This window comes from Otolemur garnettii, unplaced genomic scaffold (genome assembly GCF_000181295.1).
Source record: "Otolemur garnettii isolate 467f Iridium unplaced genomic scaffold, OtoGar3 scaffold00047, whole genome shotgun sequence".
In the NCBI taxonomy this organism is placed as follows: domain Eukaryota; kingdom Metazoa; phylum Chordata; class Mammalia; order Primates; family Galagidae; genus Otolemur; species Otolemur garnettii.
This window is the reverse complement of record NW_003852442.1, coordinates 8,556,130-8,624,863: the sequence shown is the minus strand read 5'-3', so window position 1 is coordinate 8,624,863 and position 68,734 is coordinate 8,556,130. Positions and strand designations below refer to the sequence as shown.

Here is a 68,734-nt window from a genome sequence, read left to right as displayed (position 1 = left end):
TAGGAGACTCACTTGAGCCCAGGAGTTAGAGGTTGCTGTGAGCTGTGATGCCATAGCACTCTACCCAGAGCAACAGCTTGAGGCTCTGTCTCAAAAAATTAAAAAAAAAAATAAAATAAAAAATAAAAATAGCTGGGTGTTGTGGTGGGTGCCTATAGTCCCAGCCACTTGGGAAGCTGAGGCAAGAAGATTGCTTGAGGCTAAGAGTTGGAGGTTGCTGTGAGCTGTGACACCACGACGGCACTCTACCCAGGGTGACAGAGTGTATGACACGGTCTCAAAAAAAAAAAAAAAAAAAAAGTGGCCTTTTCTTCTCCGGTCTTCTCTCCTCCCGCCCCTGTAGAGAGCTTGCCCTTCTACTTGAGACCCCCACAGACCATTTGTGAGATGTGCACTTGAAGGAGAACTTCTCTAGATCTTGTAAGGATTATCAGATCAGAGTGCTCACCAAAATACAACCAAACACCTGTAAAAATTAGCAGGACTCACATGACAGTACCCAGAGATGGGCACCCAAGAATTTACATTACTCTGAAGTAATAGGAGCATAGAACTCCATGAGAGGTCATGACCATGGCTGTTGACGTGTAATCCATGTGGGACGTTCATTCATTAAGACGCCCTGAACACCAGTAGGTATCCCAGGCTGCCAGGGACATGGTGAACAAGATCACGACAAGGGGCCTGTCCACCCGGTCACTCACATCTTAGCAGTGCATCCCAGGAGGAGACACAAAATTCAGTAGAGGACAGGCTGTGTACAAAGGTATAAACAGTAAGGCTCAGGCCTGTCCCTTTGAGAAGTGAGAAGCCAGGGTAGAGTTTTGTTTTGAGAAGAGTCTCACTTTGTCGCCTTTGGGAAAATGCCATGGCATCACAGCTCACAGCAACCTCCAACTCTTGGGCTCAAGCAATTCTCTTGCCTCAGCCTCCCAAGTAGCTGGGACTATAGGCACTTTGCACAACACCCAGCTGTTTTTAGAGACTGGGTCTTGCTCTTGCTCAGGCTGGTCTCAAACCCATGAGCTCAGGCAATCTACCCACCTTGGCCTCCTACAGTGCTAGGATTACAGGCGTGAGCCACCTTGCTCAGCCCAAAGGGTAGAGTTTTTTTCTTGTTGCTGTTGTTGGTGAGACAGAGTCTCACTATGTCACCCTTGGTAGAGTGCTGTGGCCATCACAGCTCACAGCAACCTCAAACACTTGGGCTTATGCAATTCTCTTGCTTCAGCCTCCCAAATAGCTGAATAACTACAGGTGTCCATCACAATGGCCAGCTATTTTTTGTTGCGGTTGTCATCGTTGTTTAGCTAGCCTGGGCAGGGTTCAAACCCGCCACCCTCAGTATATGTAGCTGGCACCGTAACCACTGTGCTATAGGTGCCAAGCCAAACAGGGTAGAGTTTTAAGTAAAGAGTAGCATCATCTGATTTTTTTTGGCTGGGGCTGGGTTTGAACCCACCACCTCTGGCATATGGGGCCGGCGCCCTACCCTTTTGAGCCACAGGCACCACCCAGCATCATCTGATTTTTATAAAGTAGATGAGCTGGGTGCTAACTAAGAGCAGAATTTGGGTAGGGTTGCCTAGCAACAGAACCCCCCAATTAGGGAGAATAGTCCAATGGCCCAAGAAATGAAGTTCTGCTGATTCTTGGCCCCTGTTTCTACCACTATGGGCAAAACTCCTTCAGATGGAAACAATACTTCTACCTACCTATCACTGACTTGTTGACAATTAGAAGTCACCCTCTGGGGTGGCACTGGCCACATACACCAAGGCTGGAGGGTTTGAACCCAGCCTGGGCCAGCTAAACAATGATATCTGCCACAACAACAAAAGAATAGCCGGGCATTGTGGCAGGCACCTATAGGCCCAGCTACTTGGGAGGCTGAAGCAAGAGAATCACTTAAGCCCAAGAGTTTGAGGTTGCTGTGAGCTGTGATACCACGGTGTTCTACCCAGGGCAACAGCTTGAGACTCTGTCTTTTAAAAAAAAAAAAAAAAACCAAGTCATCCCCTAAAGGCCAGGTGTAGTGGCTCACTGTGATTCCAGCGCTTTAGCAGGCCCAGGAGGGAGGATCACTTGAAGCCAGGAGTTATAGGCTGCAGAGAGCTAGGATGATACCACTGCACTCCAGCCTGGGCCGACACGAAGACCCTGTCTCTAAAACAAACAAAAAAACAACAAAAAAAAACCCAAAAGTCATCCCATGAGGATCCTGATTCACTCAGCTTCTTTCTGTGTTCCTTCAGCAGCTGCCAGTGCCTTCTGGGGTGCGCCCCCATTGCTCCTGCCTCCCTCCATCCAGACCTCTGGGTATTGCCCATCCCCACTTCAACTGCCTGGAATCCCATTTCCCGAAAACCATTTAGAATAACTGCAGGTTGTCTGGGGGCTGGGCTGACACTGACTTTCACTCTGGTTGATGCTGGATGTGAGATGAAGTTATTGGAGGCCTGTGTGTGCACACAGGCTGCTGAGGCCATCAGCTCATGAAAAGAGGGGGCGACGCGGCAGGGAGCATCTTCAGGAAGCAGGGAGGTCTGTAGGCTACGGCCTCAGATCACTTTGCTGAGGACAACAGACCCTGTAACGTTGAACGTAAAGCCAGGCTTTGTCTGTGGTGGGGAGCAGGCGGGGCTGGGACTGACTGGTCAGCCGGCTTGGCCGGGCTGGGCACAGGAGCAGCCTGAAGAGCAGGTACAGCACAGCCAGGCCTCGGCCAGGAAGGGGCAGCAGAGGGGGCCCTGGTGAGACCACAGCTGTCGCTGAGAGGACGGCCATTTAGAGGAACAGGTGATTGATAAGAGGTAGAAACACATGACATGGGGGAAGGGGTTCCCCTGTGGGCTCAGGAGGTCCCACACTACTGGTTATCCTAACTACCTGGGTAGAAACGGTTAACAGTACTAGTTAGCGATGAGGACAAGTAGGTATTGCTTTGGTTCTGCTCTGGGCAGAGTACTGTGCTTTGTATGAATTATCTCATTCTGTTGTCAATCCATGAAATAAGTTCACTGTTGTTTTATAAGTGTTTTATAAACGAAGTAACAGGTTCAGAGAAGTTAAATTTTCTCAAGTGCACTGACTGGTATGATACTAACTCTAAGAAAAGCATGAAAAGTTAAGGCTGTGGCCGGGTGCAGGGGCTCACACCTGTAATCCTAGCACTCCAGGAGGCCAAGGCAGGTGGATTACTTCCACTCAGGCGTTCAAGACCAGCCTGAGCAATACTGAGATCCTGTCTTAACTAAAAATAGAAAAACTGAGGGAAGAAGATCACTTGAGCCCAAGAATTTGAGGTTGCTGTGAGCTATAATGCATGGCCATGGGAAAGAAAGAAAGGAAAGAAAGAAAGAAAAGGCTTAGTGCCAGTAGCACAGTGGTTATGGTGCCAGCCACATACACCAAGGCTGGCAGGTTTGAACCCAGCCGGGGCCAGCTGTGACAAAAAAATAGCCCGGTGTTGTGGTGGCCACCTGAAGTCCCAGCTACTGGGAGGCTGAGGAAAGAGAATCACTTAAGCCCAGGAGTTTGAGGTTGCTGTGAGCTGCGAAGCCATGGCACTCTACCCAGGGCAACATAGTGAGACTCTGTCTCCAAAAAAAAAAAAAAAAAAAGGAAGAAAGAAAGAAAAGTTAAGACTGTATTAGAGCAACCACTAAAACACTAAAAGAAATGGAAAAAGATATCTCTACAGGGAGGCGCCTGTGGCTCAGTGAGTAAGGTGCCGGCCCCATACACCGAGGGTGGCGGGTTCAAACCCAGCCCCAGCCAAACTGCAACAAAAAATAGCCGGGCGTTGTGGCGGGCGCCTGTAGTCCCAGCTACTTGGGAGGCTGAGGCAGAAGAATCGCCTAAGCCCAGGAGTTGAAGGTTGCTGGAGCGACTCCGCTGCACCCTACCAAGGGCGAAAAAGTGAGACTCTGTGTCTACAAAAAAAAAAAAAAAAAAAAAACCACAAGATATCTCTACAAAGCCAGAAGGTCAGTTAAAACTGAACTGTAAGGGTGTTTGTAGCCACTCCCCCCACCCACCTAAAAAAGAAGAGGCAGAAAAGGACAAAAAGAGGGAGGAGAGACAGAGTGAATAGTAAAACGGTGGTCCCGAAATCCAACCGTATCAATAAGAGACAAAAATTGTCAAATGGATAGGAAAAGCGAGATCAAACGCCATGTATTACACAAGTTGTATTTTAATCAGAGACACAGGTGCAGGCAAAGTGACCGGGGGAAACCTTCCATGCGACCAGCTAACACAAGCAGCCTGCAGTGGCATGGTGAGCACCGAGTAGACCAGTGACCAGTAGACAGGAGATAAAGGGTAATCACGATAGAGGGGTCCATCTAGAAGCCATAAATGAGTATGTGCCTGGTAACAGAGCTTCAGTGTAGACAAAGCAAAAGTTGACAGTTTTAAAGGAAACAAACCCACAAGCATAGGAGATTCTGACCCCCTCCCCCTCAACTGACAAATTCAATAAAGACACAGAAAATACGAACACTACTAGCCACACTGGTCTGACACTTAGGGAGCACTGCACACAGCCACAGGAGACACGTTCTCTTCAAATGCGCCAGCACCAGGAAACAAGTCTTGGGCACAAGTCTTAATGCAATAAAAGGATGAGGCCAAGCTGGCTGTACTCTCCAAGTACAATGGGATTAAGTTAGGAATCAGTAATAAGATATGAGAAGAGGCCAAGCACGGTGGCTCAGGCCTGCAATACTAGCACTCTGGGAGGCCCAGGCGAGTGGATTGCCTGAGCTCACGGGTTCGAGACCAGCCTGAGCAAGAGTGAGCCCTTGTCTCTAAAAAATAAATAAGGGGCAGCACCTGTGGCTCAGGTTGGTGGGTTGGAACCCAGCCCCCGCCAAACTGCAAACAAACAGAAGAAAAATAGCCCTGGCGTTAAATGAGCTGTGTGAGGCCTTGGCATTCTACCAAGGGTGATAAAGTGCGACTCTGTCTCTAAATAAATAAAATAGCCAGGCGTTGTGGTGGGCGCCTGTAGTTCCAGCTACTTGGGAGGCTGAGGCAAAAGGGTCATTTAAGCTCGAGTTTGAAGTTGCTGTGAGCAATGACATCAGGGCACTCTACCCAGGGCTACGGAGACTCTGTCGCAAAACAAAACCACCACACCTATAAATTAAACACTCTGAATTGTGGTTTAAAGACGACATCAGAAAGGAAATTAGAAAATAATTTGAACTGCATGATAATGAAAATGTCACATCAGGGTACAGTGGCTCACTCCCGCAATCCCAGCACTCCGGGAGGCCAAGGCAGGTAGATTGCCTGAACTCACAGGTTAGACACTAGCCTGAGCCAGAGCTAGACACCATCTCTAAAAATAGCCAGGCGTTGTGGCAGGCGCCTGTAGTCCCAGCTTCTTGGGAGGCTGACGCAAGAGGATCACTTGAGCCCAAGAGTTTGACGTTGCTGTGAGCTATGACGCCCCAGCGCTCTACCCAGGGTGACAGAGTGAGACTTTGTCTCAAGAAAAAAAAAAAAAATCACATCGAAATCATAGGATGTTGCTAAGTCAAGGATTACAGAGAATTTACAGCCCTAAATGCCTTTATTAGAAGAGAATCAAATCAGCAGCCTTAAGAAGCTAAAGAAAGAAGAGCTAAGGGCAAAGTAGGCAAAAAGACGTAAGAGCAGAAATAGACTTAAGAGCAGAAATCAACGGAAAAGAAATTTGCTCAGGGAAAGGACAGCCCAGACCTCGTCTAGGACAAGGGAGCGGAGTGCATAGGCTTGACTAATACACAACCGAACAAGGATTTGAACCCAGGTCTGCCAGACCCTAATCTAGTAACCAAGGCTGCCCCATTTGTTCCAGCATGTTCCATCACGGTGCTCACGCCCCACCTGATAGCTGCAGCCCCAGGCGCTTGGAGCCTGCGAGCAGCCGTCTTGGGCCAGCACCGCCCCCTCCTGGCAGGAAGTGACACGACACGTCTCTCACCCTCCGCTCGGTTTCTCTGGTTCCTCCACCTGAGGGGCTCGCTGGTCAAGGCGTCACCCAGTTCCTAGCCTGTGTGATTCGCAAGCTCGAGCGTGCATCAGAATACCTAGAAAATGTGTTGACACTCGGAATTCTGAACCCCTTCCCCACCATTTCTGACTCCGGGGCGCTGGAGTGGGCCCCGAGAACCCTGGATTACTGACAAGGTCCCCGGGGTGGGGGCTGCTAGGCTGAGGATCCCACTTTGAGAACCCCGGCTCATGAACGCGTCCACAGCTGTCCCGGGATGCTGAGACACAGCTCCTGCCTCATGATTCACAATCCAGCCTGGAGCTATGGACAAGGACACCCAGGGCCCGGTGGGAGCAGGCACGTCCCGGAGAGGAGCCAGACTGCCACACTCTTGCTGAGGCATCCCAGCCTTTGGGCCGCCACACTCAGTTTCCCCTACTGTGCAGTTCGGGCAGTGGTCTGGGTTGTCCCTGTTTTGCCCCAGCGTCACCAGGCTCTGTCAAGCACCGCCATAACGCCCGCAGGCAGAGCTCGTGGCTGGCACGCCTGCCTTGCCACTCATGATGGTGATGACATCCACCTGGCCCTGCTATCTCAAGCTGCCAGCACCCTCCCGCCACTGGAGCCGGTTCTGCAGCAGCAACTGTGTGTGGCCCTGGCCTGCTGAGACTCAGGCAGGCTGCTGAGGGGCTTCTGAGCCCTGCCGCTGCCCAGACACTCCTTACCGCTTTGGTGAACGGTGCACCTTCCTGGACACAGCCATCCACTGGGCGTTCTGCCTTACCCGGCATGGCCGCTTTACCAAGCCCACCCCGGCTCTTTAACCCCTCCTTGCACCACCACCTGACAGTAATTCTGGCAGCACGTTGGCACCTGGCTTCCTAAGCAGGTGTTAGATCTTGTGTCCTCAAACTCTCGGTTTTCCAGTTTTATGTTCTGCCCCCTCCATCCAGCCCTCTCAGCACCGAGTCCCAATGACACACGCCTGGCCCCTCCAGCACTTGTTGGCTCAGGCTGTTGGCAACCTTGGGATAGGGTCCATTTCCTCTCCCACCAGGCCTGGGGCACCACCATGGCCAGGGCTGGACCTGGCCAGTTGTCCTAAAAGACAACTCCTACCCTGCAAAAATCTGTTTGCAAACTGGGATTGAATCAGGTGAGATTCCTGTTTAAACACAGAGTTTTTTTGTTTTTTGAGACAGTCTCACTATATTGCTCTCGGTACAGTGCTGTGACGTCACAGCTCACAGCAACCTCAAACTCCTGGGCTTAAGTGATTCTCTTGCCTCAGCCTGCCAAGTAGCTGAGACTACAGGTGACCGCCATAATGCCTGGCTATTTTTTGGTTGCACTTGTCATTGTTATTTGGCAGGCCTGGGCTTGGTTCGAACCTGCCAGCTCCGGTGTACAGGCACTGGGCCTAAACACCGAGCTTTTTGCATAACTGTGTTTTTTGGGTTGTTTTCTTTTTGTGTTTAGCTATACATTTAAGTATATTTTCCAAATATACTTTTTTTTTTTTTCGAGACAGAGCCTCAAGCTGTCACCCTGGGTAGAGTGCCGTGGCATCACAGCTCACAGCAACCTCCAACTCCTGGGCTCAAGGGAGTCTCCTGCCTCCGCCTCCCAAGTAGCTGGGACCACAGGCTCCCGCCACAATGCCTGGCTATTTTTTTGGTTGCAGCCGTCATTGTTGTTTGGCGGGTCCGGGCTGGGGATTTGAACCCGCCACCTTAGGTGTACGTGGCTGGCGCCTTAGCCGGTTGAGCTATAGGCGCCGAGCCCAAATATACTTAAAAATTGGAAAATTTGGGCAGGGAGCAGCGGCTCACACCTGTAATCCTAGCACTCTGGGAAGCCAAAGTGGGAGGATCACTTGAGCTCAGGAGTTCAAGACCAGCCTGAGCAAGAGCAAGACCACATATCTACTAAAAGTAGAAAAACTAGCCAGGCGTTGTGGTGCGTGCCTGTAGTTCCACTACTCAGGAGGCTGAAGCAGGAGGGTCACTTGAGCCTAGGATTTTGAGGTTTTTGTGAGCTATGACACCATGGCACTCTACTCAGGGCAACAGAGTAAGACTGTGTCTCAAAAGTACATGAGTAAATAAATAGGAAAATTTGTAAGTATATTTACAATGACCTTTTTCAACAGAACTGGCTTTTTTTTTTTTTAATTGAGACAGTCTCACTTTGCGGCTCTTGGTAGAGTACCGTGGCGTCACAGCTCACAGCCGCCTCAAACTCTTGGGCTTACGTGATTCTCTTGCATCAGCCTCCCTAGTAGCTGGAATTACAGGCGCCCACCACAATGCCTGGCTATTTTTTAATTTTGTTTTAGCAGGCCCGGGCTGGGTTCAAACCCACTAGCCAGCCGCAGTGCATGTGGCCGGTGTCCTAACCACTGAGCGATGGGCACCCAGCCAACCTTTCCAACTGTTAAGTTTTGTGAGACTTACATACAGATCAAGTATTTCTCATGAAGAGTTGGCATCCAAACGAGAATGGGCTGGAAATGCAAATTACATACTGGCTATCACAAACTTAGTGCATGAAAAAGAATATAGTGTATCATTAATAATTTTAAAATGTTAATCCACGTTGAAATGATAATATCTGGATATATTGGGTGAAATGAAATCTATTATTTAAGGCAATTCACCTACTTCTTTTTACTTTACTTTTTTTAGTAAGGCTACCGGATAATTTAAAATCGCCCATTACTCTGAAAGGCTGGAGTAGAGATTGGACATGGCTTCCAATGGTTTTCAAATGCATAGAGATTACAAAAGAATCTCTTATGGTTTTTCAAATTTCTTCCATCAAAGCGCTTGAAGCTGGAGGTTGTGGCGTCTGCAGGTGTGAGGCGTTTAGAGCTCCAGCCAGGATAATCCAGGTTGTTTGCAATGACCACCTGGGAAAGAAGATCTGAGTTAAATGGAACATCGATGACACCACTGGGGACCTTAAAAAGCTGTTTGCAGCCCAAACTGGCACCCACTGGAACAAGATTGTCCTTAAGAAGTGGTACATGATTTTTAAGGACCACGTGTCTTTTTTTTTTTTTTGAGACGGGGCCCCAAACTATCCCCCTGGGTAGAGTGCCATGGCATCATGCTCACAGCAACCTCCAACTCCTGGGCTCAAGCGAGTCTCCTGCCTCAGCCTCCCAAGTAGCTGGGACTACAGGCGCCCGCCACAACGCCTGGCCATTTTTTGGTTGCAGCCATCATTGTTGTTTGGCGGGACCGGGCTGGGGATTCGAACCCGGCACCTTAGGTGTATGTGGCTGGCACCTTAGCCGCTTGAGCCACAGGCGCCGAGCCAGGACCACGTGTCTTTAGGGGACTATGAAATCCATGATGGGATAAACCTGGAGCTTTTTGGCACTAGAGCAGAATTCTTTGCCCCACCCTACCCTTCTTCCCCCGCCCCCCACTACACACATTGGTATGGATGCTTTTTTTTTTTTTTAATCATCCATTTGAGCCAGGAGAAGTGGCTCAGACCTGTAGTACCACCTGCTCAAAGGCTGAGCTATTATTGTGCTACTGCATGCCAGCCTAGGGTGCCGGGTAAGAACTGCCACTAAAAAATATATATATATATATATGTATCACTCATTTGGCTAGCGCAGTTAAAAGGAAAAAAAAGTCACAGCATGCAGTTTTCATGTTGGCCACGAGGTGGCAACCTTATCCCAGGCTGTGGTTTCAGCCTCCCAAGAGACCAGTGGGTGAAGCAGGCGGCAGAGGCAGGTTTTACCCCTCTGTATAAAGGTAACTTACCCAAGTTTGTGCTTGCTGCTCCGTTTTACATTTATTGATAAGAGAACTGTTGACCTGGACTCCCTTGCCACAAGGATTCAAAAATTCCCCTCACCGCTCAGCGCCTGTAGTTCAATGGCTAGGGCGCCAGCCACATATACTGGAGCTGGTGGGTTCAAATGCAGCCCGGGCCTGCCAAACAACAATGACAACTAAAAACCAAAACCTAGCTTGCTGTTGTGGTGGGCACCTGTAATCCCGGCTACTTGGGAGGCTGAGGCAAGAGAATCACTTAAACCCAAGAGTTTGTGGTTGCTGTGAGCTGTGACGCCACTGCACTCTACCCAGGACAACATAGTGAGACTCAGTCTCAAAAAAACTTCCCTATAATCTTTGGGGACAAACTGGTCAGAGATCTGTCAACCTTTCTTGCACAACAGTTACAGTTTACAATTTGAGCTTCCATTGTTGCTGGAAAACCACGAATTAAAACAGACATTTATAGTAACAATATACAGGAAGGAACATTTAATTGCCAGCAATAACTCCAGTGCCTCAAGTTGTAAAATGCTTTCCTTTCATTTTTAACTCCAAACTTAGGAAAAAAGATTTATACAAAGTCTCAGTCAAGCTTCTCTGAAATTCTGTGATGTTAAAAGAATTAGGTGTTTAACTTAACCTTAAGATTCTGTCCAAACAGTGGGGTAGGGCAATTAAACTTGATCTCCCAATGGCAGAGAGATTATGGAATATTCTGGGAGTTGTATTTTACCTTCTACTTCAGAGATGGAGCCACAAAAGCAGGTCCATTGTCAGAGCCTATGTAAAGACGTAGGCCAGGTGGTGGCACCTGTGGCTCAAGGAGTAGGGCACCAGCCCCATATACTGGAGGTGACAGGTTCAAACCTGGCCCCGGCCAAAAAAAAAAAGAGGTAGGGCATATTCAGAGACAATTTCTCTAAGTAGAAATTGGGCTTTTTCATTTTGAGTAGGAAAATCTTCAACTCACCCTGAATTATACCAGCAGATACTTCCTCTGCTTGGAGGCATTTCAGTAAAGTTCACCTGAATGTTTTCAAAGGGTGTAGTTCTTAATACTTTGAATAACTGGTAGCAGAAGGCGGGGCAGGGGGGCTTGTTTGGCATTAAATTGGCTACAGGTGACACATTTTTGACTTATTGTTTTTGCCAAGTTTGCTAGATGTTTCACATAAAAATACTTTCCTAATAGTTGTTCCAGAGCGGAATGCCCTCGATGGGTGGACTCGTGCACAGCCTGCCCTACAGTAGTTCCCAATAATTCTGGCACAACTATTCTTCCATCTGGTAAACGCATCCAACCATCATCTATGGCCAATGCTTGCTCTTGTGCTAACCACTCCAATTCTTTTTTGCTGTATACAGGTGTTACATCTGGGACCCAAGGGAGTAGGGCTGTGAATATACGTTGACTTGCCATTACCCCGCATGCTTCAGCATCTGCTTTAGTATTCCCTAAAAAGACATGTCCTTGCCCCGTTTGGTGACCTTTGCAATGCATTACTGCCAACTTGCTGGGTTTCCAAACAGCCTTCAATAAGTTTTATATTTTTTAGTTTTCCAGCTGACTTTAATAGTCCTTTTTTTAGTTTAGAGACAGTCTCACTTTGTCGTCCTTGGTAGAGTGCTGTGGCGTCACAGCTCACAGCAACCTCCAGCTCTTGGGCTTAGATTCTCTTGCCTCAGCCTCCCGAGTAGCTGGGACTACAGGCACTCACCACAACACCTGGCTATTTTTTGTCGCAGTTTGGCCGGGGCCAGGTTTGAACACGCCACAGTCAGTATATGGGGCTGGCGCCCTACCCACTGAGCCACAGCCGCCACCCCAAATTCCTTTTCTTCTATACAGTGCACCATGCACATGCAGGGTTAAAAAGGCATACTTTGAATCAGTATAAATGTCTGTCTGTTTTAACTTGCAGTTTTCCTGCAACACAATAAAGACAATAATTTCAAGGTGGGGCACAGTGGCTCATGCTTATAATCCCAGTACTCTAGGAGGCTGAGGCAGGTGGATTGCCCAAGCTCAGGAGTTTGAGGCCAGTCTGAGCAAGAGCAAGACCTCATTCTCTACTTAAAAAAAAAAAAAATAGAGGCCAGGTGCGGTGGCTCACACCTGTAATCCTAGTACTCTGGGAGGTCGAAGTGGGTGGATTTCCTGAGCTCACAGGTTTGAGACCAGCCTCGTCTCTAAAAAGCCAGGCGTTGTGGTGGACACCTGTAGTCCCACCTACTTGGGAGGCTGAGACAAGGGGATCTCTTCAGCTCAAGAGTTGAGATTACTGTGAGCTGTGATGCCATAGCACTCTACTGAGGGCTACAAAGTGAATACAAAGTGAAACTCTGTCTCTAAAAAAAAAAAAAGGAAAAATAGGAAAACTAGCCCAGCATTGTATTGGGTGCCTATAGTCCCAGCTGTTCTGGAGGCTGAAGCAAGACGATCACTTCAGCCCGGAGTTTGAGGTTGCTGTGAGCTGTGATACCATTGCACTCTACCCAGGAAGACTGAGTGAGCCTCTGTCTCAAAATAATAATAATAATAAAAAGGACAGTAATTACAATGGGCTCTCAATTATCTACATGCATAAGTTTATAATGATTCTAAAAACCAAAAACTAATTGTGTCACCTTTGGACCATGACAGGGGACAAATTCATCGTCTTAACAATTGGCAAAGGAAAAGGAAGTGTTTCTCCTGCAGGTCCTGTATGGACAGTACCACTGTTGGGTGGACAGGAGGCATCTCCGTGGGAGTATTTCAGGAAATACATGAGAAAGAAACGTTAACATAGAGATGCCACCATCTTGCAGCCCCCCAAAGAACTGATGGCTGCAGGCCTTCAGCATCAGTGTGGCTAACCTCACAGTAAGAGGGGAGAACCAGCTCCGCCTGCAGCCTGGCCAGAGGGACGGAAATTGAGCCTGGTCAAGCACCAGATCCAGCTGCCCAGACACAGAGTCCCGAGCAGGAATGAGCTACACAGACACAGCTTCCTGGGTTACGTCAGCCTTTCAGCCTGGGTTACTGTGCAGCCCCTTGGTGGGAGAGAGAGCTCCAGCCCCTTGGCCCTGGGCCCCAAGGAGAGACACATGCAGTGCGTCAGAGATTCTGAACAGATGCTTTTAATGGGGAATCATGGGGTGGGGGTGGCAGAAGCCTCAGGCTCAGTTGGCGGCCAGGATCTCCTGAACCCAGGGCATAAGCGCGGTGACGCGGGCATACACGGCGGGCGTGGTGGTGGAGCAGGTGCCGCTGCCCCAGGACACGATGCCCACCAGGGTCCAGGCTCCGTCCTTCTGGCAGACCAGGGGGCCGCCGGAGTCACCCTGTGGGAAGGAGAAAGGAATGTCTCCACCCTGAAAGGGTGCCCTGACCTGGTGACATGCAGGGAGGAGTCAGAGAGGTGACAGTGTGGGCCCAGGGCTAGGCCTAAGTTTTTCAGGTCTGGGTCCCCAGGGCAGTCGCAGCTCTGCTATTGATTCCTGGGGGCAGTGGTGTCCCTTAGCTTGGTCACTGCTTGTCACATGGGCATCTGTGAGCCTCAATCCTGCCTTTGATAGGCTCCAGGAAGGAGTGAGGTTAGCAGATGAGGGAAGAAGGGCGCCCGGGCCTCCAGGATATGGGTCCTGTGGTCCCCTCGCTCAACCAGGGTGTTGGTAAGGTCAGTGGTACAGGTGGGGCAGCCCAAGTGAGCCTTACCATGCAGGAGGAGACGCCACTGGCCCCAGCGCAGATCATCACATCAGTGATCTTGCTGCCCCAGAACTTCTTGCATTCAGTGTTGGACAGGAGGGGCAGGGCTGCCTGCTGCAGCTTGTCAGGGGTCTGGGGGGCTGCAGGGTGGGAGGGGGCAGGTCAGGGCCCTCGGTCCACTGCAGTGAGGGGACCAGGCCCCGCCATGCCTGCCTTCCCTCCCCTGCCACCTTCCTCTTCAACATGGCCATGTGGTGGGAATGTCCCCCAGAGCCTAAACATGCCTATGGGACACAGCTCCCTTCAGAGGCCACACCAGGTGGGGAGTCTGGGTTCCCAGCCTGGAGAGCAGCCTGGGCTGGCCCTGGCACCGTCACCCACCATCACCTACCACAGGGGAGCCGAGGCGGGGGCACACTGAGGGGCTTCTCCAAAAATTGGCTATTGGGGTGCACATGTGTTCGGCCTGTTTTTATTTCCTTTGGTAGATTTGAATTCAGTAAACCAAAGAGCAGATCTATGACTGTGTTGGAATTCAGACCAAACCAGGAGAGCCAGCGGGTCACCCTAAGACTCTCCTGCCAGGCAGCCCCAAACCCGGGGCAGCCCCTGGTCTGGGGAGGCCCCACACACCCACCATTGTACTTGGTCTTGCCCCAGCCTGTGGTGGCACACAGAGTCCCTGCGGGGAAGTCGTCATCAGCGCTGGGCAGGCACACAGCGGACACCGTCTGGGAGAAGCGGGCGGGCGTGGCCAGCTTCAGCAGGGTGATGTCATTGCGCACGGTGAATATGCTGAACTTGGGGTTCTTGAAGACCTGTGGGGGGACCAGACGCCCAGTTGAGCCTGGAGGCTGGGGAGCTGCAGCCTTCAGGACACCAACTCCTTCCTGGAGGCCCAGTCTGGACAGAGCCAGGGAGCCAGATGAGGACCCTGAGCCTACCTCAACAACCCCACTCCCACCACCCCAGCCACCCAGGGATCCTCCCCTCCTGCTTGGTCAACCCCCTGACCCCCGGCCAGCTCCAGCCCCCTGACCCTCGACCCCTCGGCTGAGCCTCTGCAGAACAAACAAACCTTGGCAATCTTCAGGACCTGGATGTCCTCCTCATCAGAGCCCTGGTCAAACTCCCCAGCCACCACCACATCAGAGGTCCTGGACAGGACAATCGGGGTGAGACCTGGGAACACACCCACTCTCCTCCCACCCAACCAGAGCCCGAGGCTGCCCGGCCCTCACTTGACCCCACAGTGGGCAGCGGTGACCACCCAGTCCTCGCTGATGAGGGAGCCCCCGCAGAAGTGGAAGCCGGTTTTGTCCTGGGGAGAGAGATGGGAGGATCAGCAGCTCCCCAGCCTGGCCCCCACCCCAGTGCTCACCCCGCATGCTTGAGACACCCTTCTCACCTGTAGGGACACCTGCCAGGGCCAGGAGCCGGGGATGGCGTCCTCGCCGTTGACGATCCTGGACAGGCCACTGACCACAGGGTGGATGGCGGGGACCCCGCAGCCTGGGAGTGGGAGTGGGGTGAGAGGTGAACACCAGCTGACTCATTTTCCCCCTGGGACCCAGTGTGGTTCCCACCTCCCTCCTCTGAGAAGTCAGCCCTGACTCCCTGCCCCAGCCTCTGGTGGCAACTCTGGGCACTTGGACACAGAGGAATGGGACTCTGTCCCCACCTCAGCCAGGCAAGCCAAACTGGTGGGTGTGAGGTATGCTGCAGGCCCATAGCCAGGGCTGGAAGTCTGGACTCTGGGTTTGAGCCTAGGCTCCACCACTGCTCATCTACGTGGAGTCTCAGTTTCCCCATCAGGAAAATGGGTATCACACAGTGGCCGACCTCACTGCTGTGGTGGGAAGATCCCACGTGCCCAGACAGCCCCAGCTCTGTGCACAGCAAGCACTCCATGAACAGGAATTTAAAAGGGCAGGACGCAAGGTCCCAAAAAGTTTGAGTTAGAAGGTGCCAAGCCACCACTGCCTGCATGCCCCAGCCAAGCCTGTGTGGGAAGCTCCAGCTGCTCAGAGAATTTTCTGAAGGCCTTGGAGAGACCCCAGGGATGTCTACTTCCTCCCCTGGGAGCCTCAATTTCTCAGCGCCCTACTGCAGAGGTGCCATTAAGGCTCAGGGACAGGGTGAGTTGCTCAGGCTCACACCACTGTGCACAGCTGAGCTGGGAGCAGGGACCCCGCTGCCCCTTGCTGGTCTTGGGGACAGGGGTGAGAGGCGCAAATGTCCTGCCTCTACAGGGCCCAGTACTCACCAAAGGTGGTGCCCAAGAGGGCCCAGCAGGAGAGAAGCCAGAGGAAAGACATGGTGGAGCTGTCTCAGAGGTTGAGGACGCCTACCTGGGGGCCCTCCATTATATACCTGTGCACCAGGCTGTTATCTGGAGACCTTGGGGCAGTGATCCCTGACCTGGGAAGTGCCCAAGTGGTCAGAGTGTGCCAGAGCAGGGCTGGCGTGGGAGCCTGGGATGGTAGCAGCTGCAGTCCCCAGCTGAGCTGGGGCTGAACAAGATGGCCTTCTCCCCACAGCTTCCCTCCTCCAGGCCCTGCCTCCTGAGGGATGCTCGTGGGGATGAGTCCAGAAGCCCTGGTTTGAGCCCCCAGACTGCTCTCTCCTGGTCTGAGGACCTGCAACAAAGAATTTAATTGATCTGCTGGTGTTAGAACCCCGCTGGGCAGGGTGGTGACAGTGGGGAGAGGCCTGCCTGCTCCCCAGAGTGTGGGACGAAGCCTTGAGTGGGGAGGCCAGGGGCTGACGGTGCCCCACCTGGTGTCAGGACAGCTAAGAAGTGACAGCTCAGTCAATGTCTGTGGCAGTCTCCTGGGCTGTGTGCAGAGTGGCTGGGAGGGATAAGTTGCCCTCCACACAGCCGCTGGCCCTGCACACGGCACCTGTGTTCAGGGGCCCCTGGAGCTGAGCACGGGACATCCCAGAGCAAGACAGGGCTTGGGGACCAGCAAGGGGCCCTCCTGTCACCCGATGAGAGCTGACAGAGGCTGGACCTCAAGATATAGTGGAGGCCCTGGAGACCTGGCTCCTGGTTTGAGTGGCAGGGTAGGTGGTGGAGCCTTTTCCCAACTAGTGGGAAACTGCGGAGAAGAAATTTTAGATCAAGGCTGCCAGACATTCAGGGAAGATTCCCCCAAATGCACAAGAAAAATGCCTTGTGGCTGTTTTCTTTGTTTGTTTTGCAGTTTTTGTCCGGGGCTGGGTTTGAACCCGCCACCTCCGGCATATGTGGCCCGTGCCCTACTCCTTTGACCCACAGGCGCCGCCCTAGTGGCTGTTTTTATAAATTTCTATCCATCGATGACGGTGAGGTGTTTGTTCACTGCATAGGTTCTGTGTCAAGCAGCTGTGGCCCCTCCGGCAAATTACTTACCCTCTCTGATCCTGTTCCTATATATGTAAATAGGGACACTTATAGCTTGGGTCCTATGTGACCAAACAACCCCACCCATCTGGAGAGCTCGAGGACCAGGCCTAACACATAATCCACGCTGGTGGGTCCTTCATATTTATCTTTCTTCAACTCACCCCCTTTGCTCATTCTAGAAGATTCTCTAATGACAAGGAAGGCAACAACGTATTAGGCAGAACAGCAGAACAGAAAACCGGTGTGTGGCCTGGGCCACGCTCTCCAGTCTGAACTGGAACAGCCCAAACAAAATGAGAGAAACACAAATTCCTGCGTTTAGCAAGCGTATGTGGGCAAGGGCGGGAGAGTTTATTTGAAAAATAAGTAAAATATACACCACCAGCTAAGGGGCTGGGAGGCCTCACTTTGAAGGGGACAGTTGAGTAAACGATCTAAGAGTCAGCAGAGTAGCCAGGTGCATCTCAAGGTGGAGACGTGCCCAGACACAGGGAGCAGAAAGGCAGGCACCTGGGTGTGGCAGGAAGTTCAAGGAGGCCCTTGTAGCCCACGGGGACTGGAAATAAGGTGGGTGGAGAGGTGAGGGCAGAGCAAGGAGGGCCCTGGTGCAGACAAGACACTGGTTTGGATGGGGGAGAGGACGCGGCAGCCCCCAAGCCAACCTGTGGCTGTGGCCTTGGGAGCTGACAGCTGGCGAGGCCCTGCCCACCACGCCCCTCCCACCCCAGAGTGGGCTGCCCAGGCATGTGGGAACCAGTGCAGCTGTGGTGGGGCGGGGAGTTGGCCCCTACAAGGGATCCCAACCCCTAATTCAGAGGAAAGAGCCCAGGGGCGGAGAGTCAGGTGCTGGGGAAGTGGAAAGTGCCCACCAGGAGACAGCTGAGACGCAACTGGCTACCTGCTTGGAATAAGAGCGCTGGGAAAAAACCAGCAAATGCTAAAACTTTGATAAATCGCCCTGGTCTAGGACTTAATGTGAATTCCTTAGGCTCAGAGCTGGGGGCTGACGCTCAATGAGGACCCCATTCCCTGGTCCCAGGTGGTGACAAAGGAACGTGAGGTGTCAGAAAGCGTCAGTACCAATTAGGAAAACGCTGCTGGCCCACCCATCTGTGTCCTGCAAAGTGTGGCTGGCCCAACCCTGCCCGGGATGGCCACCTCCCACTTCCCACCTCCCTGCAGATGGAGGTCAGGCCTGGGGGACCCTGTCCTGAGAGGCCTGGCCACTGCTCCCACTGCAGGACAACTTACAGCCCTAAAACAAACCTAAACTGAAGACAAAACTTCAAAAGGAATCAAGCACACATCAACAGTATTGCTTTAACAAGCCCAGTGACTGTCCTGCTCACTCAGACCAGCTTTGCCCAGGGGAACGTGGCCCTGCTGGCCAGACCCCCAAGGCCTCTGATGGAGACCCCTGGATCTTTTTTTCAAACCATCCTGTTGTGTGAGGCAGGTGTCGTCTGGAGCGGCTGCATGCCCCATTCTTGTGCAGCCGTACCCAGCGACCTGGTTGCTGTGTCCCGGTCTCACAGGTGTAGTGTCTGTGTCTGTCACCAGCACTTGGGCCCACAAGGGCAAGGGTGCATGGGCTCTGTCACCCAGGTTCAAGGGCTGTCCCCAGGGCACTGAGAGTCCCTCAGCCTTTGCCTCCTGCTCACAGTCATCAACCTGTCACCCAGACCTGTCTTTCCTCATTGTTCTGTGACAAGGACAAGAGTTTGTTTTCTGCGTCATTTTGTGGTATGGAACCAAATCTCCGTTTATTAGAAATTAAACTTTATACAATGATTGGTTCATTAAGACATGAATAGTCACAGAAAGAGGGAATTCTACCAAGCAGACGGGGCGCCCTATCAGTGAGGTTTGCTCACCCTCGTGCCACCAGCCCCCAGCCACTGGCCAGGCAGCTCTTGCTCACCCGCGCCCTAACCACGCTCGGAAACCACTTGGTTGGACTGGTAGTGGACAAGGTGGAGCTCTGGACAACCCAGGGTACCGTGCTAGCCTGAGAACCTAGGCCATGGCTGTGGCCCTGGGGAGCCCCCCTGCTTTGAAGCCTGGGGTGGGGCCACCTCCTGTCCCTGCAGGGAAGCCCCACTCTTGCACAGGAACAGAAGAGCCCACTCTGACACCCAGGCCCTGAGGGTGCTGGGCATTGCCAAGGCTGGTAGGTGGTAGGTGACATGGGCACAGGGCAGCTGCCCCTTTCCCAGGGGCTGGTGTGTCCCTGGCTGAGAGCCAGCAGGCCGTGCAGAGGGCTTGGCCCTCACTTATCACCCAAGGTCCCTAGATAACGGAAAGGGTAGTCCTCAGACCTTGGGGCTGGGCAGGGCCTGAGGGGCTGGGAGGGACCCGGGGGTATACAGGATGAAAAGGGGCCCCACAGTAGCAGACCCACATTTCCCTGACTGGAGCACAATGGCCTTTCTTTGGCTTCTCTCCTGCTTTGCCCTCCTGGGGGCCACCTTTGGTGAGTGCTGAGCCTGTGGCCACTGAGTCAGGAAGGCTGGAAGGAGCCGGTCCCATCTGGCCTGAGGGGGTCTGTCCTGAGGGAGCCCCAGGACCTGGCTGAGAGGGAGATTGTACTTTCATCACCCCTGGGGTGCAGGAAGGAGAGGAATGCCTCTGAGGCATTCTGAGCCTTACTTCTGGGCTCTGCTGGGGTCTGAAACTCTAGAGGGGGATGCTATGGCAAGGGAAGGTGTGACCAGAGGGGACCTCCCAAGGCGTCCACCTGGGGATTTTATTTATTGTGCCTGCACTTGCTAAATATTTTGTTTTCTATTTTAAAGAAAAAAAAAAGAAATAGTAAAAAATATATAGAAAGAAAATATGACATTTATGCATCTATTATTGGAATTTAGCAAATCTTATTTTTTTGCAGATTTGCCTTAGGTACTTCTTTAAAATATAAAATAGGTTAGGTACAGTGGCTCACACCTGTAATCCTAGCAGTCTGGGAGGCAGAGGCAGGAGGATCATTTGAGCTCAGGAGTTTGAGACCAGCTATAGCAAGAGTGAGACTGCGTCTCTACTGAAAATAGAAAAATAAGCCAGGCATTGTGGCGGGCACCTATAGTTTCAGCTACTTGGGAGGCTGAGGCAGGAGGACCCCTGGAACCCAAGAATTTGAGGTTCAGCTAAAGTTTCCCCCTCCTTCCCTCTCTGGAAGGTAAACCTCTTTCCAATCTTGTTGTATCACTCCTATGTGTGTTTATATTACAAATGTTCTCTCTCTCTCTCTCTCTCTATACACACACACACACACACACATATATATATATATATATATTATTTATTTATTTATTTTTTTTTGAGACAGAGCCTCACTTTGTCACCCTGGGTAGAGTGCCATGGCCTCAGCCTAGCTTACAGCAACCTCAAACTCCTGGGCCTAAGAGATCCTCCTGCTTCAGCCTCCCAAGTAGCTGGGACTGCAGGCACTTGCTACACCACCAGCTTGTTTTTCTATTTTTAGTAGAGATGGGGTCTTGCTCTGGCTTAGGGTGGTCTCAAACTCCTGAGCTCAAGCAATCCACCTGCCTCAGCCTCTGGGAATGCTAGGATTACAGGTGTAAGCCACTGTGTCCGGCCTTTCTCCATATGTATAAACCCACGAACCATGCATAGGTTTTTAGAAATTTACATAAACAGCATTCTGAACTCTGTGCCAGTGTGTGTGTGCTGTTTCCCACTCCCATGCTGTCTGATTTCTCTGTGTCGATAGAAGATCCAGCTCGTTCACTTGTGTCACTATGAGGCGCTCTCTCTCATGTGACTTTATCAGCATTGATTTCTCATTTTTTTTGCTAGTACAAGTTTTATTTTTCTTCTTTTTTTCTTTTTCTTTTTCTTTTTTTTTTTTTTTTTTTTGAGAGTCTCATTCTGTCACCCAGGCTAGAGTGCAGCAGCAGCACCAGCACTCACTGCAACCTTAAACTCCTAGGCTGGAGTGATCCTCTGGCCTCAGCCTCCCAAAGTATTAGGATTACAGGCATGGGCCACTGCTCCCAGCCCTGGTTGTTTTTTGGTGATACCACTCTTCTGGGAAGGGCCCTGCCCATCTTCGACTTCCTGTGCACAGAAGAGGCAGGGGCTGGGTTTGTAGCAGGTGCAGCTGACTCGAAGTGCATGGGTTGCCAGAGGGGCTGTACCTGCTCAGATACAAACCCAAGCTGTGCCACCAGCTGAGAATTCATGTGGTCCCGACTCAGCAAATGCACCAGGGACATGTGACGTTATGAAGTGCACCAGCCTTTTCTCATTGTTCTGTCACGTTCACAGCTCACCACAGCCTCAACCTCCTGACCTCAAATGATCCTCCCGTCTTAGTCTCCCAGACCACTGGGATTACGGCATGAACCACTGCACCCAGCCAACGTGTCCTTTTATGATGTGGAATCAGAATCTGGCTTTATGCCGGGCATTGTGTAATCCTAGCACTCTGGAAGGCTGAGGTGGACTGCTTTAGCTCACAAGTTCAAGACCAGCTTGAGCCAGTAGGTTGCATGTGGGTAGATGTTTCAACCTTGAGGTTGGGGGGCCAGGGGAAGTTTCCAGAGTTTCCAGAGGAAGTGGTGTTGTCATAGATGGGTCCTAGGCTGGCCTGAGTGACTTAATGTAGAAATGAGGAGTTCTGGCTCAGGACTTGTGGCTCAAGCAGCTAAGGTCCAGCCACATACACCTGAGCTGGAGGATTCAAATCTAGCCCGGGCCTGCCAAACAACAATAGCTGTAACCAAAAAATAGTGGGGTGTTGTGGCAGGCGCCTGTAGTCCCAGCTACTTGGGAGGCAGAGGCAAGAGAATCTCTTGAGCCTAGGAATTGGAGGTTGCTGTGAGCTGTGATGCCACAACACTCTACCCAGGGTTACAGGTTGAGGCTGTCTCAAAAAAAAAGAAAAGAAAAGAAAAAGAAATGAGGAGTTCTTAAACAAAAGCCCCAGCCCTTCTTTACCCCACTCCTACCCCCAGGCTGCGGGGTCCCCGCCATCCACCCTGTGGTCAGTGGCCTGTCCAGGATCGTCAACGGCGAGGACGCCATCCCCGGCTCCTGGCCCTGGCAGGTGTCCCTGCAGGTGAGAGGGGTGTCTCGAGCATGCGGGGTGAGCACTGGGGTGGGGGCCAGGCTGGGGAGCTGCTGATCCTCCCATCTCTCTCCCCAGGACAAAACCGGCTTCCACTTCTGCGGGGGCTCCCTTATCAGCGAGGACTGGGTGGTCACCGCTGCCCACTGTGGGGTCAAGTGAGGGCCGGGCAGCCTCGGGCTCTGGTTGGGTGGGAGGAGAGTGGGTGCGTTCCCAGGTCTCACCCCGATTGTCCTGTCCAGGACCTCTGATGTGGTGGTGGCTGGGGAGTTTGACCAGGGCTCTGACGAGGAGGACATCCAGGTCCTGAAGATTGCCAAGGTTTGTTAGTTCTGGGGGCTGGAGCTGGCCGGGGGTCAAGGGGTTGAAGCAGGAGGGGAGGATCCCTGGGTGGCTGGGGTGGTGGGAGTGGGGTTGTTGAGATGGGCTCAGGGTCCCCATCTGGCTCCCTGGCTCTGTCCAGACTGGGCCTCCAGGAAAGAGTTGGTGTCCTGGAAGGCTGCAGTTCCCCGGCCCCCGAGCTCAACTGGGCGTCTGGTCCCCCCACAGGTCTTCAAGAACCCCAAGTTCAGCATATTCACCGTGCGCAATGACATCACCCTGCTGAAGCTGGCCACACCCGCCCGCTTCTCCCAGACGGTGTCCGCCGTGTGCCTGCCCAGCGCTGATGACGACTTCCCCGCAGGGACTCTGTGTGCCACCACAGGCTGGGGCAAGACCAAGTACAATGGTGGGTGTGCGGGGCCTCCCCAAACCAGGGGCTGTCCCAGGGCTTGGGACTGCCTGGGCAGCAGAGTCTCAGGGTGACCTGTTGGCTCTCCTGGTTTTGGTCTGAATTCCAACACAGTCATAGATCTGCCCATCTGTTCCATGTTGTGGAAACATCACCCAGATCACTGATTAAAAATGTACTAACCAAGGCTGGCAGGGGGCTCACACCTATAATCCTAGCACTCTGGGAGGCTGAAGCAGGAGGGTCCCTTGAGCTCAGGAGTTTAAGACCAGTCTGAGCAAGACTGAGACCTCATCTTTACTAAAAATAGAAAAACTAGCCAGACACTGTGTCAAGTGCCTGTAGTCCCAGCTACTGAGAGGCTGAGGTAGGAGGGTCACTTGAACCCAGGAGTTTGAGGTTGCTGTGAGCTAGGCTGATGCTATGGCACTCTAGCCTGGGCAGCAGAGTCAGACTGTCTCAAAAAATAAAATGTACCGGCTCGGCGCCTATAGCTCAACCGGCTAAGGCGCCAGCCACGTACACCTAAGGTGGCGGGTTCAAATCCCCAGCCCGGACCCGCCAAACAACAATGACGGCTGCAACCAAAAAATGGCCGGGCGTTGTGGCGGGCGCCTGTGGTCCCAGCTACTTGGGAGGCGGAGGCAGGAGACTTGCTTGAGCCCAGGAGTTGGAGGTTGCTGTGAGCTGTAATGCCACGGCACTCTACCCAGGGGGACAGCTTGAGGCTCTGTCTCAAAAAAAAAAAAAAAAATAAAAATAAAATGTACTGGGCAGCATCTGTGGCTCAGTGAATAGGGCACTGGCCCGTATACCAAGGGTGGTGGGTTTGAACCCTGCCCCGCCCAAACTGCAAAAAAAAGGTACTAAATGGGAATAAATATGGGCCCAACACTGGTGGACCTGGATGGCCAGTTTCCAGAGAAGCCCCTCAGTGTGTATGTACCCTACCCCTGCTCCCCTGCAGTGGGTGGTGGTGCCAGGGCCAGCCCAGGCTGCCCTCCAAGCTGGAGACGCAGAGTCCACATCTATCCCACAGACACTTTCAGGCTCTGAGTTGTTTCCACAACATGGCCACTATGAAGAGGGAGGTAGCACAGGGAGCGAGGGCAGGTGTGGCGGGGCCTGGTTCCCTCATCGCAGTGGGCCGGTGGGCTGGTGAGCTGAGGGCCCTGACCTGCCCCCTCCCACCCTGCAGCCCCCCAGACCCCTGACAAGCTGCAGCAGGCAGCCCTGCCCCTCCTGTCCAACACTGAATGCAAGAAGTTCTGGGGCAACAAGATCACTGATGTGATGGTCTGCGCTGGGGCCAGTGGCGTGTCCTCCTGCATGGTAAGGCTCACTCGGGCTGCCCCACCTCCCTCACCCAGCATGCCTGAGGGGACCATAGAACCCCCACTCTGGCCTCCCCTCTCTCCCTGCCCTCTCCCTGCCGTACCACATGTCCTAAAGCCACCATGTAGCAAAGTTCCATTGATATCAATGTGAGCAAATCCTACCTCCTGAGGTTGTGCAGTGGGCAACCTGGACAGCGGAACCTGCCGCTCAGAGGAGCCCCTCCTCCCTTACATAGGGAGGCCCTCACCCCCACACTCTTTCTCCTATTGGTGAAGCAGCTTTGTGGGGCTTCTATTAAAGGACCCTAGAGTGGAGGCGGCCCTGACTCCAGGGCCCAGACCACGTAGGGAGCTGCTAAGTCTCTCAGAATCTGCTACATGTCAGGTCCCGGACTGGACTCTGGGAACCATGTCAGAGGCCTCTGGGGCTGGGTCTCTTGGGCTGCCAGATACACGCCCTCTTCTCCCTCTCTCACAGGGTGACTCTGGCGGCCCCCTGGTGTGCCAGAAGGACGGAGCCTGGACCCTGGTGGGCATTGTGTCCTGGGGCAGCGGCACCTGCTCCACTTCCAGCCCAGGCGTGTACGCCCGCGTCACTGAACTCATGCCCTGGGTTCAGGAGATCCTAGCTGCCAACTGAGCACACCCCCCAGCCTGTCTGACCCTGCTTCCCACAAAGCCTCAATAAACCGGTGAACACACACCAGTGCTGTCTGGTTCGCATCTTGTGGCCTCTAAGGCCTCACTCTACTTCTGACCCTGTGCCTCCAACCGCCTGGGTTGGGCCAGACCAGGCTTGGCAACTAGAGGTCTCCAGGATCCCCTCCTAGGTCCTCTTCCTTTCACTTAGACAGGAGTGCACGGGCAGAGGGAACAGGCTGAAAAGAGAGACAGGGCATCCGGGTTGGAGAGGCCCAGAGCAATCTCGACACCACCCCCTTTCAGCCCGTGCCCCAGGCTCAGTCTGCTGGGGCTCAGCACCTGTGGGGGTGGGGGTCGGTGGCTGGGAGACAAGCCCCTCCCAGCTCTAGGTACCTGTGGGTCCAGGGAACTTTCCCATAGCCACCCTGGAGGTGCCTGGACCATGCGTGGACTCACAGGAGAGGATGCTGAGGGTGGAGGGGAGGGTGGGTAGGCTCAGGGAGCACAGTGGGGTCCCTTGGACAGCCCCCTGTTCCCCTTACACACCATGTCCTTTTTCTGGGTAGTTTTCAGTCTGCCTCACCTGGGGGAGGCACTGTCCCCTCCTATCCTCTGCATGCACCCCCCACCATGCCTAGGGGCACATTAAACTTGCATGAACCAAAAAACCCTTGGGTGTCCTTCTTTGACTCAGTTCCCTCCCTACTCACCACCCCCCAGAAGCAAGGAGTCAACAGGCTCCACTGGGCCCTGGGGGTTCTGCTCCTAAAAGGCTCAGCACCCAGCCCGCCCCTCCCCCTCCTCCTTATACCCAATCCCTTCCCCGTCTGGCCCTGGGCAGCCTCCCAGTATTATGTCCCCTCACCCTGTCCCCTGATCCACCCCAGCCACAGACAGAGGCCACCACAGCAACTGTGGGCCTCTGGAGCAGGCTCTCCCAGCTGCCAGTCTCAGGACCCAGAGCTCAGAGGCATATGGTACCCTCAGGCTCATGCAGGGTCAGAGGGGCAAGAGGAGGCCAGGTGCTCTGAAGGGGCCAAAGCTCTGGACATCAGGGTGGGCTCCTCATCCAGCCCCCTTGGGGCACCATCAACTGATTGGCTGTGCTGTCCTTGCCCCCAGGCTGTGGGGTCCCTGCCACTCACCCCGTGCTGAGTGGCCTGTCAAGGGTTGTCAATGGGGAGGATGCCATCCTGGCTCCTGGCCCTGGTAGGTATCCCTGCAGGTGAGAGGGGTTTTGTGCACGCAAGGGCCAGGCTGGGGAGCTGGTGACCCTCCCCATCTCCCTCCCCAGGACAGATCCAACTTCTACTTCCTCAGGGGTCCCTGGTCAGCAAGGACTGGGTGGTTACCGCCACTCACCGCGGGGTCACAGGAGGGCCAGGCTCAGTGGTGCACACTAGGTGTCAGGGAATGACACTCACCCCTCCTAACCCTACCACACACTGTCACCAGAAGGAAGGATCTGACACAACCTCAGGCCAGGCGCTCCACCCCTGCCATAGTGGGGCCTCAATCTGTAGGGGACATCAACTGCTCAGACCCTCAGGCCACCTGGACCACAGCTTGGGGAAACCTGGGAAGTCCTGTGCCTTCACTGTGTGAACAGGGAAACTGAGGTCCCGAATGAAAGGGATGTCCTGAGGTCATTACCAGGTTTAGTGGCTGAGCTGGGGCTCCCCTTACCTGGCACACGTCCTGGGCATCCCTCAGAGAAGGTGGCCATGCACCTGAGCACTACCTGCCACCTCCCTCTATTCCAGAAGAGCCCCTGTGGGGTAGCTTTGACCAGGAGTCCATTTGGGTGCAGAGGCTGCGGCAGGCTAGGCAGGTGGGAAGAGGCTGTATCCAGGAGCAAGCCTGGCCCCCCACCCAGCTGCCCGAGTCACCCTGCTCCCCACCTGCTCTGCTCATGGGCACCTACCCCTCTGTGCTTTCTTTCCTTCTCTTTTCCAATCATAAAGTACCCATAAACATCCCAACAGCTGTCTGTCATTATAAAATAAGTTTTGCTCATTGTAGAAAAATGTGAAAATATAAAATTTAAACATCACCACCTGTCCCATGCTATTTTCTCACCGGTCTCCACAGACTATCTGTTGCTAGGCCTTTCTCATTTCCCAGTCATGCTAAAACTCCTCTGCATCCTCCACTTGGAGGTCTGCCCTGCACTTCCGTGCCCCTGGAGATCTCTGAGCACCACTGTGTGACGACCAGACTGCAATGTCACCTGCAGAAGCTGGCTGTCCCGCCTACTCTCCCAGACAGTGTCCCTGGCTGCCTGCCCTGCTGGCTTTCTCTGGGACAAGAGCGAGCCCATACAAAGGGGAGTGTTCGAAAGGGGCTTCTTAGGAGTATGAGTCTCAGTTTTTTGGTAAAAATGCCAAGCACAGTTGAGAATTCCAACAGGATCATAAATCTGTCCATTTCTTTAAAATCCTCTGAATTAAAAATCTACCAAACACGAATAGAAACACGGCCCGACTCATGTACTTGAGGCCCCACTGATGTAATTGAACAGCAGGTTTACAGGTTTCAGCACGACTGCCCGCCACAGGGCTGGGGCCAGCCTGGCCCCTCTGCAGGTGGGAGCAGCAGGGCCTGTGGGCTTGCCCAGGTCTCTGAGTGTGGTCCCAGGGGCACTTCCCTGCGCTCCTCCTGCTGTCCTTCCTCCAGAGTCCTTCCCTCTGCTGCCCAGGACATGGCTGCTCTCCTCTCACAGGGCAGAAGCAGCAGGAAGTGGGAGCATAAGGGAGCCTTAGCCTGGCCCCTTGCCCAGTGGCAGGTCCCCTCCACTGTCCCCATCGCAAGGAAGTCAACCTGCTTCCCTGGAGAAGGAGATGGCTCCTCCATCAACCACATAGCAGTAGGGCTGAGGCTACCCAGGCAAGGTCTGTTTAGACACCTTTGCTCAAAGCCAGTCCTGGGGCCTGACATGCCCTCTGAAGAGACCTGTACCCATTCAGGATCTGGGGGTCAGTCCCACCATGTGCTCATGAGGAAAAGGTGGCACAGGGAGGGCAGGTGTGGTGGGTTGGGTGGCCTAAGGGCCTGCCCTGCAGCCAACAGGACCCCCAACAAGCCGCAGCAGACGGCCCTGCCCCTCCTGTGCAATGACAAAATACAAGAAGTTTGGGGCAGGCTGGTGCGGTGGCTAACACCTGTAATCCTACCACTCTGGGAGGTTGAGGAAGGTGGATTGTTTGAGCTCAGGAGTTTGAGATCAGCCTGAGCCAGACCACGTCTCTACTAAAAATAGAAAAATGAGCTGGGCATTGTGGTGGGTGCCTATATTCCCAGCTACCTGGGAGGCTGAGGCAAGAGGATCACTTGAGCCCAAGAGTTCGAGGTTTCTGGCTTGGCGCCCATAGCACACACACAGTGTCTTATGGCACCAGCCACAGACACTGAGGCTGACAGGTTTGAATCCAGCCTGGGCCAGCTAAACCACAACTACAACAAAAAAATAGCTAGGCATTGTGGTGGGCACCTGTAGTCCCAGCCACTTGGGAAGCTGTGGCAAGAGAATCGCTTAAGCCCAAGAGTTTGAGGTTGCTGTGAGCTGTGACAGCACAGCACTCTATGAGGACAAGATACTGAAACGCTGCCAAAAAAAAAAAAAAAGAATTTGAGGTTGCTGTGAGCTATGATGCCATAGCACTCTACCAAGGGCAATAAAAGTGAGACTCTGTCTCAGAAAAGAAAATAAAAATAGAAGTTACAGGGTAGCAAGATCACTGTCTGGGCCAGTGGCATCTCATCTGCATAGTAAGGCTCACTCAGGCTCCTCTGCCCACATCACTGATGGCTCCCAAGGGGAACCACAGGACCCACATCCTGGAGGCCCTGGCTCCCTTTCCCCTCATCTGCTAACCTCACTCCTTCCTGGAGCTCAGTGAAGGCAGGGGAGAGGCTCACAGACACCCACGGGGCTTCCTCTGAGCTGGCTGTGTTGGTCCATGTAACAAGTGACCAGGCTAAGGGACACCTCTGCCCCCAGGAGTCAGAACTGCGAATGTCCTATGAGACCTGAGCAACTCAGGCATAGCCCTGAGCCCACTGTCACCTCTCTGACCCCTCGCTGGATGTCACTAGCACAGGGCACCCTTTCAGGCTTAGAGACATGTCCTCTTTCCTTCCCGCAGGGCACTATAGTGGCAACCTCATCCACCAGGATGGAGCCTGGACTCTGGTGGGCATTATGTCCTGGGGCAGCAGCACCTGCTCCCCCTGTAGGCCCATCACGTACACCCACATCACTGAGCTCATAGCCTGGATCTGAAAGCTGAGCCTGTCCCCTCCCCACCCACCATCTGAGTAAAACTCAAAAACATTGACAGCAACCTCGGGAGGGAGTTGAAAGGATAGATACTAGCACTGGGCCCCCTCTGTGGAGTTTAGGGCCAGGACGGCTAGAACACCCAGCCCTACTCTCTTCTTTGTACAGACAGGGAAACTGAGGCCCCAGTTCATACGCAGAAAGGTCAAAGCTGAGCAGCACCAGGGGCACCAGGCACACCCTGCAGCCCCCATCTGGGCCACAGGCTGCCTTGGGTATACGGGAAGGGAACACACTTGCCAGAGCAAAGCCCTTCTCTGGGCCCCTCCCTCCCAACTCAGAGGCCAGGTCTGTGTGGAGTCCCAACATACCTTGGAGGTTCCACAAACTGGAATGATGAGTTTCTAAGTAAAGCTCTGGATAAGGTCTGTGACCATGAATTTCTTTTTTTTTTTATTTTTTTTTTGAGACAGAGCCTTGAGCTGTGGCCCTGGGTACACAGCCATGGCATCACAGCTCACAGCAATCTCCAGCTCCTGGGCTCGAGCAATTCTCCTGCCTCCACCTCCCAAATAACTGGGACTACAGGCACCTGCCACAACACCCAGCTACTTTTTTTGGTTTTGGTTGCAGCCGTCATTGTTGTTTGGTGGGCCCAGGCTGGATTTGAACCTGCCAGCTCAGGTGTATGTGGCTGGCAGCTTAGTCACTTGAGCCACAGGTGCTGAGCTATGAATTTGTTATGTACCTGCACAGCTTATACCCTACTGGGCTGCTCAACATCCACCCCTGCTCCAGACCCCTGGAGCTCCAGGGATAACTCTAAGGAGCTCACAGAGTTCACCTCTGCTCCAGACCCCAGGAACTGCAGCTGTGCCCTCTGTGCCTCAGACTCTGCATCTGACAGCTGCCCCCCACTTCTCTCCAGCAGCCCAGGCTCCCAAGGCCTGGGGGCCATTTGTAGACCTCATCCTACACAAGGGAGCACCCCAGCCCATAGTCCCACACTGCTTCCTAGGGCTTCTGTTTTCTTCTAAAGGAACCTGCTATTTCTTCACTCTCCCTAGACATGCCACCACAGTCCTCACACCCGCTTAAACCACTTCCCCTGAAGTCTGTCACCCACACCTTGCAGCCCCGGGACACCTGCCTTCTTACTCACTGCCTCCCTCTCATCGTATTTTTTTTTTTTGCAGTTTTTAGGGGGGCTGTGTTTGAACCTGCCACCTCCAGCATACGGGGCTGGTGGCCTTACTCCTTTGAGCCACAGGTGCCACCCAACCTCTCTCATCTTAAACATACCTCAGGCAGCTGCTCTGTAGTTTTTAAATTTTATTTAAATGTAGACTATTAGTCAAATGATTGGAAAAACAATAATGAAAAATAGTTCTTTAGGGTTTTCTCCTGGTGCAGAGAAGGAACGTGTCACAGCTGCACTTGCCCTGGTGGGGACCGGGGTTAGCCCAAGGGTCACACCAGGCCCTGCAGGATGAAGGTCTCATGCCCCTGGTGTGGGACCCTCCCTGGGCCTGTGGTGTACTCAGGGACTACTGCTATCTGGCCTTCGGCACTGGCTCCTCTGTGGAGGCTGCCCCCTAGCCTGCCCTGTCATAAATACGTACAAATCCCTAGACAGTCTGGGGCACCAGGCCCAAGGCAGAGCTGGGGATGCCTGTCCCCAAGCCTGCAGCACATCGACTCTTCAGATGGGAGCGTGGGGCAGCTCGGACCATCACTGCCCCTACACATCCTCCTGGTCACCCGCTCTCAGGCAGCTGCCAGTTGGCCCAGGACCCTACGGAACTGCTGGGTACTGTGGCCCAGCTCCTTGACCCTGTCCACCATGTCCTGGGCAGCCGAGGGGGATGGGTACTGCAGGGCGGCAGCCTTGGTGGTGGCCACGATGCCACGCAGGAGCTCGCACAGCAGGTTGCTATAGTGGGTCACCTGGCTGCGCACGTCAGCTGCCTTGGCCTGCCGAGACAGCGTGTCCCCGATGAATACCAGCTTGTGGGCGCTGAGGATGACAAACTTGCTATGTGCCACGAAGATCTTAGGCGGCTGGTTTGTGGCCACGGCCGTGAAGAAGGCGTCCACAGCATTGGTCAGTGTAGTGAGGTTGGCCTCGCACTGTTCCAGGTAGAAGAGCAGCAGCTGCCGGTCTGAGGGCCCCAGGCTGCCCGTCCGCCCCGGGGCTAGGGGCTGCGCTGGTGTCCACCTGGCCAGGTCATGGTCTATTGGCCGTGACACCTCCTGCTCCAGGCGCTCGAACTGCTTCAGCTAGGGGGGTGGGGTAAGCAGGGCAAGGTCAGGCTCTTGGATGGTTTAGTCAGGACCACAGCCACAGGGCCAGTAAGACTGCCCTGGGCAAAGTGGCAAAGGCTTTTCTAGAAAGGTCTACCCCTTGGAACCCATGCACTGTCAAGAAACAGCAAATCTCCCATCCTAGTGGTGGGTGGGGCCACACACTGTTTTCAGCCTCTAGAAGTTCTTTATAGTACTTTTCCATCAATCTCAAAAGGTTAGGATTGTATTTATATGACAGTTTTGTGGGTATTTTTGGAGGCAGTTTTAGTATGTCGCCCTCGGTAGAGTTCCGTGGCATCACAGCTCACAGCAACCTCCAACTCCTGGGCTTAGGCGATTCTCTTGCCTCAGTCTCTCGAGTAGCTGGGACTACAGGCACCCACCACAGCACCCAGCTATTCTGTTCTTACAGTTGTCATTGTTGTTTAGCTGGCCCAGGCAGGGTTTGAGCCTGCCAGCCTCAGTGTATGTGGCCAGTGCCCCACCCACTGAGCTATGGGAGCCGCCACCTATGTAACAGTTTTAAAATATTAATGCCTGGGGTGAGGGTCACTGCCCTGGTTTGGGTATTATACTATGATTACTGAAGATGTAGCACTGGGCAAACTGAGGGAAGGGTGCTGTGGACCTCCCTGCACTCTCTCTGCAACTTCCTCTCAATCTATAAACATAACTAAAAAGTTAAAAAAACTTATCCTCGGGCGGTGCCTGTGGCTCAGTGGGTGTGGTGGGGATATACCAAGGGTGGCTGGTTCAAACCCAGCCCCAGCCAAACTGCAACAAAAAAAAATAGCCAGGTGTTGTGGTGGGCACCTGTAGTCCCAGCTACTCCATAAGGTAAGGAAGAGAATCGCCTAAGCCCGAGTTGGAGGTTGCTGTGAGCTGTGGGATGCCATGGCACTCTACTGAGGGCGACAAAGTGAGACTCTCTACAAAAAAAAAAAAAAAAAATTCTGGTAAATTAGCTTCTAGAACTATACACTAAAGTATCTCTGCAGTATGATGTCTTCAAAATAATTTACAGAGAAGAAACGGGCTAGGTGAAAAAGGATTAGCTGTTGTTCTGATAATGATGGATGCTGGGTGACAGATTCTTAGGGGTTTTTTTGTTTGTTTGTTTTTAATCTGTGACTGTGGCTAACCACAGTGATCAGATGTCTGGTTTATTTTTAGAGACAGAGTCTTACTTTATTATTATTCTTTTTTTTTTTTTTTTTTACAGTTTTTGGTCGAGGCTGGGTTTGAACCCACCACCTCCAGCATATGGGGCCAGCATCCTACTCCTTTGAGCCACAGGCGCCGCTTATTTTTATTTTCTTGAGACAGAGTTTCATTTTATCACCCCTGGTAGAGTGCCATGGCGTCTTAACTCACAGCAACCTCAAACTCTTGAGCTCAAGAGATTCTCTTGCCTCAGCCTCCTGAGTAGCTGGGACTACAGGCACCTACTACAATGCCTGGCTATTTTTATAGACCTGGTCTCGAACTTGTTAGCTCAGTTGATCTGCCTGCCTCAGCCTCCCAGAGTGCTGAGATTACAGGCAAGAGCTGGGCTTGGTGTTAGGCACCTATAGTCCCAGCTACTAGGGAGGCTGAGGAGAGAGGATCACTTGAGCCTAGGAACTCACGGTTGCAGTGAGCTTTGATGATGCTACTATACTCTAGCCAGGTAACAGAACAAGACTCTGTCTCAAAAAAAAAAAAAAAGAAATTTCTTGACTGGGTAAAGTGGTTCATGCCTATAATCCTAGCACTCTGGAAGGTTGAGGCAGGTGGATCACCTGAGTTCAGGGGTTTGAGGCCAGCCTGAGCAAGAGCAAGATCCCATTCTCTACTAAACTGGAAAAACTAATCAGATTTTAAAAAAAGGGGGTGATGCCTGTGGCTCAGTGGGTAGGGTGCTGCCCCATATACTGAGGGTGGCAGGTTCAAACCCAGCCCCAGCCAAACTGTAACAGGGAATAGCTGGGCGTTGTGGCGGGTGCCTATGGTCCCAGCTACTTGGGAGGCTGGGGCAGGAGAGTCACCAAAGCCCAGGAGTTGGAGGTTGCAGTGAGCTGTGTGATGCCATGGCATTCTATTGAGGGCGATAGAATGAAATTCTGTCTCTACAAAAAAAGAAAGAAAGAAAAAGAATTTCTGAAGAATATTTAATGCTGTGGAAATGTGCCTGAGACAGAAGCAGAGTGTAATGTTCACAGAGCGACATCTGGACAGGTGGAGAGTGCCCCCAAGGGAGGGCGAGGGGTGAGGCAGCCCAGCCAAGAGCCTGTGGGCATGAGTGGATCACTTCTGCTTTGTACCTGTCTGCACTCTGTCTCAGGCAATAATCTCAACATGGAGATAGCCATGAGGCTGGGGTGGGATCGCACTGGCTGGGGCCAGGCCCAGCCCTAGGCACTGAGCGACTCTTGCCCATGGATGAGACCACCGTGCTGGGAGAAGCTGGGGAAGCTGAAGGTCTCGCCCCACTGTGGCCTCACCTGCTGCAGCTCCAGCTGGCTCTTCGCCTGCCGTACAATGTTGCCCTTTTCCAGCAGCTCTTTCTGGGTCTTCTCAAACTCTTCCTTTCCCTGAAGGAGAAAGGACCAGGTGGCCAAGTCAAGTCCCTCTGCTGAGCTGGAAATGCCAGCCTGTGGTGGGGTGTAGCAAGGCCCAGCAGCCACCAGGCGGCAATGCAGGCAGCAGGCTGGCTCTGCGCCCCGCCCACCAAGCAGCTTCCTAAGGAGGCTGCCCTGGGCCTCTTCTACCTCCTGCCAGCCCAGAAAAGGGGCTGCACACAGGGCAGGCTCCATCCCAACAGGAATCAATTCCAAACCCCTCCCCTCCGCCTATGAGGCCAGGCTACCTGGTCCAGCTGCACCCAGCCTGGAATACTATATACCCGGATCTCCACGTGCTGAGATTCTGGCCTTAGGACAAGCCCCAGCTACCTTCCACTGCCTTGTTCAATGTTCCCCATAACTCAAAGCATCTTTGTAACATGTATTTTTTTTTTTGAGACAGAGCCTCAAGCTGTCCCCCTGGGTAGAGTGCTGTGGCATTACAGCTCACAGCAACCTCCAACTCCTGGGCTCAAGCGAGTCTCCTGCCTCTGCCTCCCAAGTAGCTGGGACCACAGGCGCGCCCGCCACAACGCCCGGCTATTTTTTGGTTGCAGCCGTCATTGTTGTTTGGTGGGTCCGGGCTGGGGATTCGAACCCACTACCTTAGGTGTACGTGGCTGGCGCCTTAGCCGGTTGAGCTATAGGCGCCGAGCCGTAACATGTATTTCTTTAGAACTATTTCCCCAAACCTAACACTGGAGCTGCTCAGCCCTGGGGGTACTCAGGAGCCACTCCTGGTTGGTACTGCAGGACCCAATGACATGGCCATGTGGGCTGAAGAATGGGGTTCCTAGGGCCATCTGGCCTGGAAGGCCCAGAAACTTACCTGCTGGGCCCTGAGAGGGGGAGGGACAGTAAAGAAGGGGGCACCCACCTGCAGGTGGACGTAGTCATAATCCTCCATCCAGCCCCCCTCACTGTTCTCATATTGCCCATCTGGCGAGTCCTGGGAGGTGAACTTAGGTGGTGAGGGCAGGGGACGTGACTGGATGCTGTTGGCCTTGTCAGCAGGGTTGGGGTGCAGGGGGCCACCCCCCTCAGGCCCCGGGGCAGGGGCCTTGGTCCGTCTGAAGAGCAGAGAGGCATTGCCATGCAAGAAAGATGCCAGCTGCTTGGCGTCCTCAGGCACAGCCCGTGAACAGGCCACCAGACGGTCAAGATCTTCAGGGGTGGCTCCTGAGCCTCGGCCACTGTCCAGGGCCTGACCATGTGTCACCAGTGTCTGGTATACATCCTCCATCTTCTGCAACTGCCTGCTAAGCTTGGCGTGCAGGGCACGGTCAGATGTATGGGTGGCATTGCCCACAGCATTGCGGGCAAACTCCAGCAGCTCATGGACAGCACCCTGGACGGCAGCCACAGCAGCTCGCAGGTCCTGCACTGGTGGCTCCTGTGGCTCAGGAGTGCTGCGCCAGCCCCCAGCCCCACTAGCACTGCCTGCCAGGTCCAGGAGGTGGGCTACAGTGGCACTCACACCCTGCTGCAGCCGTGCCAGGGCCTCCACAGCCACCTCCAGCTCCAAGGGCTCCCGGCCTGGCCCTGGCGCCTCGAGGGAGGACACAGACTGGCTGCTGCGCGTGCTGCCAGTACTCGAGGCTGACAGGCGCTTGCCATCTGCTGGAGCCTCGCGCTCAGTCGGGGGTGGCACCGCGTACACGCCGTCGTCAGCTACGCTGCCATCAGCTACCTCAGGAGGAAGCACTCGTTCACGGGGTACATCGTAAAGGGTTCCGGGGCCAGGCCGCCGCAAGCCAGGGGGCACATCGTAGAGGTCAGGAGCTGGGGGTGGGACATCATACACATCCTCAGTTGGTGGGGAGTCCGCAGGGGGTGCAGCAAGAACAAGTGGGTGTCGGGCTGGGTCAAAGGGCTTGGTCTTGGAGAAGGCGGGGGGCACATCGTAAGTCTCCTCACGTAGCAATGGGCCGTCAGGCACATCCTTGCTCACTGATGGAGGAACATCGTACACCTGGGGGGACAAGTGATGGTCAAGGCTATCCATCCTTTTGCCCATCTCAGGGGCTGTGGCAGGACACAGCTGAGGAACATAATCATCATGATTCTTAATCCCCAAAGGCTATGGTGAAGGGTCCAAGCCTAGAGCCTGAAGACTCCACCTCTCTGTGCCTGTCTACTCCCTGTGATAAGGGAGAACGTCACAGGGTTGCTGAGGGTTACATGTGTGTTGACACGTAACTGTGTTAAGTGTATTCAAAGGTTAGCTATCCTGTTGCCACTGCCACTTTCATCACCATCACCACTTTCAACGCCACTTTCATCTCGATCATCACCACCTTCACCAGGACCTTCACCACCACGTGGTTTTCCCAGGACAGTCCTGGTTTGTGCCTGACACTCCCACGTAACTATAGGTCCCCTGTCTACTCTCACAAGTATCCTGGTTTAAACGACGGATCTCATGGCCACCTTGCTAGTACATCTCATTACTTGCTAAGAAGGTCCCACAACAGGCCGGTCACAGGTGAAGCAGTGGAGACTCAGCAGAGAGCTCAGTTTCACATCTGTCCCAGAGACATATACGTATCCACAGGGCAAAGCAGGGTTGGGGGCCAGTCTCTCTCTGCCCCCGGCCCTGTGCAGCACCCAGTCACCCACAACCACCCACAGAGCCGCTCCAAGGCCCCGGCACCTGCTGACTGCTCACCGCATGATGGTTGGATGGCGGCAGGCCCTTCTCTACACTGGGGGGCACGTCATACACGTCCAGCAATGGGTCTCGGCCATTGGGACCCTTAACAGCCATGGGGGGGGTGTCATATACCTAGAAGCAAAAAGGTGCAGTGTTACAGGTGCCTCAGGTGTTATAGGCAAAACAGGAAAGGTGGAAACCCCACTGCAGCCACCCCAGGACCTGGGCTGCAGATGCTGGGCCGCTCAGGCCCCGGATAGGGCTGAGAAAATCCTCTCCTACTCACCCCAAAACACTTACCTCCTGGCTGTACTGGCTGGGAAGTAGCCCCCGAACAGGGGGCACATCGTAGATGTCCTGAGGCCCTGGGGCCAGCAGGTGTCGAGGGATGTCATACTCGTCTTGCTCTGGCTGGGAAGCCTCGAAGACGTAGCCTTGCCCTACTCGGGTGGGCACCACCACCTAGGGGACAGAGAGCCAACTTCACCCCTGGCCCTCCAAGCCAGCCTTCAGGACCCACTTACACTTACAGACCTTGGTGAGACTTCACTCGCATCTGCAGGCCACCTCCCCTGTATGGCCAGTGAGGAACATGCAGGTGTGGGGGGTTCCCTGAGGATGGGTTTAGGCACCTAGTCCTCATCCCCTCCGCATTCTCTGACCTCTGTCAGTGAGGCACAGAGCTTGGGGCACAATAAGACCTCTAGGTTTTCAGATCTGTTTGGTTCTAGGCTAAGAAACAGGTCTCTATTCCTGATGACCCAGAAGGTTCCAGAAGAGTGAGCTGACCAGGAGAGAAGAAGCAGGTCAAGGCCCCTGGCTCTAGAGGACACTGCCAGTGGACAAGGGGCCACCCTCCCCTGGGGTGAGCAGCACCACAGAGTGAGCCATGGCCAAGGCCTCCGGAGCCCTGCTTGCCGACACCTCTCAGCTCCACCTTCCTCAAAAAGGCCTGACCTGACCACGGGACCCAGCTGTGGCCTGCCAGGCTCTAGGGAGACACAGGGACAGGTTCCATACTGGCCCAGAGGAAGTGGCTTGAAGGGGATTCCCAGGAGTCAGGGCCTGGGGCCTCCCACGAGTGTTGGCTGGCAGAGAAAGCACCCTCCCCTGCCCTGGGCAGCCTGTCTTGGGGAGATCCTGAGGACAGGACCGTCAAGTACTCACAGCCCTCAGGGCCAGCTTGGAAGGGCAGGTGGGTGGTGGTGGTGTCACAAATCAGAACCTCACTACCCTCTGGACCTACACCTGTGAAGTGCCTCGTGGCACACAAGACCCCAATCACCTGAGGGACAGTGTGGGGGGCTGGCCTGCGGGAAAACTATAGCAGGAAGCCTGGCACCACGTAGTAGGCAGACGTGGGTGTGAGGGTCTGCTCAGGACAGCGATGCCCCTCACCCTAGCACCAGCCTGAGGGGGTTGGGGCATCCCTGCACTACCATGGGGAGGATGAGCCCAGCAAGTCCTCTGCCCAGCTCAGGCCCCCACACCTCCCCGTGGGGCTCCCTGTTCAGATCTCTCCACAGAAAGGCCGTTGTTCCTTTATCAAAAGGGATGTCAGGGACAGGGTGGACTCAGGCACTCCCCCTACGCACCCACACCCGTAGGGACAGCAGAGCCGGAGGAGGCCCCTCCCTCAGGCTCCTGAGGACATGGGCTCTGAGGACAGGCTCCCCGGGAACAGCAGTGGCATTCAACCTCCCTGCAGGCAGTGTGGACACTGGCAGCCCTGGGCCTGGCACAGGCTCCCAGGCAGTGCGGCAGGGCTGGGCAGTGACGTCGGGCCAGCTGGCCTCTGGGCTTCGTCTGGCAGCAGAGCCAGGCAGGCTGGTGCGGTGCTCCCTGCCCCCAGGGCGTCTGGAGTGGAGTTGGGTCTGCCTCTCCAGACTCATCCCCTCCTAGCGCCCCAGACTTGAGTCTCCTCCAGAGCTATTTTTAGATACTGGAAGCTGCCAACATTGGGGTAGGCGGGGGCTGGCGGGACGTGGCAGGTTGGCCAGGCCTTGAGACAAGGCCCAAAGCTTCTCCAGGCCCCTGGGCCTCCCAAAGGCAGGTAGGGAACCAAGCCCCAAAGGTCAGGCAGGGCACTCCTCTCAGGTGGCAGGTCAGCCTGGACCCAGTGCCAGGAAGAGGCATGACCACCCTCTGATGTGTGTCCTCATGCAGTCGGGCCCAGATGCGCAGGCCAGAGGGCTTTGGTGACCAGACCCCAGACCCAGGGCTAATGGCTGCTTGCCAGACCTGCAGCTGAGTCGAGTGGCAGCAAGCAGCCACATTGAATGGTAAATGTTTTTCTGTCAGAAAATCACAGGCCAGCCACCAGCAAGGGAAGCTCATTAGGGAAATGGACACTCCAGAGAGCTGCTGAGCCCTGCTAATGATGAGCCACCCTGCTCCACACCTGAGGCCCCATTATCAGGATGTGGAGGCCCCTGAAGAACAGAGGATACAGCCAGAGTCTAGGAGGAGGAAGACAGAGACACAGCCATTGACACAAGACCCACACAGCGATACACCCCCCTATACAGCTATGCAGGGGAAATGCACAGCATGTGTCCAGATGTGCTCACAGCTAGCCCAGGCAGCGCAGGGCCCCTGAAGCCAGGGCTGTGTCCTCCCACTCCCTCCTCCCAGTCAAGGGACAATGACTCAGAAACGTGCCCTAGCCTCCAGGTCAGCCCTGGCTCTGTTGGGAGAAGACGGCCCCTGGCACTCCACACTCTGCCCTGGGGACCCTGATCACCTCCAGGCAGCTCCCCTTTCTGCAAAATGGATGTCACCCTACTGACTTAGGCTGTCTCCATGTCCTGCATACCCCTGCCCTTTCCCACCTGGAGGTCGCATTTTCCTCCTCTGGGAAATAGAGCTCCATAAGAGTACCATGAGGCTGGGGAGGTGATCGCTACTCCCAAGACACACCTGAGGGGGAGACTAGCCTGAGCAGCCAGGACTGTGGCACACTCCTCTTCCCCTCCGACTGGGCTCATGCCACATCCCTCAGGCCTGACTCAACGCCACAACTGCCCCTTGAGCACAGCTGTAGCCCCTAACCCAGGGGCACTCCCTCAAGAGTGACCTCACACAGATGCCTCCCCCTCTGGGGTGTCCCACCTGCAAGAAATGAGCCTTTGCCCTCCCTCAGCTTCTGACCAAAGGGTCTCAGTGTCCAGGGTGGCCCTGACCTCTCCCTCAGCCATGCAGATCACTCAGCACCAGATGGAACCTACTCTAAGCCTCGGGGCTTGACCCCTCTTAGCCACTGGCCTTGTCACTCGCCCTTGTGGCTTCCTGGATGCCAGTGCCCCTCCTGCCCACATGCAGGTCTGGCAAGTCAGCCCAGCCAACCTCTGCCCTGCCCCAGGAGACTCGGGTTCCCAGGCACTTGAGGGGCAGAACCCTAAACAGGCACAGATGTGCACATCAAGATGTTCACTGCCACACTGTGACAACGACACAAGGAATCTGGAACCACCCAGCATCCAGCCCCAGGAGAGGGGCCACCAGGCACACTCAGGCTTAGGTGCTTAAAAATCCAAGAAAATGCATTTGAGATCTAATGTTGGACTTACAACTTCAAAATGCAAAACTATACGTACAAATAGAGAACATGCGAGACAAAAGATGCCAGGATTTCCCAGGCATTATTACCTCTTGATGCAGAGTTTCATCTCAGACTTTTTCATTCATTATGCATTTTCTATGGCAAACAAATACCACTTTCATAATCACAAAATACAAACAGACACAATCAAGGCTGTCCAGGCCAGGAGCAAGGAAGCTTTCCGAGGGAGGGCAACCAGCCCCAGGACACAGGGCTCTCCTTCCTAGGCAACCAGCCAGGTCAGGCCTTGTGAACACAGGCCCGGGGAAGAAAAGGGCCTGCCCAGTAAGCCCCTGAAGCAGTCTGCAAGTAAGCCCCTTACCTGGGAGGGAAATAAAACAGCTGCCAAAATATAGGCTTAAGGCCAGAGCCAGGCCCCAGGATCTCAATGCTGTTCCCTGGCCATAGGGCTCCCACTGTCTGCCCCAGACTCCCGTGCACCAGGGCACCAAGGTGAGTGTGGGGAGAGGGAGGGCATGCCTGACTAGGGTGTGAGATGTGGGTATGCACCTGTGTTCACACATGTGGGCATGGAGGCTCCCAACCAGGCACTGCTCTCCGTGGCAGGACCACGCGCCTCTCCATACAGCAGCTCTAAAGCAGCCCCATCCTAGGCTGGGCCAGCAGGGTGAAGGAAGAGGTAAGGTGGGAAGTGGGAGCTGGTGACCCAGGCTGCCTTGGTGGCCAAGGGTGGGACAATTCTACCTTCTGACTCACCACCTATCTGGTACCAGCAAGGTCCCCACCTTGGCCCTGAGCTGGCTCTGAGGACAGAAGCTCAGTGCCACGGGCTGAGCATCCCCTTGGCCTCTGCCTGTTCAAACACAGGTGGCTCTGGACAGCTCCACTGGCAGAACCTGGGCTGCCCCTCTTAAAAGCCAGCTGCTGTGTCCACCACCAAGTGACCTCTCCCATCCACCATGGTCTTCCCAGGGCAGGGCTGGCTGCCAGGGCTCTCCCTGGTGGGGTAGGATGGGTTTCTCAGGTCCTCCTGGTCAGCCACAGGGGAGAAGCAGACATGTAGGCAGTGGGAAGCTGGGTATGGTGGCTCAACCTCCATGTCTCAGGCCTAGGAAACTCCACTTGCCATCTCTGGAAGGGCTAAGCAACCAAAGGTAAGCAGCACTTGCTCCTGACTCAGCCCAAACCAGCTGGTGGGCATGGGGAGACCGGGGCGGGGGGTGGGGTGGGTTGGAAGGCCTCTGTAAAGCTCAGGCTGCTGAGCTAAGAGGCCAGAGGTCTTGTACCTGAGCCCAGCATCCCATCAGCATTAACTAACCCTGTGGGGCTTGAGCCTGAGTTTCTCCAAGGCACCCTGCCCTGGCAATCCCATCAGCGGTGTCTCCTGTGGTCCAGGAATCAAAACAGGTCACTGTGTAGGCACCTGCTGGGCCATTAACCAGAAGTGGAGAAGGGTTGGGCTGTGGAGCTGGGCATGGCTGGAAGTGTGTCTCACCCCATTTAGGGGCTGACACAGAAACTCAGAGGACTCACGGGAGGCTGGCCAGCGACTGCTGAGGGTTCTCCAGGAGCCCTCTGCCCCTTTGTCCTTAGGACAGACTCTGGGTTAGTGAGACACGAGACATGATCCCTTGTGGCCAGATAGACCACAGACTGAAGTTCTAGCCAAAGGAGGTAAGAGGAAAGATCATCAGAGAGGGCACATCCTCCTGTGTCCTTCCCTTTCCTGCTTGCCGAGAGAGGCAAGGGCCAGAATTCTAACAGCAGCTCCCCCTGCTCTGTAAGACACAGGACCATGCTGAGGACAGTCGTGGAGGTGCCTGTCTGTCCTGGCCTCTCACCTCCAAACTTGCTTTATGTAGGAAAGAAATAAAGCCCGTTGTTCAACCCTCTCTCACCAAGCCAACACATGCCTTCCCCACTTGATCTCTCCCCTTCAAGTGGTCCCCAAACCTCACAACCTCCTCTTCTTGGGCTCCCTGCCCGTCCCGGCCTCTCTACACTCTGCCATGTCCTCTGTCCATGGTCAGAATGATGTCACTAAGACGCTGATCTGGGCAGGTCATTCCTGCTCAAAACCCTCCACCGCAGGGCAGCATCCAAATCTTTGGTAGGCACTGGGCCCTGAGGACCTGCTGCAGCCTGCTGCTCTGGCCTTGTGTGCCAAGCCTTGCCTACCCACCTGACACACAGGACACTTGTTCACGCCTCCAGGCCTCTGCTGCTTCTTCCTCTGTGGTAACACCCACCCACACAGCACAGTTTGTGCAAGGCCAGCTCAACGCCTCCCCGTCCAGACTGCCACAGCCTGTGCAGGCCCATCTTCACCAGATGAATGAAAGCTTTCCCCAAACACTCACCTCTTACCTTAACTCCAAACCAAATGCACATCCACTGCTGGGATGCCAGCGACTCTGAAGGTAACTAGGCAGGTTTTACCCAGAAACTAGGGGTGGGGCTAAACCCATGGGGTTGCATGGCAGTGCCAGGCTAGCCTTACCTTTGCTGGGGGCTTCGTCCCCTCCCAGTTCCGTGTGTCCATAGACAGGGGAACCTGGTAGATGTCATGCCCCATCCCAGCAGAAGGTGGCACTTGGTATATGTCCTGGGCAGGACTTCCAGGCCCTGGTGGCACCTGGTAAAGGTCTGTGGCTGGGCTGGGAAATGGGTGATGGGGCGTCTGCTTTGAAAACGTGGACGTCTGCTTGGCTGGGGGTGACTGGAACTGAGGGCTGGGCCCAGGGGCTTGGTAGAGGCCTTGCTGAGCCTTGCTGGGGGTGGGCACCAGGTAGACGCTGTCAGGCTGGTAGGCAGCAGGAAGCATGGGCGTGTACTGGGAGGCCGGGGGCACTGCAGCGTGGAGGCCCTGTGGGTGGCCAGGCTGGGGTTGGGCTGCGGCGGCAGGTGGGCCAGGACCAGGCCCTGCTGGCTTCTTGTCATACATGCCCACCAGGATCTTGAGGCGATTCCCGGGCACAATGCCTTGGCGCCCGTGCAGCGAGCAGAGCCACCAGCCGTCCAGGCCCTGTGTGTCCCGCTCCAGCACTGTCATGATGTCGCCCTTTCGGAAGGAGAGTTCATCTGGGGACTCAGCCACATTGTCGTAGAGGGCTTTGGCCAGCACGTTCTGGGAAGAGAGGACACAGGCAGGCGTTAGAGCAGGAGGACATGCACAGGGAGTCTATGGGCTCCCACCGCCTCTGGGACCTGGCAGCATCTAGTTTTGGCACTGGGAAAGAGGCTCAGTCAGAGATCATGGCACCTCTGCCCCCACTGTCCTTGCCCCATTCCCACAGTAAGGCCCAGATCCCAACTGCAGCCGCCAACACTGCAGGAATGGCATTTGAGACACTCCTAATGGCTGGGTGCAGTGGCCCATGCCTGTAATCCCAGCACTCTGGGAGGCCAAGGCGGGTAGACTGCTTGAGCTCATGAGTGCGAGACCAACCTGCAAAAGTGAGACCCCATCTCTAACAAATAGCTGGGCATTATGGTAGGCACCTGTAGTTCCAGCCACTCGGGAGGCTGAGGTAAGAGAATCGCTTCAGACCAAGAGTTTGGGGGCCACGGCACTCTACCAAGGGCGAGAAAGTAAGACTCTGTCTCAAAGATTAAAAAAAAAAAAAAAAAAAAAGACACTCCTAACTACCCCCATGCCATACCACCTGTAAGACTAGTGGCAGGGAGAGCAGCAGAATGACAAGAATGGCCAAAAGGTTAAAAGAAACAGCAACTGATTCACTCATGAGATGCAGGAAAATGATTTGAGGCTCAGCGCCCGTAGCTCAGTGTGCAGGGTGCCAGCCACACACACCCAGGCTGGCAGGTTCAAGCCTGGCCTGGGCCTGCTAAACAACAATGACAACTGCCACTAAAAAATAGCTGGGTGTTGAGGTGGGTACCTGTAGTCCCAGCTACTTGGGAGGCTGAGGCAAGAGGTTGCTGTGAGCTGTGATGCCAGAGCACTCTACCCAGGGTGACATAATAAGACTCTGTCTCAAAAGAAAAAAAAAAGAAGACAAAAATGACAAGATAAAAATACTAAAAAACAGAGACAGAATTTCCTTAACTTAATAAAGTCCACCTAGGGTGGTGCCTGTGGCTCAGTGGGTAGAGTGCTGGCCCCATATACTGAGGGTGGCGGGTTCGAACCCAGCCCCAGCAAAATTGCAACAAAAAAATAGCCAGCCGCTATGGCAGGCACCTGTAGTCCCAGCTACTTGGGAGGCTGAGAGAAGAGAATTGCTTAAGCCCAAGAGTTGGAGGTTGCTATGAGCTGGGACGCCACGGCACCCTACTGAGGGTGGTAAAGTAAGACTCTATCTCTAAAACAAATAAACAAAAAAAAGTCCACCTACCAAAACTCTACCAAAGTATCTATAATCAAGGAAGAAACTTCAAACACCTTCCCTGAGGCTGGGGAGAAAAGCAGATGGATGCTTCCTGCTCCTGGTCCTGCTGTGTCAGCAAATCCTCCAGGACAGGGCTAGCTCTACCAGGCCCAGGAACTGAGCAGCCTGGGCAGAGCCTGGAGGAGGCCATGGGAGTAGAGGGAGGAGGACACAGTGTGGGCAGGCCCAGAGCCTCATACTGGGGATGTGGCCAGGGCAGGGAGGCCCTGCAGTTTCTGTCCCTGTGCACGAGGTCCTCACCCTGCTGCTGCTGTTGCTCCCCTTGTCCAGGTGCCAGGCTCAGGCTAAGTCCCAAAACATCACAGGGGGCCCGGCCCGCAGCTACAGGGTGATGGTCAGTCCCAGCAGAGGGCAGGCACAAGGGAAGTGCCTACGTTAGACAAGGCCGGGCTTTGTAGCCCCTACCTGGGCAGTGGAGGGCTGTCTGTGTTCAGCAGGGGTCCCACACTGCACACGTAGGGAAGGCCAGGTCTGCTGGGCTGGTGATGCCCTCCTGAGGTACAGCCATCTCCCAGCCTGACCTCAGCTCTGGGCTGCCCAGCAAGGTCCCTCCTAGAGTCTCCTGGGGTCTGAAGACTCATAGCCTGGTCTAGACTGACTCAAAGTAGGACCCAGGTTTTGGCCTGAGTCCCATCCTTGGACTCCATCTCCAAGGAGTCAAATGAGATTTCAGGAGGAAGGGCCACACCCCTTGGGCAGAAACCAGAAGTTGCAGCCTGGATCCTGGGGCAGAGAAGAGTGGGGTGAGGCCCCACCCAGGTCCTAAGGCCCATTCTCTTCCTTCTGCACCAGTGGCTGGGGCTGGAAAGCGTGCCTCTGAGCTCCATCTTCTGGCCCACCACACAGTGTGGGAAGAGGATGCTGGCACTTGGGGAGAGGCCCAGGAGCAGATGTTCAGACCCAGCCACTCCTCTGCCTAAAACAAGCCATCAGCCAGGAGCCCTACTTCCCCAGAAAGGGCTAGAGGCCAGCCAGAGCATTGGGAGCCAAGAGGGGCAAGGCCCAGTGTAGAGAGGCAGCTTGGGCAGGGCAGAGCCCAGAAGGGCTCACCTTAGTACCAAGCTGAGCATCAATGGCAAAGGGCCACAGAATTACTATAATTACCATGACACTATCCATACCACGATTATGACAGAATTAAAAAGTCACTGAAGCATAAATGATGTCTCAATTAAATATCGTATGAAATTTTTAAGTGGGAAGGTCAAAATAGCACGAGCATGTCTGCGACAATGCGGGGGTACCTTCTCTTCCTGCTTTTCAGAATTTTTCTAGTTGTATTTAATGCCTATTTCTTGCTTTGGGTTTGGGGCCTGAAAAACTACACATCCTGAGAAAAAACAAACAGTGAACAACCTCCAAGGTTCTGAGGCAGGATAGGACAGGCAGCCAAAGCCGGTCCAGAGCCCAGAGCCCCACAGGGCAGCCAACGAAGGGTCAGGGGTAGGGGCTGCCTCTTAGCCCACCAGGGCTCACAGCCCCCAGGGCCCCAGGCTGCCAGGCGAGTAGCAAATTTCCCAAATATGGTAAGCAGCCTGACTCCAGGAATCACATCTCATCAGGGGGCGGGACACCAGGCACCCTCCCCCAGTGACCCCACAGAATACAGAGCTGCCCTGTGGGTCCCCCTAGCCCCTGTCCTGGTGACCACAGGAAGTGCCAGCAGAGTGAGTCACAGGAAAATTCCCTTCCAGTCAAGTCAGAGGGGGTAGGGGTGTGGACAAAGGGGACTGCCCCTGGCCTTGAAGGCTTCTCACCTCTCCAGAGGGAAGCCCAGTGAAGGCTGGCAGAGAGGTCCCACCAGACAGGGCCGAGCACTCAAGGAACTGAGAGAGCAAAGGCAGTTTGGGGGGAGGGCGGTGTCTGCTGAGGGCAAGGAGAGGAGAGGTCTGGCCCAGGTGAGCCACATCTCAGGCCTCCCAAGATGGCCAGTCCCCCCTCACAACATAAGCTCACTGAAGGCTGCAACTTAGCCTGGGGCAGCTGAAGCCAGACTGGGAAGCACCACCTCAGGCTGGGCACATGGCACCAGCCCCTGGCACGAGGAGCTCCCCACTTGTGTCAGCTGGCATACCCCTACCCAGAGCCCCCAAGGCAGCCCCTCTCCCACCCAGCCTGAGTCCCGGGCACTGCTGGTGCCCAACAGACCACTCCAGCTGGCCCAGCACTCACCTCTTTGGGCCTCTCTGCCTCCTCTGCCGCTCCTCCAGGACACACTAGCCTGTCCTCTCACGAGTCACTAAGCAGCAGCTAAGACCCAGGTCTGGATCCAGCTCTCCCTCTCACTGCTATGTGACCTTGGGCAAGTCCTTTAGGTTCTCTGAACACACAGATTCTCTGCCAAGATGACAGTCCTGGCTTCACAGGATTGTTCTTTTGTTTAAACAAAGATTAGCCCAGTTCCTGTTCTAGGCCAGTAGGCACTTGGCCAGGCTCCATGAAGACAGCCTAGCTCGACCAGGCCCCCTGTCTGCATGGGGCTTACCATACAGTGAGGAAAAAGACAATTTGCTATGACAGGGAAAAAGTGGGGTGCCAAACATAATGTGGGACAAGGCCTCTGCGTATAGAGTCAGAGATGGCATCCCCAAGGAGATGACGTTTCAGACAACTCATGCCAGGGAAAAGCAGGGGGGCAGAGGAAGGGCATGAGCCTAGGTGCTGGAGCAGAGAAAGGGAGGGTGGGACCTGGGGTAGCAGGCAGGGACTGGTTCCACTACAGATCCCATGGGATGAAGCAACGATGGCTCAATAACCATCATCCAAACAGCAGCTTCTCGTGGCCAGATGAGCCCAGATGGGGTAGAGCCCACCCCCTAAGCACTCCTGCTCTGGACACGATCCCGGGTCCCCCTAGCCACCTCTCCTCTCACTATGCCTCACCCTTGAAGGAGAGGAGAGGCCAGCCTCCCCAAACCTGCTTTCCTGGCCTTCCTCACTGCTGGGCACATGACCCATCTGGGCCAGTCAGGGGTTCCTATCCCAAGCTCTTTTTTTTTGAGACAGAGCCTCAAGCTGTCCCCCTGGGTAGAGTGCCACGGCATCACAGCGCATAGCAACCTCCAACTCCTGGGCTCAAGCGAGTCTCCTGCCTCAGCCTCCCAGGTAGCTGAGACCACAGGCACTCCCCACAACTCCCGCCCACCTTTTGGTTGCAGCCGTCATTGTTGTTTGGCAGGCCCAGGCTAGATTCGAACCCGCCACCCTAGGTGCATGTGGCTGGCGCCTTAGTCACCTGAGCCATAGGCGCCGAGCCCTATCCCAAGTTCTTGAGGGATACCCCGCTCTGCCCTCGGAGGGGTGGATAGCCAGGGCACTGCCAGTCCACCCAGATGCTATTGCCCATCTGCTCCAAGGTACAACAGAGGCTGCTGCCTGACTTGCCCACAGTCTCTACAACCTCACCCCTGCCTATGGGAACCCTTCTGAGGCATCCTACTTCTCTCTCAAGACACACTAGGACAGGCTCGGCGCCTGTGGCTCAAGCAGCTAAGGCGCCAGCCACGTACACCTAAGGTAGCAAGTTCGAATCCAGTCCAGGCCTGCCAAAACAACAATGACAGCTGCAACCAAAAAAATAGTCGGGTGGTGTGGCGGGCACCTGTGGTCCCAGCTACTTGGGAGGCGGAGGCAGGAGACTCGCTTCAGCCCAGGAGTTGGAGGTTGCTGTGAGCAGTGAAGCCATAGCACTCTACCCAGGGGGACAGCTTGAGGCTCTGTCTCAAAAAAAAAAAAAAAGACACACTAGGACAACACCCCCTCCGGACAGGCTCCATGTTCCCCCCAGGGCACCCACAGCTCCTTGCTCCCACCTGCCAGTGCTGACCAACATGTTTGTGACTGCCCAGCTCATGCCCCCGACCCCAGGCACCCAGAATGGGAGGGAGAAGTCTATCTCCTTCAGCATGATGCCCCGGAACTTGCACACCAGGCCTTGTATGGGATATGGGATTTCCTGACCAGCAAGCTTGGGCTGAGTGGGTGGGCCTAAGGCAGAATCCCTGACCGAAACACCAGGTACGCCCCTCCCCAGAAGCCCTTGTCCTACCTGGCCACAAAGAGGGACCCACAAAGGCCTTATAGGGCTTGCCCATCCCAGAAGGTGGGGACAGAGAAGCAGCCCCAACCTGATAGCAGCACTCCCCAGCCAGGCCCACGCACAACAACATCCTGGTTGTTGCACATGGGAGCTGCCAGGGCTGCCCTACATGCCCTGCCTATCTCTAAGAAAGGTCCTCATTGTGTCCCCAGGGAGGGATCCTTAGAAACAGAGCAGCTGGGTCCTGGACTGTGGGCAGGCACACATCAAGAACTGCAGCCTCGAGACCTGAAAAGCTCTCCTCCTTAGTTCCCCCAGTTGCCTAGAGAACCCCAAATGTGGGTATTCCCAAGCTCTAACTCCGCAGGAAGATATAAGCTAGATAGAGGCTGGGAGTAGTAAGAGGAGGTAACACCACAAGGCTCCCTGATGAGCCTTCCCTGGTTATTTGAAGGGAAGGCCCCACAAGTTCCTTAGTAGCAGAAGCAATTTGGACCAACTGCAGAGGACGCTATAGGCATCTTCATTCATCAATGACTCCTCTGCCAGGTCTGGCACCACGTCTGCCCTGTACTCTTTCAAACGCCAAAAGTGTTCTCAATACCCACAAGACGGCCCATGGTGGACTGCTGGTCTCTGCCCAAGTACCTAGGATGGGAAACAAGGAAACGAGTAATAGCAACATCCTGGTCACTACCAGGTTTCCCCCAAAATAAGACCTACCCAAAAAATAAGCCCTAGCAGGATTTCTATGCATTTGTTAAATATAAGCCCTACCCCAATAAGACCTAGTGATGGGCGTGGCTATGCAGATACGCATGCATTTCGGTGAGGAGCAGTAAGGAAGACTAGAATACCTTTTATCTGCCACAGCTCCTTTCTCCAAGCCATTCGCACTTGCGCACACAGGCATCCTATTGCGCATGTACGAGGCTAGGGAAAGGAGTTCACATATCACTAGCACTAGCTCCACCAACAAGGTCGGCTTCCCCCTGTCAGGTTCCAGAAGAAGATGACTTAACTGTATTTGAATACACGTAGATTGTTGTATTATACTTAATAAAAAATAAGACATCCCCTGAAAATAAGCCCTAGTGTGTCTTCTTGAGAAAAAATAAATATAAGACAGTGTCTTATTTGTGTACAGCCATTGGCTCAATTAACCCTCAAAAGGACCCTACACCTTACAGATGAGGAGACTGAGGCTCAGAACAGCCCAGGGTCACAGATCAGGGAGCAGCAGAGACAGATCCAGGCTAAGAGACAAAGTGAAGCTGCGTGGCTCCTTGGGTGATGGATGCCCAGGTTCATGGAAGCCAGGAGTAGAAATTCCACAGGGCTTCCTCCCCAACTCCCCAACACACAGCCTAACACAACAGGCCCTTGGGAAATACTGGCTCTCTTCATATGCAGAATGTGGGCCAAATTTATTTCTGGGGTATCCTGTTTGCTTGTCTCAAAGAGCTCCTTGTGGCCACTGGACGCAGGCCCAGCAAGTGTGTAACCAACTGTCAGTCTGCACTCACAGACCTGCTGGACTGGGGCACGGGTGGGGTGCTGAGGACCCTAACCATCCCACCTATCCTGCATTCAACTCTTCCTTTTCCTGCTCAAATCTCTTGATGCCCCATCCTGGGTGGAACTCCAGGACCAGCCAGGCCTAGCAGCAGCTTCCTCTAATACTCCCAGAGACAACTGTACAGCCAGGGTCTGGCTCAAGTTCTTAGTGTTTGGTTGGCAGGGTGAGTGGACCACACAGCCTGTGTGTAGGCCTCATGTTCCACAGCCACCCTGGGAACATAGCTCCTGTCCCTCTTTCAGGAGCATATGAGGCCTCAGAGAGGACAAAGGTATGCAAGTCCTCAGGCCCACGCTTGAGCTGCCAGAGGAAAGGGCTATGGGCCAAATGCGGTGGCTAACACCTATAATCCCAGCCCTCTGAGAGACCAAGGTGGGAATTTTGCTTAAGACCAGGAGTTCAAGACCATCCTGAGCAAAAGCAAGACCCCATTCCCACAAAAAAAAAAAAAATTTAGAAAATTAGCTGTGCCTGTAGTCCCAGCTACTCAGGAGGCTAAGGTAGGAAGATTGCTTGAGCCCAGGTATTAGAGGCTGCTGTGAGGTACAACTGCACTCCACTGCACTCCAGCTCAGGTGACAGAGCAAGACTCTGTCTAAAAAAAAAAGCCACCTATGGGGCAGCCACTGCAAGGGCTCCCCTGCATAAGCAGAGCCACAGCCCGATCTTGGCTACGGAGAAATAGCAGATGCCTTTGTGTTGAGGGCCAGCTATGGGCTGGAAGAATGAATGTCTCTGTCCCAACGTCTGCCAAGACACCCCAGACTGTACCAGGGAGATTAGAGGGGCGGGTGCTAGGAGAGCCCTCCTGTGGCAGGACATGGCATCTGAAGTCCCAAGCACACCCTGGATGTGGGGACATGCTGGCAGACCCTGGGCATGCACCCCTAACTACATTCTGCTCTTTCCCTGGCCTTGGATCCCTGCAGGCAGGACTCACAGGAGTGGATTGGCAAGTTCATTCTATGATCAGGTGTGTCAGCAGGGCACTTAGTGTGAGGCCAACCTGTTATATGAGAGAAAGCACCAGCCACTCAGTAGAGGAGCAAATCCCACCCTCCAGCCCCAGCAATGTCATCACGGAAGGGACCTGAGGCAGAATGGACAGCAGGGATGTCACTCCTTACAAGGCCTTGGTTTCTCCATCTTGACATCTAAAGCTCTCTGCAGCTCTGCCTGTCTTCAATCCTAGAAAGTAATTTTCAGCAGCCCTTACCACAGCACTATCTGCGTATGCAAGGACAGAGGGGGACATAATGTCCCCCAAAGTGAAGTTTGCACCTTTAAAAAAAGTAGCAAATCTAGCCTGCGCAAGATCGAGACCCTGTCTCTAGTAAAAATATAAAATCTTGGCTTGGTGCCTGTAGCTCAAGCTGCTAAGGCGCCAGCCACATACACCAGAGCTAGCGGGTGCGAATCCAGCCTGTGCCTGCCAAACAACAATGACGGCTGCAACCAAAAAATAGCTGGGCGCTGTAGTGGACGCCTGTAGTCCCAGCTACTTGGGAGGTTGAGGCAGGAGAATTGCTTAAGCCCAGGAGTTGGGGGTTGCTGTGAGCTGTGACACCACAGCACTCTATCCAAGGCCACGGTTTGAGGCTCCAAAAAAAAGAAAGAAAGACTGAAGCAAGAGATTGAGCCCAATAGTTTGAGGTTGCTGTGAGCTATGATGATGCCATGGCACTTGACCCAGGGTGACAGAGAGAAATAAACAAATAAATAAATAAAGTACCAAACCACTAATTTCTGAGATGCACCAGCAGAGATGAGGCCTAAAGTGAGGACTTGCCCAGGGCAGGATAAAGAATGAAGCCAGGGCTCTCCTCAGTGCTCAGAGAGTCAGAAAGGGCCTAATGGAGGGCAGAATCCCAACCACAGAGGGAGACCAACCTGCAGCCTTTATCTGGAGGCCCTAGAGCCAGGTAGTGATCTTACTGTCACCCTGTCACCCATACCACTCTCTACGGACTCCAACATCACCTCTTCCAACAAGCCTCCAGAAAGCACACCTCCCCTGCTGGTTGGTTCTGCCTGCCCCAGCTGGCTGTGGGCTCCTGGGGGAAGGGGAGGGAGTTGTTCATGCCCAAGAGAACTGGGTGGTGACATCTCCTAGAAGAACAATGGATGTCCAGAGGAGGCCACAAAGGCACAGTCCTGGAGCCAGAGGGGCTCTACCAAGTTGGCAGCCCCAGCAGAGCATGGCAGCCCCTTCAGGACCAGAGCTCCCCCAATCCCAGGTGGTGGGCACATGTGGTGCAGTACATGGGGCCATGACAGGAGGCTAGGTTCTGGATCCAGTTTTGTGAGGACAACTGACTGACCTTCTCTGTGCCTCAGTCTCCCCATATTTATCACTCATGTAACTAACAGGGGAGAACAGCTGTCCCAGGAGCCTCTCCTGTGCAGATGAGATGCCCTAATGGTGCAGACCTGGGCAACAGTACCAGCCCACAGGGCTCAGCACAAACATTAGCCAGAGTCTCCAGTCCTCCTCCTTTCAACCCAAGGTAACTTTCCAGGCAGAACCTGGGACTGCCCTGCCCCCACCTAGCTCCCACTGGGTTCCTTCCTTGCCCAGGGCCAGAGGGTGGTGGGTGCTAGTGCCAGGAGAGAGGCAGCAGCTCCTCCCCACTGCTCCTCTCCCCACAGGCTCCACCAGTGCCCAGTCCAGATGCCCCCCAGGCACCCCCGCACCTAACAGGCCAGCTGTCCTCCTGGACCCAGCTCTCCACCAGTGGAAAGGAATGGGCACAGGAAGATGTGTGCCCTAGCCCTGGGCAATGAGAAACATCTCACCTGGCCAAATTCAGCAAAGAAGAGACTGACCCAAGTTCATTCTGAGAAAATGACTTTTAAAGCTACAGCAAGTCTGGGAGCACCTGCCAAGTCAGACCCTTCTACACAGCAGAGGTGTGGGGAGAGAAACCAAGTGGTCGGTATTGGAGTCTTGCGGTTAGGAAAAGGAGATGCTGTCCCCAATTTGGAACTCACAGCCCCCAAATGCCCCCTACTCCCACAATCTTGTCCTGATCCCTCCCCAAAGCTCTCAGCAAATCTGGGCTTCCCAGACTCCAGAAGGAGCCCCAAGGCTGTGGACACCGGAGCGGCAGACACGCACTACCTAGCTCTGCGGGAATTGTCGCCAGGGACCCCCGCAACAGTGGATCTCAAAGCCCCCATGTCTTCGCTACAGAACCAAGCGGACCCTGGCCCCTCCCTTGACTCTCCACGTGCCAAGCGGTGGGGTGAGTGCAGCCCTGGACTGTGGCCGCCAGGATCCGGCTCCTACAGCCGTTTGGCAAGACTGGCAGGTAAAGTCAGAGGAGCACCCGCCCCTGCTGCTCCCGGAATCCAGTGCCGGCGGCCCGGGTGAATCATTAACCGACCTCGGACGGGCCCTCCGGTCGCACCGACTAACCGCCACGTACTTGCTCGCCCGGACCTCAACCTCTAGCACGGGAGCCGTGGACAGCCCCCACTCCAAAACTGTCGGACCACCATCCCTCCTGGAAGCTCACCGTCACGGCCTCCAGGGACCCCCGTTCTTCCTCACTGCCCGGGAAACTGAGACTTGTCAGGACACCGAGGCTCAAGGTCACACGGCAGGCGGCAGCAGGCAGGGGAGAGCGGGCCTCCCGCCAGCAACTTTCCCGGATACAGGAACTTTCCTGCCCACCAGCGGTCCCGGATCTCGGCTCTTACAACTGCCCCCGAGGCGCGCAAGTGGGGACAGGGAGGGAGGAAGGAGGTCCCAGGACCACAGACCCTGGCCCCGGAGCGCCCCCGCAGAGACTCCGGCGGTTCCCAGGACCCGCAGGTCCGGCAGGAAATGCCACTCGCTTAACTCCTTCCCGCCCGGCCCGCCCCGGGAACCCGTAGGGCGGTTGCCTCGAAGCCAGTCCAGGAGAACCGCACGGCCGCCGCGAGCAGACCCCGGGCAGCGCCTGCCGTACTCACCAGGTAGTTCATAGTGTCCGGCCGGCCTGGGGGCCCGGCTCCCCGTAGGGTCACACACGGAGCTGCCCGGGCCGCGAGCCCTCGAGGCTCCGAGAGCGTCTCCGCCGCCCGGTCCCACTCCCGCAGCTCCGCCGCCGCCTCCGCCGCCCAGAGCCGGTCCCACTTCGCTCCGCCCGCTGAGCCGCGGCCCGGCCGGCCCAGCCCGGCTCCCGGCATGCCCAACCGCGCTCACCCATTGGCCACTGAGGCTGCCCATGCAAATGAGCCGCCAGCGCGGGTGGCTCGGGAGCGCGCGGACAGGCGCTGTGGGACCGCCCTCCCACCCCGGCCTCCCGGCTCGAGCCCTTGCCAGACTTCTTGCCTACAGCGCGGGATATCCCTCTTCCTAAAAGCATGTCCCCGCCTTCCTGCGCGGGTGAGAACGCAGCTGGCTTCAAAAGCCCACGGAAACGCCTCCACTGCTGGGAAGACTGCCGGGATTGTCCCCTCCTTCGAAGCACGCTGGACACGCTGCGACCCTCACTGCTGTATTCCCTGCCCTCTAGCCCCAGGCCATTTAACGTGTTGGGCCCGTTGGACTCAGATCTGAACCTAGAGGGAAAGGGGAGGGGGTGTGCCCCAGCTTACGGGGAAAATACAGTAGAACCTCCCTACATGACCACCTCCTTAAGCTGACCTACTTTTCATAGACTGGACATGCACCACATGTACGTATCTGTACAGTAGGCCTAGGGCCTTACGTTGACCAGTTTGTTTAGCCCCCTGGGTGGTCAACTTACAGAGGATCTACCTTAATCACTGGGACGGCTCTGACTGCAGGACAGACCTGCTATTTGAAGTCTCCAGGAAAGGAAGACCCAGAGCAGGAAGGTTGGCAAGCTTCAGTCTGACCCAGCAACTCCTCACCTTGCAGTGCACTGACTTTGGGGGACTCAGCTGGTCTGCCCCCCATTCCTTAGTCCACCGTGTTCAGGGTACACCTGTGCTCTGTACCCTCCTGATCCTGCTCCATCTTGTCTGTTTCAGCAATGTGATCAACAGGACAGTGTCCCCAGAATGAAGAGAGAGAGAAGGAAGAACCACCACAGTAAAGCGAATAGAGCCAGCCTTGGCTCTCCCTGAGTGGCCCCTTGCTAGGCTGTAGGTCAGTGATTCACCCAATGCAGCAGAACAGAGTACCAAGTCCCTGAGCAATCTGCAGGGAGCTCTAGGATGGAACCAGACAGGATCCCCAACAGCCCACAATCCTGGGCTATGGGTGGACACAGGGATGCTACCAGGCAGTTCATGGTGCCAGGGAAGCAGGCCCCGGAGACCCAGCTTCACCCAGCAGGCCTGGCCTAAATAATGCACACAAGTCCAAGGGGACCTACAGATGACCCTGCCTGCCACCAGGGCTCAGTGGACTCAGACCCTGGCCAGATGTGCCTCCTTAGGCAGGTTCCTCTCCCCCTCTGGAGTCTTTTCTCAAAAGTAAAATGAAGGGTGGCACCTGTGGCTCAGTGAGTAGGGCGCTGGCCCCATATACTGAGGGTGGCGGGTTCAAACCCAGCCCCGGCCAAACTGCAACAAAAAAAATAGCCAGGCGTTGTGGTTCCAGCTACTCAGGAGGCTGAGGCAAGAGAATCACCTAAGCCCAGGAGTTGGAGGTTGCTGTGAGCTGTGTGATGCCACGGCACTCTACTGGGGGCGATAAAGTGAGACTCTTTCTCTAAAAAAAAAAAAAAAAAAAAAAAGTAAGAGGAAGGCAGGCCAAGTCTGGGTGCTTACAGGTCCTCTGGAGAACTTGTTAAAAGAAAAACAGATTTCCTGGCTCACATCTGTAATCCCAGCATTTTGGGAAGTCAAGGTGGGAGGATCACTTCAGCCCAAAACTCGGGAATAACAGTGAGCTATGATTCCACCACTGTACTCCACCTTCTCAGAAAAGCCAGAAAAACACAAAACCCAGATTCCTGGGTCCCACCCCTCCAGAAGAACCAACATCTGCACTTCCCCAAGCTCCTAAGCTTCTGGCTTGGGAATCACTGGCCAGAACTCAGTATGGGGTTGAGAAACAGTGGGACAGGACACAATACCCAAAGTCCTCAAAGAGGAGAGGGCAACTAACCAGCATCCTTTGCCTTCCCCAAGTCTGGCCCTGCTCATCACCCTCCTAACAGCCTTCTTCCCCACAGAAGAGGAGCCTGCTCTCAAGGCAGCACTGCCTGGGGCGTCCCTCCTGCTTGTTTCTGAGAGCTGTGCCCAAGCCCTTCCTACATCCCAACCTCAATCAGCCACTTCAGCGTGGCTAGCACCCCAGGTACCCAGGGAGCAAGTCTGAGCCAGCCGGACCACACATGACTGTAGTGGGGGCTGTGCTGGGGCTGAGGAGTCCTCAGGTTGCCCCTGGGTTTCCACTGTTGTGGGGTGGGTTGGGTGGGGACCAGGGCTCAGAGCAGGCAGGAGGTCTCTACAGGGACAGTTAGGGACACAAAAGACCTGGTCCTCCAGAGAGCTGGCTCCTCCTAGCTAGCCTGAGAAGAATATGGGGGAGGCAGATAGGATATGGCTGGATGGATCTTGGGGAATAGGAGACTCACCTCTCCCAGGAGCAGGATTAGAGCTGTACTGGGGGTGGGGCTGCTGGTGTGGGCTGGAGGTGGGGGAAGGGGAACCAGGCTCAGGCACAGGCATTTCAAAAATTTGCTCCTTTTCCACTTAACTCCCTCCCCCCCCCCAAGCCTGTGGCTCCCAGAATGGCATTTCCGCTCTGGAAACAAGGCCCCAGGATCTACACCCCACTGTGTTGGAGAGGGCATAGGTGGAAGGATGCCCTCTCCTAGGCTAGTGTAGGAGGTGGGAATGCCCAGTGGGCAAGCTCTGGGTAGGGTATACGAGGGGCAAAAGCTCTCCCCACCTCCAGTCTGACCTCCCTGGTCCTAAGACTGCTGCCAAGGACACTAACAAGGATGCAGCCCCAGGTGCCTCGCACAGCCTCCGTGCCCAGCTCCATGCCATAGGCCTTATGACCACACACTTACTTCACGCCACAGCAGTCCTGTAGAACAGCCTCCACCATTAGCACCATTTTATGGATGAACAGACTGAGACCCAGATTACCAGCCCTTGGCCCATTCCACACACTCCCAAGCACAGAAGGGACAGGGCTGGTGGCGAAGACATGGATGGTGGGGCTGCTAGACCTCAGCCCACCCTGACTACTCTGCAGCAGGATGGGAATAGACAGACAATAGAAATCCAAAGGCCCCTGACACACTCAGACTCCAAGAGGACAGGCAGCAGAGATAGAAGCAACCCCCACAGCAACACGAACTCAGCACAGGGGCCCAGCTCAGCCCAGCCCATCCCAACCCACTGAAGCTTAGCTCTGCTAGTAAGGAGGGGGTCTGGAAAATACTTGTTAATTGGATGGGACCTCAAAGGTAGCACTGGTGGGAAGGGCTGGCCAGGGTGAGGAAATCTGAGGCTGCCACCACTACCCCCCCATCTCAGGAATGGGGTGGTTAAGACATAAGCACCAGCGAGAGGAGCGGGGAGGGAGAGCTGCTGGACCGTGGAGATGGCAGCAGGTGTGCAGCACAGGCGCCAACAGGGTGCTCCCCCCAACAGCTGTCTGTCACCTCAGGCGTGGCCTGGCACCTCCAGCTAGGCTGAAGATGAGCTCAGAGGCTGGACGGGATGTCACCAATCCCTGAGGGCCTGAATAGCTGTTTGTACAGGCAACAGGGCAGGCCCAGCACATGGGGACACTGAAGTATCTCCTGGGGGTGGGCTGCTTAGACTGGACCCTACCTAAGCGGGGAGAAAGCCTGGGACAGAGCTCCTGCCCTCTGGGCTGTCTTAACCTTCAACGGACCCAGTGCACAAAAGAACCCTTTCTCGCTTAATGCTTAACAATGCCCATCGCAGCCCCAGCAACAGCAACAGCAAATGGGGCGGGGGAGGCACAGTGTAAATGTCACCTCCAGGGGACCAGTCAGACAAACCACAGCTCCTCAATGGGACTCTTCACAGCTACTAAGATGGCCACCTCCAAAGACTGAAATAATGCAGGAAAATGCTTATAACAAAGTGAAAGAGCAGATTAAAGGCTGAGTGCCTGCACAATGTTACGGCATGTAGCCCAGGCTGCTCCTGTGCTTCAGCCTCCCAGCAAAAACTGAGAAGGGGGCTCGATGGGTCAGCTGATGGTTGGCTCTGGGAGTGGCAGCAGCAGCAGGAGAGGATTTCCTGAGGCCGGAGGTGAGTACTGCCAACTCCAGGGACAGGAAGAAACCATGCTCTGGAGGGCTATAGGGAGTTAACGCTTTCCCCTTGTGCCGGGCACCTCTGGGGGCAAGCTGAAAACCTAGGTGAGGGTACAGGGACCCTTGTGGATGGCACAGAGAAGAGGTGAGCCCGGCTGTACACACAGACTGGACACCCCACACACCTGTCATCAGTCAGTCTCACTGCTGCCCTGGGTACCAGGATGGAACTATAGTTACCCAGAGGCTCAGAGAAGGGCAGTGCCTTGCCCAGGTCACACGGGGAGAAAGTGGTAGAGCTCACAACCCCCTACCTAGCATCAGGAGTGTGCCCACTGAAAAGCATCCCAGGTGACCCCAGACAAGGCAGTTAGGGCGGGTGTGAGCGTTGTTGGGTGGACGACCAGTGGGCAGTCCATTTTGTCACAGCAGTGACTGATGTGGAAAGGTGAGCAGGCCCTACAGCCTGGAGCCAAATCCCTCCTCAGCAGGCCACCAGGGGACCAGGGCAGGCCTCAAGGTGTGCAGGGTTGGGTGGAGCCATCAGGTGGGGATGGCTCCACCAGGATAAGGGGTGCTGGGGGATACAGAGGACCTGGGCCTCCCTGCACTCAGATCCAGGCCTAGATCTGCAAGCCCACTGCCCTCCCCCCGTACCCTCAGGTGCTGTCAAGGTACAGACCTGGAAGATAAAGCACAGCGGCCCTAACTGTCGTCAGGCTTTTGTAATTTGAAAATTAAAGACCAGTAGAGGTGCCTGCAGGGAGGTGCCTGTCTTGGCCTCTCTGAGGGACTATGTCCCATAGGTGAGGCTGGAGTGGGCCAACAAGGCTGGGCCCTGGGGTGCTGTCCAGAGGCTTTCTGCCCCCCCCACTTCCCGTGCTGGCCCTGGTAGCCTGACCTCCTCCTTTCTCTTCTGTACCCTTTTTTCTAGCCTCCCATCACCCTCTAAGAACCACCCTCTCTGGCGACCACATTCACTGAGGCTGGCGGGTTTGAACCCAGCCAGGCCAGCTAAAACAACAACTGCAACAAAAGAATAGCCAGGTGTTGTGGTGTCCCAGCTACTTGGGAGGCTGAGGCAAGAGAATCGCTTAAGACCAAAAGTGTGAGGTTGCTGTAAGCTGTGATGCCACGCACTCTACCCAGGGTGACAGCTTGAGATTCTGTTTCAAAAAAAAAAAAAAAAGAACCACCCTCTTTCCTCTTGTCAGGGGCCTCCTTGGGTGTTGGCTGGCAGGTATGGGCTTGGATCAACAGCCAGGTGCGTGTGTGCCCATGTGTGTGTGTCTGGGCCTTGTGCACTGTCTTCCCCGCCAACCTTGAATCCCACTCCTGCATCCCTGTCCTATGGCAGAGTGGCCCCTCAACATGGCTTAGGGGAGGAAGGGTCCTTGGGGAGGGCAGATGGAGAAGAGAGGGGCTTAGTCTGCAAAGAGGAAGCAGAGCAGGGAGCAAGTCCCTGTCCTCAGAGAGCAAGCCCAGCCCTCTGATGGGCTGGGTGGGCAGGCGCAAGGGTGTGGTCAAGAGGCTCCCCAGGCCCCAGCCATCTGCTCTCACTCTCCCATGGCAACCAGCCCCAGCACATCAGGCAGAGAGTGACTTCACAAGCCATTGCCTGCCCGCCCATGGCCGCTTCCACCAAACACAGGTGCCCATACACTGAGTTACCCGTAGAAGGGCAGAGCATGTTGTCAGGCCACTCTGCTGGGAAGGGCTGGCCAGGGGCCCACGGGGGCACAGGAGGAGACCCTGGGCGCTCTGGGGTGGGAATGCAGGAAACAGTATCTCCAGAGAAGGCAGAGCAACAGCAGCGACTAGAAAGCAGGGTGTTTTGTCCCTCCTGGACAGTAACCTGGGGCGGCAGCCATCCCACCTGGGCCTGCTCCTTTGTCCCAGGAGACCCAGGGCCCTGCTCTCATCCTCCAAGGACAGGAGCAGGCAACATTGATGATTCCAGACAACATTAACAGCTTCTCAGGGAGGTGCCAGTCACTGCCCCTCTCAGAGCCTTAGAGGTGAGGCTCATCTGTCACACCTACACACAGCCAGCAGCCCTGCCCATCTCTAGGGCTGTGAGACTATGGCACAGGCAGGCTGTCGTGCACAAGGCCCTGGGCGTCCCACCACCAGCAGCACACTCACACCCTGTGTGTCATGCACACGCCCTTGGCCTGCCCAGATGCACATGCACACCCCACTAAGCCCGACCCCCAACAGACCCTCCCTGCTCTCCCCACACCTTGTACAGACACATATCCCCTCAGGTGCTCTGGGCTTCCCCAAAAAACCTGCTCTGAGACTCCAAGACAAAGTCTTTCCTTGAGCTCTGCTGCTCTGGATCCACTAACCAACTTGGGAGAGGGAAGGGTCTCCCGTCGGGATCCCTGTGGGAGGATGGGGAACAGCCTGGTATAGGGTCTGTCACTGCACATTATAATGGGATGCTCATTCATCCGCACCCACTGACTGGACACCGGCCGGACGCTAGGCTCTGCACTGGCTACTGCTGCTGAAAAGGACAATCCATGTCCTCAGGGACTCACGCCCCATGGCAAGGGACAAACACGCACCCCTCTGTGGAGGTGAGAACACCAAGGGACAGCAAAGCAGGCAGTGACGGGGAGGGGTGTGTGGGGGGCGCCTCTCTGAGGAGGTGGCATTTGAGCAGATGTGTGAATCTTTTGCTAAGGCTCATTATGCAGGAAAAAAATAACAGTAAAGATTTGTAAAAATAGCTCAGACAGGCCAAATCCTTCCATCTAAGAAAGAGCCGGGATGGCACAGAAGCCTGGGGTGGGTGGGGCCACAGGGTGCTCTCAAACAACCCCTGCCTTTCCTAGCTTCTTGCAAGGTGCGGTGTCTACTGCGCCTGGGGCTCCCAGGGTGAATGCAGGTACAGCCCTGAGTGTCTGCTTGGTGGGGCATCTTGGTGCATGGCTTAGGAAGAAGAAAGAGCCTAGGATTCTGTCTGGGCTGGAGAGGAAGGAGGGACATGGCTGCTCCACTGCCTTTCTCCTACTTCCTGCTCTCCTCAGGGCCCCTTGGAGCACACAAATGACTCAAAGGTCTTGCCCTTCAAAGTCAACTGGGAAGAAAGAATTCAAACTCTGACACCTGGTGAGGACTATGAACAGAGAAGAGGGTGGCTATCCCTGGTCTGAGCAAGCCCACAGCTTTCAAGAGCTAGGATTTGGGGGCACAGACCTCTGGGCATGCCTCAAGAGAGACAGAAGTGGGTATCAGGCTTTATAAAATACTGGAATAGGGTGTTAAGCCAACAATAATGCCAGTGTTCCAATACCTAAAAATACAGAGCACACAAGAGTCAGATTCTTCAGCAAGAGATGGATAGTACGCTGTGGTATGTTCATAAACGAACACCACTCAGCAACGACAGAAAAGAAAAAAACGTTGATGCATACCACAAAGATGAAAATGTCACAGCCATTATGGTGAATGAAAGCAGCAAGGTCCAAGAGCACCACTTACAGAAAGTTCAAGACAGGAGAATCGGAGAAGCCCGAGGCAGGTGGATGGCGTGAGCTCAGGAGTCTGAGACCAGCCTGAGCAAGAGCGAGATCCCATCTCTACCAAAAACAGAAAAACTAGCTGGGTGTGGTGGCAGGCACCTGTAGTCCCAGCTACTCGGGAGGCTAAGGCAGGAGGATCTATTGAGCCCAAGAGTTTGAAGATGCTGTGAGATATGATGACTCCCTGGCACTCTACCCAGGGTGACAGAGTAAGACTATGTCTCAAAAAAAGAAGAAAGAAAAGAAAGGCAAATCTAAACTGGGGGACAAAAACACAAATGGCAGATGAGGGCTCTTCACGTAAAGCAGCTTTTGAGGACTTCCTGAGGCGCTGGAGACATTCATTGCCTTGGTCTGACTGATGATTACATGGTCTTCATTAGTCAAAACTCATCCAACTGTACAATTTAACATCTTGACTTTTCACAACATGTAAAATCTATCTCAATAAAAGAGTCTCAATTGGTAAAAAATAAAATAAAATAAAACAAACCACAGAAGAAAAAATATGTGGCATTACGGATACCAAAAACAGGTATTGGCAGCCTAAACCACCATGTTACCTGTTTTGCCCTGGCTGTTAGGGAGCTTAGGTTAAATCTGTATGCCTACTTAACCTAAGCTTTCTGGAATAATTTTTTCTCTTTCCCCACACATTCCATAATTCTAGCTCTTTTGATGATTCTAGATTATTTGTATCTTCCACTATAATCTGCTTCAAATCCTTCTTGGAACTTGGCAAGGCTTGAATAATAAATTAAAATTACTGAAAAGCCTCCTCAGCCCCTAATCCTCCCTTAGAGAAGAGATTAACTTTAGAGCCAAAACTTGTGACCATGTCTCTCGCCAGAGTGGACATCCTTCTTCACCTCCACCGAAGTCCCCACCTGTCCTCAGCTCCTTTGCTCTTTCCTCAAGAGAGGGAGACAGTGCCCCTGCAAACAGTGACTCAGACAAAACCACAGAAACGTGGGGCTTGACCAGGATGTTAACAAAAGCAAGCAGCTGCAATGAAGCCAAGGCCAAGGCTTGGGAGTGAAGTGCACACAGGGAGGGAAGGGGGCCATGGCTGACCACAAGGCACAGCCACAGGCCCAACAGTGGGAAGTGGGGAGGGCTGCAAGTGCCACCCACATTCTGCACTCACAGCCTTGAGCCCCCCTCCCTTAAGATACCGTGACCCCTTGGGCAGGGGTGGGGCCATTCTGCCCTCAGAGGACCCAGCCTGCCCCTTACCAGAAGGACAAGGCTGCTGCAGACCACACCTGAGGAGAAGCTTGCACCTGGCAGTGGCTCCTGGGGTCAAGGACAAGGACAAGGACTGGCCCATCTTCCTGCAGCCCACACCAGGGCAGGGAAGAGGCCAGGGCCAGCCAATCATTCAGGCTTTGGTGGGAACCATTCAGACCATAAAGAAAGGGCTGGAGGCAGACTGGGCAGGCCACTGAGGATCCTGGGGGGGGGGGGTTCATCAGCTGGGGCCTAGATCAGCTAGGCAGGGCTGAGAACCACCCCCCAAGCTGGCCAGGCAGGAGCCAGGACTAGGTCTTAGGGCAGGATAAAGATAATAATCTCCACCACAGCAGCCATGTGACTTGCTAACCAATCTCTCCCCAAACCCCAAGAGCTCCATGCTGTTAACATCCCCATGATACAGATGAGGAAACTGAGGCTCAGTGAGGTTCATCAATTAACTCAAGGCATACAGCAAGCACCAAAACACTCTCCCCACCCTGAAGCAGCCTCTCCAGGAATCACAAAGCCCCCGACGAGGTCTCAGGAGAGTTGCGGAAAGGCCAGTCTCTGAAAGAGGATGCTGGCCCCTGCCTGCCCGTGCTCCTGGGATCACACGCTCAGCCAGTGGCCAGGGGCACACTGCAGCAAAGAGGCAGAGAGAGAGGAGTCAGGCAGCCTCAAGTCCTGCCCTGAGGACACCTACAGTCTGGCCAGGCAGCCTGACAGCAACCAAAGGACCCCTACCACTAAACATAATCAGAAACGGACAATCACCAATGGGACAAGAGGCTTTCCTGCAGCCCAGCAGCAGGGGAAGACGCACTACTCCTACAGAGGGAGGGACAGCAGAGCCAGGGCCCTACCGCAGGCTGGAGAGGGTATGGCAGACTGAGCTGAGGACTTTGGACTTGGATGTGGCCTCTTCCCACTGTCCGCTCTTGAGCCTGTTCTACCAGGCGCCAGCTATCCACTGCTTCGCCGTCACAGCCAGCTGTGAACCCCAGGGCAGACCCTTGTGGCTTCTTGGCCAACTCTCCCCTCACAGTGCTGGCTGGCACAGAGCCAGCCACAAAGGGGGTTCCAGGACGGCTGGCAGAGGTTCAACCAGATGCCAAGCCCAGTCTAGTGATCCCCATTGATCCCTGCTGGGGCTGGATGGACTAGACTGAGCCTGCTGCTCAGCCCTGGGCAAGCCACCTGGCATCTGAGTCTAGGTTGCCTCGTCTCCCAGGGGCACTGAAGGGGTAACACAAGCTCACACTTGGAAAGCTTCAAGCAGAGGGTCGGTCTCTCAGTTGCCTTGGCCTCCAGAGACGGCTGAGCAGGCTGCAGGCCCCACAATTAGAGGCTATGCAAGATGATGTTCATTTTATGGCTTTGGATCCTGCCAGTCTTGGTTCCCACCCTGCCTCTGCCTCTGCCTCTGCCTCTCACTGGCCATGCAACTCTAGTAAGACATAGGCCCTCCCTGAGCCTAGGAGGCCCTGGGCCCACAGGGCAGCATCTGTGCTCCGCAAAAGGACCCCTCCCTCAATGAAAGAGCACAGGAGGGGCTGGAATGGTTGTACCCATTTCACAGACAGGAAAAGGGAGGGAAAACAGACAGTAGAGGGGAGTGCTCTGCAAGCTGGAGGCCTGCCTCTTGCCTGGCAGTGCCAGGGGGCAGTAGCATCTTGCCACTGCTAAACATGGACACCATGCCAACACCAGCCAGGGGTCTGAGGTCTGTGGCACAGCTGTTTTCCCTTCAAGTATGTCCTGCCAGCCAAGGGAAGAAACAGGCGCAGGGCACTGGACAGCCGTGCCCAAGAGGAAAGCAGAGTCAGAGAGCAAGCAGGTGAGCATCCAGGAGGAAGCAGCACTGGGCAGGGAGCCAGGGACACTAGGGTGCCTTATCCTCTCTGGGCCCCAGACCCCATGTGAGTGACACCAGCCCACCCCTGCTCAGACACTCAGGGAGTCAATCCCCACTCAACCTGGCCCACCCAACCTCTTCTCTCTGTTCTGAAGCATCTTGTAATTTCTGTGGGCCAAAGTGCCTGCGTCAGCCTCATCCAGGAAAAGACTGCCCAAATGAATGGGTGTGCTTAAAACCCAAATGTGTCCCAGAGCACCACGTGGACAGTCTCATTCCTGATTCCAGGAGCAGGACCTGAGCGGGCAGCTCAGTCTAGAAGCCTCCACAGGGCCCTCTCGGCACATGAAACCAATTTTCTGAACATTTCACGGCTGCTCCAAAAATGAACTCCTCCCAGCCCCACCTCCTCACCACATAGATGGCCTAAGGTCCTAGGAGAGAGCTAGGATAATGTAACAGCCACACAGAGGGCAGATGGCAAGACCCTCACCCAACCCTACAGAATTCCTGTGGGCTGTGGCTGTAAGTGAGAGGGTGGGAAGTGACTTGAATCCAGTGATGGTGTGGCTGGAACAAGCAGACCTCGGTGGTAGGACTCAACAACAGTGCCAGTCTGTCCAAGCGCCACCCGGCCTGCCATCCCTCTAGTTACAGACAAGTCAAGCCAGGAAGGCTGCCCAAAGTGCCCTGAAGCGAGGGGTCAGTGCGCCATCCAAGACCACCAAACCAAAACAAACGGGTCCTCTCCATAAGAGGCCCAGCTGGGCTATGATGTGGCCTGAGTGACATCTGTTTACTACTGCCCTCCAACAGGCTCAGATGGTCCACCTTGTCTCTCTGACCAGTGCTCACAGGAGCAGGACTGGTCAGCCCCCTGATGACCCCAGGCCAGGGAAGGTCCAGTGCTCTGCAGGAAAGTAGAGGAGAACAGGGCTCGGCAGGCATCTTCTGCCTTCTTTCTTTCTAAAGATGAGGCAATTATGCTCTGAACCAGAACAGATGGGGGGTGGGGGGTTCACATTAGCGCAGTCTGGAAGCCCTAATTTTTTCATCTGTAACTCTGCATTACCGCTTCTGGAGGCGGGCAGGAGCTGGGCTCTTTAATTCCATAATAACAATGCTTTGACCTTACCCAGCTTCTCTCCTCCAGCAATCTGCACACACTCTGTGGTATTTAACGAAGAGGCCACTTGCCCTGCCAGGGAACCCCAACTGTCTGCTCCACAGAAAGGACAGGGTCCCCTGGGTGAGGAGCAATTCCAGAAACAAGGTCACAGTGGCCCACTGCCCTTTCACAACAGAGAGAAAAGTCCCCAAGTCAACAGAGAAACAATGGCAGAAGGCCCCAGCTCTCCCCTTTCCTGGCAGGATGATGGTGTCCACCTCCCACCTGGGTCAGTCTATCTGGAAAGTGGGTCTGGGCCTGAGGCCTGTCACCGAGGATAGCCAGGATCACTTGCCTCCCTCAGAAGGTGAGATCCAGATGCCCAGAGACCGCAGGGCCCTGTTGTGGAGCCCTGGCCTGGAGTCTGCAGGAGGTACCAGTCCTGCCAGGAAGAAGGGGTGTCGAGCAGAAGAGAAGCCCCCAAAGCTGAGGATGGGGGGCGGGGTGTGGAAGCTGCAGAGGGGGGAAAACTTCCTGGGAAAGTGAGTACTGTACACCAGCCATTCTGGGGGTGGGTACGGTTACCACCAGCTAAACTGTCCTGGGAAAGAGGTGTCTACTGGGACAGGCGCAGACTGCACCGGAGCCTGGCCAGCCCTGGCCTTCCCGGTGAGGTCCTGGGAGCACAGTAGAGCAGCTATCAGAGAGGGTTTCCTGCAGGGTAACACGTATCTCCTCAACCTCACCAGCCCAGCAGGGTCCGGCAGCCCTGGAAGGGGTTTCCTAAGAGCAGCAGAGACCCCTCCCTATTAGGCCTAGCCATCCTAGTGTGGGGTCGTAGAGCACTGCACGGACTCTTCAGCCTGGCCCAGCTGTCCCTGGGGGCTCCCAGGGAGCCAACAAAGACCCCGGCCCACCTAGCCATCTTGGGGAGATCCCCGCGGGGAAAGCACCGACCCCAGTCCGACCCCTCTCTCCAGGAAGAGTATGCAAAGGCAGGAACAGAGAGGCCGGCTTGGTGGAGACTCCCCCACCTCCCCCTCCCAGGCTCGAGATGGCCCAGGTGGACCGACCCCCAGTTGGGGTGACCCCCAGTCCAGAAGCCCCCGCAGCATCAGGCCTGCAGCGGACCGCGCGAGGTCGCAGGCCCGGCCGGAGGTAGCAACCCCGGGATCCCGGTCAGCGGTCAGTACTCACCGGCACGGACATCTTGGCCGCCGCTCCGGAGGCCCAACGGGCAGCGGCGCGGCAGGCTGGGAGCTCGGGTCCGCCTGCGCCGCTTTGGGCCCCCGGCGCCGGCTCCCGGTGCTCTCGCTGCTGCCCGCTGACTCCTGCGCGTTCCCGGCGGCCGGACAGTCCGGCCGCTCCTGCCGCGCCGCGCATGCGCCGCCCGCGCCGCCCCTCCCCCTCCCGTCTCCTCCGCTGGGGGCCTCGTTAAAGGCAAGGACCCCGGTCCTCTGCGGGTTTGTGTCGGCTCAACGCAGCTAGACGGTTCTGTGTCCACACCTTGCCCATCCATCAAGGGCCACCTTCAGTCAGTCGCACCATCTCCTGTTCGTTCATCCTGTTCCCCCACCCGTACACTGCACATCCGTGGGTTCTAGGCTCTTGTCCTGTAGCCCCGGCCCGGCTCCCAGTCCCAGTGTCCCGGCGCGGACCAGGAAGAGCTGGGTCCGGCAGAAGGCCACCGCCGATCGGCGGAGCAAGGATCCTAGAACCTCTCTGCCCGCTCCCAGATGACTGAGACCCCAGAGACACCCCTCCCACACCCCCACGCGGTGCTGTCGGAAGGCCTCTGCCCCCACCCCCAGGAAAGAAGAGCGCCTGGCTTCCTGGGGAAGGGCTGGCTTATCCAGTGACATCTGGACGCTTCTAGGCAAGATCCTCCTGTCTCCAGGAACCCCAGGAACGGGCACACCCACAGCCGGGCCGCTCAGCTCCCGCATCGCCGACTAGGCCTTCGGATGCTGAAAGGCAGGCATTCGCAGACCTGAGCCTTCTTCCCCAGATTAAACACCCTCAATATCTCCAACACATGGGACATGGTGCCCCAAATGGTACCTGCAAACGCTGGGCACCTATATATTCGTCCTCATCCTCCTACCCCCTGCCAGGTAGGCCCAGCTGCTGCTTCCAGGATGGTTTAATAGCCTGAGGCTCTGGGATCTCTCAGGTGCCAAAAGACTAACAGGAGTCTGACCGCTCCAGTGAGCCCCTAACCAAGTGGGGTGGAGGCTAGGGCAGCATCTGAGATGTCAGCCCTGCTGTCCACCCGTGGGAGGAAAGACACAGCTGTTTCCATGAAGCTGGTTGTCAGCAGCCCCGGCTAATGGGGAATCTAGGGGACAGAGAGAGAGCTCCAGCCCCCTGGGAAATCTTTGTGGGTGCCTGTGCAGGGGGGGTGAGAAGAGTGGGGGTGGGACAGCTCTTTTGCCTGCCTGGTGTGCTGTGTGCCAGGATGGAGAAAGCAGATGCAGGCTGCAGGCTGACTTTCCCAGGGGCCACATGTGGCCCCAGCTCTCAGACCCCCAAATCCCCTCTCAACAGGTCATCCCCATTTGGAAGGGAGGGTCCTGAGGAGAGTCCTAACTGGCCACCAGCAATGAGGGGAGTATGAGATGTGGGAGAAAGGGGGAAATGGAGGCCTGCCACCCCTCAGGTCCCTGTCCTGGCACTGATGAGCAGG

The 68,734-nt window shown here is 55.0% G+C and overlaps 3 protein-coding genes across 4 annotated transcripts; 1 reads left to right on the top strand and 2 right to left on the bottom strand.

Annotated features, from left to right (window-relative positions):
- Positions 1–12,892: 12,892 nt before the first annotated feature.
- On the bottom strand, positions 12,893–15,835 carry LOC100956077 (chymotrypsinogen B2). Its single transcript, XM_003791322.2, has 7 exons — positions 15,753–15,835; positions 14,895–14,998; positions 14,728–14,807; positions 14,565–14,643; positions 14,124–14,304; positions 13,493–13,626; positions 12,893–13,119 (listed from the first exon to the last, which is right to left on the bottom strand). Exons 1-7 carry the CDS (start codon positions 15,802–15,804, stop codon positions 12,958–12,960), a joined length of 792 nt encoding a protein of 263 aa, XP_003791370.1. The 5' UTR covers positions 15,805–15,835; the 3' UTR covers positions 12,893–12,957.
- A 3,450-nt stretch (positions 15,836–19,285) lies between these two features.
- Positions 19,286–24,724, top strand: CTRB1 (chymotrypsinogen B1). Its single transcript, XM_012806167.1, has 7 exons — positions 19,286–19,347; positions 21,851–21,954; positions 22,042–22,121; positions 22,206–22,284; positions 22,513–22,693; positions 23,895–24,028; positions 24,512–24,724. The coding sequence occupies exons 1-7, from the start codon at positions 19,296–19,298 to the stop codon at positions 24,671–24,673; spliced, it is 792 nt and encodes a 263-aa protein (XP_012661621.1). The 5' UTR covers positions 19,286–19,295; the 3' UTR covers positions 24,674–24,724.
- A 5,547-nt stretch (positions 24,725–30,271) lies between these two features.
- BCAR1 (BCAR1, Cas family scaffolding protein) lies at positions 30,272–54,220 on the bottom strand. Of its 2 annotated transcripts, none has more exons than XM_003791320.3 (7): positions 54,067–54,220; positions 42,580–43,206; positions 36,818–36,979; positions 36,533–36,649; positions 34,742–35,836; positions 33,745–33,834; positions 30,272–31,234 (listed from the first exon to the last, which is right to left on the bottom strand). In XM_003791320.3, exons 1-7 carry the CDS (start codon positions 54,076–54,078, stop codon positions 30,722–30,724), a joined length of 2,616 nt encoding a protein of 871 aa, XP_003791368.1. In that variant the 5' UTR covers positions 54,079–54,220; the 3' UTR covers positions 30,272–30,721. The 2 variants fall into 2 exon arrangements, with proteins under 2 accessions (XP_003791368.1, XP_023369888.1); XM_023514120.1 differs by lacking the exon at positions 54,067–54,220 and adding an exon at positions 53,628–53,772.
- Between the last annotated feature and the right edge of the window lie 14,514 nt (positions 54,221–68,734).

Excerpts from the sequence above, each read along its gene's own strand:
- LOC100956077 (XM_003791322.2), bottom strand. The coding sequence starts at position 15,804 with ATGTCTTTCCTCTGGCTTCTCTCCTGCTGGGCCCTCTTGGGCACCACC. Across the intron at positions 14,808-14,894 it reads CCTGGCAGGTGTCCCTACAG|GACAAAACCGGCTTCCACTT; the intron begins GTGAGAAGGGTG and ends CTCTCTCCCCAG. Across the intron at positions 14,644-14,727 it reads GCTGCCCACTGTGGGGTCAA|GACCTCTGATGTGGTGGTGG; the intron begins GTGAGGGCCGGG and ends TGTCCTGTCCAG.
- CTRB1 (XM_012806167.1), top strand. The coding sequence starts at position 19,296 with ATGGCCTTTCTTTGGCTTCTCTCCTGCTTTGCCCTCCTGGGGGCCACC. Across the intron at positions 22,285-22,512 it reads AGGTCCTGAAGATTGCCAAG|GTCTTCAAGAACCCCAAGTT; the intron begins GTTTGTTAGTTC and ends GTCCCCCCACAG. Across the intron at positions 22,694-23,894 it reads GGGCAAGACCAAGTACAATG|CCCCCCAGACCCCTGACAAG; the intron begins GTGGGTGTGCGG and ends CCCACCCTGCAG.
- BCAR1 (XM_003791320.3), bottom strand. Across the intron at positions 36,980-42,579 it reads GGACGAAGCCCCCAGCAAAG|GTGGTGGTGCCCACCCGAGT; the intron begins GTAAGGCTAGCC and ends TCTGTCCCCTAG. Across the intron at positions 31,235-33,744 it reads GCCAGCTGGAGCTGCAGCAG|CTGAAGCAGTTCGAGCGCCT; the intron begins GTGAGGCCACAG and ends CCACCCCCCTAG.